Source organism: Stenella coeruleoalba (genome assembly GCF_951394435.1).
Source record: "Stenella coeruleoalba genome assembly, chromosome: 12".
Classification (NCBI taxonomy): Eukaryota; Metazoa; Chordata; class Mammalia; order Artiodactyla; family Delphinidae; genus Stenella; species Stenella coeruleoalba.
In genome coordinates, this window is record NC_137158.1 from 33,063,451 (window position 1) to 33,135,539 (window position 72,089).

General features: G+C 40.3%; 1 protein-coding gene across 1 annotated transcript; it reads right to left on the reverse strand.

Moving 5' to 3' along the window:
• Positions 1-9,005: 9,005 nt before the first annotated feature.
• Positions 9,006-32,132, reverse strand: MCHR2 (melanin concentrating hormone receptor 2; the record flags this gene model as incomplete). Its single annotated transcript, XM_079939590.1, is given in 7 exon segments — positions 9,006-9,312; positions 12,094-12,213; positions 14,432-14,465; positions 14,468-14,622; positions 19,076-19,269; positions 19,271-19,286; positions 31,865-32,132. Coding segments are annotated over 7 exon segments (1,008 nt in total). The 5' UTR covers positions 32,047-32,132.
• Positions 32,133-72,089: the final 39,957 nt, after the last annotated feature.

The window sequence follows — 72,089 nt, forward strand, 5'->3', positions numbered from 1 at the left end:
AGTCCATTCTCTACGTCTGTGTCTTTATTCCTGTCTTGCACCTAGGTCCATCAGAACCATTTTTTTTTTTTTTTTTTTTTTTAGATTCCATATATATGTGTTAGCATACAGTATTTGTTTTCCTCTTTCTGACTTACTTCACTCTGTATGACAGACTCAAGGTCCAGGCCACCTCACTACAAATAACTCAATTTCGTTTCTTTTTATGGCTGAGTAATATTGCATTGTATATATGTGCCACATCTTCTTTATCCATTCATCTGTCGATGGACACTTAGGTTGCTTCCATGTCCTGGCTATGGTAAATAGTGCTGCAATGAACATTGTGGTACATGACTCTTTTTGAATTATGGTTTTCTCAGGGTATATGACCAGTAGTGGGATTGCTGGGTCATATGGTAGTTCTACTTTTAGGTTTTTAAGGAACCTCCATACTGTTCTCCATAGTGGCTGTATCAATTCATATTCCCACCAACAGTGCCAGAGGGTTCCCTTTTCTCCACACCTTCTCCAGCATTTATTGTTTGTAGATTTTTTCATGATGGCCATTCTGGCTGGTATGAGGTGATACCTCATTGTAGTTCTGATTTGCATTTCTCTAATAATTAGTGATGTTGAGCCTCTTTTCAAGTGTTTGTTGGCAATCTGTATGTCTTTGAAGAAATGTCTATTTAGGTCTTATGCCCAGTTTTGGATTGGGTTGTTTTTTTTTTTAATGTTGAGCTGCATGAGCTGTTGTATATTTTGGAGATTAATCCTTTGTCGGTTGCTTCATTTGCAAATATTTTCTCCCATTCTGAGGGTTGTCTTTTGGTCTTGTTTATGGTTTCCTTTGCTGTGCAAAAGCTTTTAAGTTTCATTATGTCCCATTTGTTTATTTTTGTTTTTATTTCCATTTCATTAGGAGGTGGGTCAAAAGGATCTTACTGTGATTTAGGTCATAGAGTGTTCTACCTATGTTTTCCTCTAAGCGTTTTATAGTGTCTGGCCTTACATTTAGGTCTTTAATCCATTTTGAGTTTATTTTTTGTATATGGTGTTAGGAAGTGTTCTAATTTCATTCTTTTACATGTAGCTGTCCAGTTTTCCCAGCACCTCTTATTGAAGAGGCTGTATTTTCTCCATTGTATATTCTTGCCTCCTTTATCAAAGATAAGGTGACCATATGTGCGTGAGTTTATCTCTGGGTTTTCTATCTTTTTCCATTGATCTATATTTCTGTTTTTGTGCCAGTATCATACTGTCTTGATTACTGTAGCTTTGTAGTATAGTCTGAAGTCAGGGAGCCTGGTTCCTCCATCTCTGTTTTTCCTTCTCAAAATTGCTTTGACTATTTGGGGTCTTTTGTGTTTCCTACAAATCGTGAACTTTTTTGTTCTAGTTCTGTGAAAGATGCCATTGGTAATTTGATAAGGATTGCATTGAATCTGTAGATTGCTTTGGGTAGTATAGTCATTTTCACAATGTTCATTCTTCCTATCCAAGAACATAGTATATCTCTCCATCTGTTTGTATCATCTTTAATTTCTTTCATCGGTGTCTTATAGTTTTCTGCATACAGGTCTTTTGTCTCCTTAGGTAGGTTTATTCTTAGGTATTTTATTCTTTTTGTTGCAGTGCTAAATGGGAGTGTTTCCTTAAATTCTCTTTCAGATTTTTCATCATTAGTGTATAGTAATGCAAGAGATTTCTATGCATTAATTTTGTTTCCTGCTACTCTACCAGATTCATTGATTAGCTCTAGTAGTTTTCTGGTAGCATCTTTAGGATTCTCTATGTAGAGTATCATGTCATCTGCAAACAGTGACAGTTTTACTTCTTCTTTTCAGATTTTGATTCCTTTTATTTCTTTTTCTTCTCTGATTGCTGTGGCTAAAACTTCCAAAACTATGTTGAATAAGAGTAGTGGGAGTGGACAACCTTGTCTTGTTCCTGATCTTAGAGGAAATGGTTTCAGTTTTTCACCATTGAGAACGATGTTGGCGCTGGGTTTGTCATATATGGCCTTTATTATGTTGAGTTAGGTTCCTTCTATGCCTACTTTCTGGAGAGTGTTTATCATAAATGGGTGTTGAATTTTGTCAAAAGGTTTTTCTGCATCTATTGAGATGATCATATGGTTTTTATCCTTCAATTTGTTAATATGGTGTATCACATTGATTGATTTGAATATGTTGAAGAATCCTTGCATTCCTGGGATAAACCCCACTTCATCATGGTGTATGATCCTTTTAATGTGCTGTTGGATTCTGTTTGCTAGTATTTTGTGGAGGAGTTTTGCATCTGTGTTCATGAGAGATATTGCCCTGTAGTTTTCTTTTTTTGAGACATCTTTGTCTGGATTTGGTATCAGGGTGATGGTGGCCTCATAGAATGAGTTTGGGAATGTTCCTCCCTCTGCCATATTTTGGAAGAGTTTGAGAAGGAAAGGTGTTAGCTCTTCTGTAAATGTTTGATAGAATTTGGCTATGAAGCCATCTGGTCCTGGGCTTTTGTTTGTTGAATGATTTTTAATCACAGTTTCAATTTCAGTGCTTGTGATTGGTTTGTTTATATTTTCTATTTTTTCCTGGTTCAGTCTTGGAAGATTGTGCTTTTCTAAGAATTTGTTAATTTCTTCCAGGTTGTCCATTTTATTGGCATATAGTTGCTTGTAGTAATCTCTCATGATCCTTTGTATTTCTGCAGTGTCAGTTGTTACTTCTCCTTTTTCATTTCTAATTCTGTTGATTTGAGAGTTCTCCCTTTTTTTCTTGTTGAGTCTGGCTAATGGTTTATCAATTTTGTTTATCTTCTCAAAGAACCACCAGCTTTTATTTTTATTGATCTTTGCTATCTTTTCCTTCATGTCTTTTTCATTTTTTTCTGATCTGATCTTTATGATTTCTTTCCTTCTGCTAACTTGGGTTTTTTTTTTTCTTCTTCTTCCTCTAATTGCTTTAGGTGTAAGGTTAGGTTGTTTATTTGAGGTTTTTCTTGTTTCTTGAGGTAGGATTGTATTGCCATAAAATTCCCTCTTAGAACTGCTTTTGCTGAATCCCATAGGTTTTGGGTCATCTTGTTTTCATTGTCATTTGTTTCTAGGTATTTTTTTATTTCCTCTTTGATTTCTTCAGTGATCTCTTGGTTATTTAGTAGTGTATTGTTTAGCCTCCATGTATTTGTATTTTTTACAGTTTTTTTTCCTGTAATTGATATGTAGTCTCATAGCGTTGTAGTCGGAAAAGATACTTGATATGATTTCAATTTTCTTAAATTTACCAAGGCTTGATTTGGTCTATCCTGGAGAATGTTCCATGTGCACTTGAGAAGAAAGTGTATTCTGTTGTTTTTGGATGGTATGTCCTATAAATATCAATTAAGTTCATCCTGTTTAATGTGTCATTTAAAGCTTGTGTTTCCTTATTCATTTTCATTTTGGATGATCTGTCCCTTGGTGAAAGTGGGGTGTTAAAGTCCCCTACTATGATTGTATTACTGTCGATTTCCCCTTTTATGGTTGTTAGCATTTGCCTTATGTATTGAAGTGCTCCTATGTTGCGTGCATAAATATTTACAATTATTATATCTTCTTCTTGGGTTGTTCCCTTGATCATTATGTAGTGACCATCTTTGTCTCTTGTAATAGTCTTTATTTTAAAGTCTATTTTTTTTGATATGAGAATTGCTACTCCAGCTTTCTTTTGATTTCCATTTGCATGGAAGATCTTCTTCCATCCCCTCACTTTCAGTCTGTATGTGTCCCTAGGTCTGAAGTGGATCTCTTGTAGACAGCATATATATGGGTCTTGTTTTTGTATCCATTCAGCCAGTCTATATCTTTTGGTTGGAGCATTTAATCCATTGACATTTAAGGTAGTTATCAATATATATGTTCCTATTACCATCTTCTTAATTGTTTTGGGTTTGTTATTCGTCTTTTCCTTCTCTTGTGTTTCCTGCCTAGAGAAGTTCCTTTAGCATTTGTTGTAAAGCTGGTTTGGTGGTGCTGAATTCTCTTAACCGTTGCTTGTCTTAGAGGTTTTAATTTCTCCATCAAATCTGAATGAGATTCTTGCTGGGTAGAGTAATCTTGGTTGTAGGTTTTTCCCTTTCATCACTTTAAATATGTCCTGCCACTCCCTTCTGGCTTGCAGAGTTTCTGCTGAAAAATCAGCTGTTAACCTCATGGGGATTCCCTTATATGTTATTTGTTGCTTTTCCCTTGCTGTTTTGAATATTTTTTCTTTGTATTTAATTTTTGATTGCTTGATTAATATGTGTCTCGGCGTGTTTCTCTTTGGGTTTATCCTGTATGGGACTCTCTGTGCTTCCTGGACTTGATGACTATTTCTTTTCCCATGTTAGAGAAGTTTTTGACTATAATCTCTTCAAATATTTTCTCAGACCCTTTCTTTTTCTCTTCCTCTTCTGGGACTCCTATAATTCGAATGTTGGTGCGTTTGATGTTGTCCTAGAGGTCTCTGAAACTCTCCTCAATTCTTTTCATTCTTTTTTCTTTATTTTGCTCCCTGGCAGTTATTTCCACCATTTTATCTTCCAGCTCACTTATCCCTTCTTCTGCCTCAGTTATTCTGTTATTTATTCCTTCTAGAGTGTTTTTAAGTTCAGTAATTGTGTTGTTCATCACTTTTTGTTTGCTCTTTAGTTCTTCTAGATCCTTGTTATATGTTTCTTGTATTTGTTCCATTCTGTTTCTGAGATTTTGGATCATCTTTACTATCATTAGTCTGAATTCTTTTTTAGGTAGGTTGCCTATTTGATATTCATTTATTTGGTCTTGTAGGTTTTTACCTTGCTCCTTCATCTGCAACATATTTTTTTGTCATTTCATTTTTTTTTTTTTTTTTTGATGGTTGGTGCTGTATTCCTGTCTTACTGGTTGTTTGGCCTGAGATGTGCAGCACTGGAGTGTGCAGGCACTTAGATAGAGCTGGGTCTTGGTGCTGAGATGAGGACCTCTGGGAGGCCTCATTCCAATTGATATTCTCTGGGGTCTGAGGTTCTCTGTTAGTCCAGCGGTTTGGATTCAGAGCTCCCACCACAGGAGCTTGGGCCTGACCTCAAGCCTGGGAAACAAGATCCTGCAAGCTTCGTGGTGTGGTCAAAATAAAAAAAAAAAGAAGAAAGAAAGAAAGAAAGGAACAGTACAATATCAAAGAATAAAAAATAAAATAAAATTAGAAACATTAAAAAATATATTAGGAAAACTAAAACTATAATTGAAACAACTGCAACAAGGTAAAATAAAACCACAACAGAAAAAAGAAAAAAAAAAAAAACAGGTGGGGGGAACCCAAAGGAGAGATCACTAACAAAGTATAAAGAATAAAATAAAATTAGAAAAATAAAAGATTTATTAGGAAAAAAAATATAAAAGAATCAACAACAATGAATCAACAAGGTAAAACAGAACCCCAATCTAAAAGAGGAAAAAAGAAAAGAAAAAAAAAAGTCTTGCCTATGGGGGCGGAGTGTAGGCGGGGGTGGAACTTAGGCAGGGTCAGGGTTTAGGGTGAGGTGGGACCTTCACGGGTTGGGGGGTGACGTTTGAGCATGGGGTGGGGGCCTAGGTTCAGGACCCACACAGCGGAAAAGGCCCTGGGGGCGGGGCCTAGGTGGGGCGACGTTCAAGCGTGGGGTGGGGCCTCTGCTTAGGATCTGCACAGAAAGGGAGAGGCAGTGTGTGGAAAGGAGAGCCTCTGGAGTGTGGGGTTCTAGAGTTTGGAGGTGAGGCCCTGAGTGAGGGTGTGTGGGCGGGGTTTAGGCCCAGTGTGTTGGAGGGGGTCTCCATGTGTAAAGGTGGGGCCCTGAGTGGGGTTGTAGGCATGGGACTTGGGTTCTGCACGGCAGAAGGGAGGCTCTGAGGGCAGAGATTAAGCCCCGGAGCCCAGCAGGCTCCCTGGTGCCTATGTGGACAGGGAAAACACTGGCCCCGTTCCCTTACTTCACACCCCTCCCCCACTGTCTCCCCCAGGGTCTCCCCCGCCCCATTGGACACCTAACCGTGGGTGGGTCCCACTGGGTGTAGGAGCGCCTCCCCTCCCCCAGCAGCCCCTCAGGGGTGCTAGTCACAGAGGTCCGGCCTTTACTTTTGCTCCCCGTTCCCTCCCTCCCGCTCATTCAGGACCCGCGTGGCTGGAGGGGACCTCGGTGGGCAGAGGGTCAGGCCCGGGATCTCAGCAGGTTCCTGGGGGTCCAAGTGGGCAGGGGAATCCTGGCCAAGCTCCCTTTTGATCCTCTGCCCTCCCAGTGGTTCCCCAATTTCTCTCTCCAGGCATGAGATCCCTTCCCCTCCCCCAGTCGCCCCTCAGGGACGCCAGTCGCATCCCACCTCCACTTCTCCTCCACCTTTACTCCCCGCATGCCCCACGTCCTACCCGGTCACTGGGTATTCCTCCCATCCCTAGGTGTTCGTGGTCCCCCACAGGTGCCTGGTAGGTGCCCTAGTTGTGAGGAGATGCGAATTCTGCATCCTCCTGGTACGCCATCTTGATTCTGCTCCCCCTTTACTAATTCTTAAATCTTTAGTCTTTGTTCAGGAGAAAATATATTAAGGAAATATGAAATGGTATTATATAAGAAAACCTTAAGAATAGAAGCTACAGGGGCTTCCCTGGTGGCGCAGTGGTTGAGAGTCCGCCTGCCGATGCAGGGGACACGGGTTCGTGACCCGGTCCGGGAAGATCCCACATGCCGCAGAGCGGCTGGGCCCGTGAGCCATGGCTGCTGAGCCTGCGCGTCCGGAGCCTGTGCTCCGCAATGGGAGAGGCCACAACAGTGAGAGGCCCGCGTACCTCAAAAAAAAAAAAAAAAAAAGAATAGACGCTACAAGCTAGAAATAAATTAATACACAGCAATTTTTATTCATTGATTTATATTAATCAATCAAAATTTAAATGAGTCACCTAAAATTGAATAAGCATAGAGGAGGGATACAGTTATGAGTTTACGTAATGAAAAATACCCAAGTATTAATTAGATATATGAAACTGATCATTAACTTCTCTTGAAAGTAAACATGTATACATATCATGAGCAAAAATACAAAACACATAGAGAATCTCTGACAAACCACCTCTGCAAATCTGCATATATATGCTTATGCATAGAAAAGCTATATAAAGGCACTAAAATAAACTTACTAGTCACCCTTTTTCTTTTATACTTTGATTAAAAGCTAACTTTTTTTACAACTCTTAATAAATATTAATTAAAATAATTCACTGACCAATTTATATACTGGAATTGTTTGAGGCCTATTGGAAATGTTATTTTTAAAATGTCTGTTGCTTTAAAACCATTTAAAATTTTAAAATTATAATATTTTCTGTATTAAAAAAGACAAAGGAGGTAAACTCTTCAATTTCTCTTCAATTATCAAATAATAACTTCTGTTTATGACCCATCGTGTTGGGTCTTCAGATGTCAGGGTTATTCACTGAACCCTGACTGTTGTACCTTAGAGTAGCGAGAATGAAGGCCCCTGGAATTATAGCCATGGCACAGCTTTTGATGGAAACTATAAAGGAGCATGCAGCCTCTGTGTGTAGCTCTGCAGACCTCAGTTACAGAACTGAAATATCTCAGATGTGCCCTGTCTCAGTTTGTAGTTCTAATGCTGTTTACACAACCTTTCATCCAGATATGAATTTTGATATTACCGTGTTCCAAAATGGTCTCTAAAAGATCTAGAACCAAATGCATCGGGTTAAAAGTCATTTGTCTTGACAACTGAGATATAAAAATGGAGATCAGGTTATTAGAAACCTGGTCTCTGTGACTCTTTTATATAAAGGGCTGATGAAAAATCAGTTTTATATGCCCATGAAGCAAGCGGTTTTATATATTTAGATGAGGGAGGTGGGTTTACAGATTCATCCCCAAACAAAATAAAATATTTACCTTGTTGAGAATATAGACTCTAAAAGCATTTTTTCCTTACTGTATCAAAGTGAATGTTTTATACAAGCCACAAAAGGAAAAGACATAATGAACATCTGTGAAATTAAAAGCGAATTACTTTCTGCAGCCTTGACTAAACATCCACTGTTACCTAAAGAGAATGTGTCTGAGTGTACTTGACGTCCTGAAGAATACTATTATACTATTAAAATGCAGATGCTGGTTTCTATCATTTGTAGGTATGAGAACAAAGCTAAATGCAAAAGAATATGCATAAACTTATTTCTTTAAGAATATGAACTCATTTCTTTCAGACTTTAGTTCTTTTCCTGTAGGGGTGTAGGAGAAAGCAAAAAAACCAACAACAACAAAACCCAATTATTGGCCCTTTTCAGTATGATAGGTACAGGTTGCCAAGGGGCTGTAGTAAAAAGACAGAAACAGGCAGACCTGGATTTCAGCCCAGCTTTTATGTAGCTGTGCAGTGTTAAGCTTATCACTTAACCTTTCTGAGCCTTAGTAAACTGGGGTAATGCTTACCTCGAAGGTTTGTTACATGTAATCTTACATGTGGTATGTGTTCAGTACATGCTAATGGTCATGCTAACAGATGGAGTTGATTGTTGAAGGCATTAAATTAGACCCTATGAAACTGACATTTTTGTAGATTAAAAAATGGCCATACTTCAGATCTCATCGTAAGGTGATCCCCTCTTAGGAGCCTCAAGGGCACTGTTACAGTGGGGCCACAGTGTAGACGGCAAGGTCAAATTCCTTGGTGAGTTTCAGTCGATGGTCAGGGATGGCCATATTCATCAGTGACTAGTTTATAAGATGCTGAAATAACATCCACAACCATGGAGCTCGGGTCTCTTCAGCTATCCCACTGCCTACTGCCTACACAGACAAATATTTTATGTTTCACCTAAGTTAGCATGTTAAACTCACTGCATTTGAATGGTTACAGCACTATTCTAGAGTCACAAGGGCACAACAAGAATGGACACCAGCACACCGTTTTGCCCGCCCTTTTTAATAACATCAATAACATAGGCAAGCCTGTCTAGACTTTTGATGATCCATGTACTCTCCTTAAAGCTCTATTTCAAGGTGCTTTCCATGTTGTTGATTTCCTTCTCAGTCACTCTCCTTTGCCCTTGAGGCAGGCGTTTCCGGAAATTTCCACTCAGCAGGATGTGGAGGAAAGGGTTGATGCTGCTGCCGGCATAGCTGAGACAGATGGAGAGGTAATAGCCCATATAGAAAGCCAGCGTGGGCTGCTCTGTCTGTAAGTTCACCAGTTGTATCATGTGATAGGGGGCAGCACTCAGGATAAAGACCGCCACCAGCACCAGCACCGTCTTCGTCAGCTTCATCACTCTCTGCCTTGGAACACTGGGATTGCAGCTGTAGCGGAAACATTTGGAGAGACAGGACACAAACAACCATAGAAATTATGGGACAACAATGTCCCAGAACTTTTTGGACAGTTCAGAATGGCTATGTAGTGAAATGTGAAGCTCATTTTTCTTCTTACTTATTTGGAGCACTGTGAAAATACTCTTTTTCAGCCCTGTGAAAAATTGCCTGAATTTTCCAAAGCTGGAACATTTCGAGAAACAAAATAAATTACATAGCAGTGAATTATAATCCAAAGTATCAAATAAAGATATATGAATCTGTACTGATATAAATGATTGAATAACGTGGGAGAGAAGCGACAAACCTTCTTTACAGAAAAATTCCAAATAATATATGTAGATACTCCCCTTTCCAGGAGACACAGCTTAATTCTCACCCTCCTTTCCCTCTTGAGGGTGGGCTATACTTAATGACTCATTTCCAAATAATGGAATAGAGAAAGGGATAAGTAGTCATTTTGAAGTGAAGAAACCTCGTAAACACTACCTTAACCTTAGAGTCTCATCGTGATACGTTATCAGACAAACCGAGACTGGGGGACATTCTACAGGATACCTGACCAGTACTCCTTAAGTACAGTACTTAAGACTACAAAGTTATGAAAAACAAGGAAAGAGTGAGAAACTGTCACAGACCAGAGGAGACTGTGGCGATGTGTCAACTAAATGCAGTGTGGTCCCCTGGATTGAATCCTGGAGCAGAAAGAGGACTTTAATGGAAAAACCAGTGAAGTCCAATATAGGGTAGAGTTTAGTTAATAGTGGTGTACTAATGCCATTATCTTTGTTTTGACAAATGCAACATGGTAAGATGTTAATGGGGAAACTGGAGTGAGGAGTACATGGAAACTCTCTGTACTACTTATGCAAGTTTGATGTAAATTTAAAATTTTTCTAAAATAAAAAATTCTTAAATTTCCCAAATTTCATCATGTTATGTCATATTTAGACATTAACTAGAAATTTCTCTGGGACATGACAAGCAGATGAATAAGCCTGGGAAATGGCAGCTGAAAATCACTCTAAGATAATGATTCTTCTGCAGTTCATCAGAGTAGGCACCATCATTCCTCTAACTTATTGCATTTTTAGGGATAACTGGACCATATGAACTTTGTTTTATAAGATGCTCAGCATTTCTGAGAAAGGTGTTGGGAGCAAAGTGATCTGATTTGGAGAACTGTTTTAAAAGGGTTCAAGCGTCCTCTCCAGCTGTCGATGTCGTAATATTCCATATGATGCCATTTCAACCTTCTCACCCGTGATACATTTAGAAGCTAATTTTTGTCTATAACTGTGGTTGCTTCTCTTTCCCATTCTAAATAGACCACTCTTTTTTTTTTAATATAATAGTGTTTATTTATTTTTACTTGTTGACAGTTTGCTTTATTTATTTATTTATGGCTGTGTTGGGTCTTCGTTTCCGTGCGAGGGCTTTCTCTAGTTGTGGCAAGTGGGGGCCACTCTTCATCGCGGTGCGCGGGCCTCTCACTATCGCGGCCTCTCTTGTTGCGGAGCACAGGCTCCAGACACGCAGGCTCAGTAATTGTGGCTCACGGGCTCAGTTGCTCCGCGGCATATGGGATCTTCCCAGACCAGGGCTCGAACCCATGTCCCCTGCTTTGGCAGGCAGATTCTCAACCACTGTGCCACCAGGGAAGCCCTAGACCACTCTTTAATAATGTAATAATTCCAAAGAATTTAAAGAAATCAGAAAAAATGTCATGGGCCAATAGAACACCTAAACCTTTGGTACCAGGGTTTGCCACAAATTTTGACTAATGGTGGTTACATTTTTCACATATTCTTTTTTTTTAAATCTTCACAGTGTTACATATGGTGTGTGGGGAAACCCCACAATCTTGTCTTCTCAAAAAAATACAGTAATTTATTCTAAAGACAAATTTTAATAACGATTTTTTTTTTTTTTTTTTTTTTTTTTTTTTTTTGCGGTACGCGGGCCTCTCACTGTTGTGGCCTCTCCCGTTGCGGAGCACAGGCTCTGGACGCGCAGGCTCAGTGGCCATGGCTCATGGGCCCAGCCGCTCCGCGGCACGTGGGATCTTTCCGGACTGGGGCAGGAACCCGTGTCCCCTGCATCGGCAGGCGGACTCTCAACCACTGCGCCACCAGGGAAGCCCTAATAACGATTTTTTAACCTAACATGTTGTATAATCACTGACTCATTTGAACAAACTGATATGTACAATTTCAAGTGGAAAATAATTTAGATTTATTCATATAGTTTTAGAGACAAGTATCATTAAAGGTCCTTCCTAAGTTTATTGTCTTTAGGTAAGTCTTTGGTTTTAATTAGTCCTAATTAACCGTGTTCTAAGTATTCAAATATTAATGAGATCCTCCTCCCCACACTAAAAAAAACCCCACAAAAATTAAAAGGTTATAAAATATACACAACATCTAGGATATTTACATATGTACACAACTCTGCAAAATGTACAAATAAAACATTTAAATAACAATGCTGATGACAAATACAAAATTATTCTTTAAACAGAGTCTTGAGTTCTGTTTACATTTTTATGAAACCATTACATCAGTGATTACAATATTTATCACTGAGAGATCTTCAAATAGCTGCTTCAGAACATGACTTATTTTCAGAAAATGCCTTATATAGACATTAATGCCCATATGTCTGAGCTTGGCATGTTTTAAGTGACTAATGCTTAAGCTTCTATTGTAGACATCTTAGATCTCTGAATTGTTCTTTTAACAAATAAAACAAAATAAGGCATACACTTACCATCTGGCAACCTTATTCTGTTGATACATCTCCCAGGTATAGCATAAAATTAAAATATAGCACACCAAAATCAAGGGCAAAGGGAAAAAGAAAGTTGTTATCGTCAAATACAGAGTATACCTGTAAAATGAGAGAGGAGACATGACTGTTACATTCACAACGCTAGGGACTTCTACAGTTTATGATTCTGTGATTTTTCAGGGCCCAGAATAAAAGTGCTTGGGGGAAAAGTTAAGGCTCTCTGGGTACTTTCACATACAGAAGGTCTGCTTTTCATTATTCATAGACAACGACTCTTCTCTAGCCAGCTCTTCTCAGTAGCCAATGCTACTGGGTACTGCAGAGTGGGTGAAGGTGCTTATTATCATTATATTTAGTGTTATTAACAACAACGGGCAACAGGTGGCATTTGTTATGTAGTAGGCACTATTGAGGGTGCTTTACATATTTTAACCCATTGAATCTGTGCATCCCCAGGAGTACAATGCCATTAGCATCTTCATGTTACGGAGGAGGAAACTAAGGCACAGAGGGGTTGAGCGGCTTGCCCAAGGTTACTCAGCTAGTAGGTGGCAGAGGTGAGATTTGAACCCAGATACTCAGGCCAGCTCCAGAGCTCACGCTTGTAACTGAGACTCCAGATGGTCTCTCAAAGGGCACAGAAGAGGACCTGTTGTCAAATCAGCCGGTCATTTTCTCAGTGCTCCACCGGGGGGAACCCTTGGGTGGGCCAACTCTGTTTCTGCCCAGACACCGGGTATCCTCCTTCCGGGGCAAAACCCTTGTGTGGAAGAAGGCAGCTGGCATTGGGTGGGTGTGGACTGGGTGGCAGAGAGAGCGCTCCGGAGCCGGAGGGCCTCTGAACGTAGCACACTAGTCCCAGTCTCCGTTCACCGTAAGGACTTAATTCTGGCAGGAACAACAGAGGCCAGAACCTCAGAATATCCCTTACCATAGCCAACCGAAAAGAGCAGGAATAGCTGTTGCTGCAAAATAGTCTCTGCTTATGTGACACAGGCCAAAGTCATGTAGTCATATAGTGAGCTTCAGGTCCTGCTCTCCTTTCAGACCGGGTGCGGCCAGGTTAATTTATCAGCCCTCGGTGATTAACTATCATTTCACCTTTAGATGAGCTGACGCTTTCTGTCTGTGAGTGGAGCCACTGCTGTTGTGAGAAATAACGAATAAACAATCATGGTATCGACGTTGCACTCCTCTGGAGATTTTTTTGTTGCTGGATTCGTAGCCTTGCTGGGCCTCTACCTCCATCCCTCTCAGACTGTGTCTGTGTGATGCAGAAATGACTCATCTATTTGACAAGTGGTAGACTGGGAAAAAGGGATCTGCCAGACTGACTTGCCATAATGTATGTAAAAAGCACCTAGCACAGTACCTGACCCTTAGCAGGCGATCGAAAAATCTTAGTCAGAGATTCTAATGCTGTGTTCAAACTTTCAATCAGAAAAATTTTGACTTAATTTTTCTTTTCAAATTAAAATGTAATAAATGACTGTGTTGGTTGCTGTATTAGTTTCCTAAAGCTGCTGTAACAAATTACCACACACTGGATGGCTTAAAACAACAGAAATTTACTGTCTCACAGTTGTGGAAGCTGGAAGTCTGAAATCAAGGTGTTGGCAGGGTTGGTTCCTTTTTGGGGTTTTGGGGAGGGAGTATGGGCTCCAGGACTTTTCTCCTAGCCTCTGGTGGCTTCTGGCAATCCTTGGTGTTCCTTGCCTTATAGACACGTCACTCCAGTCTTTGCCTCTGTCTTCACATGCATCCTCTCTGTGTCTCTTCAAATCTCCCTCTCCTTATCAGGAACCAATCATCGGATTTAGGGCCCACCCTAATCCAGTAAGACCTCATCTCAACTTGATTATATCTGCAAAGACTATTTCTAAGTGAGATCGTATTCACAAGCATTGAGAGTTAGGACTTGGATATATCTTTTCGAGGGACGCGACTCAACCAAACTCCAGCTGCACATCGATACGGTTTGAATCTCATGACTCCTAGACCCTTTTGGAAAGTCTGCCCCTCCCTTGGTTGCTGTGCTCCTATTGAATCTGGCTGCCATGGATCTTTAAAATCCACATTTAAATATATTTGCACCCACTGAGGTTACATGATTAAACTCAGAATCTTCTTCGAAAGGTTACCCTCTCCTTAAAATCAAACTATCAACTTGATGGTGGGAAGCAGAGAACTAAGTGGGGAGACCGGCCCGAAGAGGATCCCCAAGGACACTCTTCGCGGTTGCTCACGTGTTGACAAGGAGGATGAAGCACTTCAAGATTTAATTCAAGTCTATTCTTCTTAAGTTTTAACAACCTACCAGAGTACATCGTCAGGGGATGTTAAATCAAAGCACAACTCTCAACGCCGTCATTAAATCTGATGACCTTCGAGTAGACCCAGTCAGGCAATGCAAGAATAAAGGAAGCTGCCCAAAGGCCCAGATTGATGCGGCTTGTCTTGTACCTTGTTCTCCAACTCGTCAGTCTCGGTTGGACGAGAGCCAAGTACCTGCAAAGCCGGTTAAGAAGGGTTTGGGAACAATCAATAAAAGCACTGAGCTCCAAGGATGAAAGGTTCATGACAAGAGTAAATTATTAGTATTATTCTCCTCCCTGAAGCACACCTCTATCAGGGTGAAAGAAAGTTATATTTTTTAAGAGCTGGCTGGTACCTGTAGAGAAAACAATTCTTGACCCCGTAAGTCTGAATAAACCACTCACTGATACACAGCTGTCACTTACATGAAGACCCTGAAAATGGTAAGATTCTGCTGTGCAAACTTTTTCTTTACAGAGGTGCTGCCCTTGCACAAGAGGCTCTGGAAAACTTTGTCTCTGAATGGGGATTTCCTCCAGGAGGGCAGGACGGGAGGGAGGGTGTACCAATGTGGGACAGGAGGGACGGTGGCTGATGTAGGACAGGAAGGAGGAAAGTGCGTTGGCTGGTGGGAGAATCCCCAGCAGCGTGAGATTCAGGCACCTGGGGCAGACGTCTTGCTCACATGGCTTTAGAGTTAGTTCCCCAGGCTCTTGGGGGCTTAGTTCACAGAAATCACAGTGAGAATTAACAAACGTGACTAGCAGACAATACAAATTCCTCAGGAAACGTAGGCTGGAGGGGGGATGTGGACTAATTTCATGGGGAAGGGGTTCTCTCTTTTCTTTTTTTCAACTTTGATCCAGAAAAAAGGATAATCATTAATCAACCTTGAAATCCTGATATATCAAACATATTTGGTCCTCCAGCAAATCCAAGAATAATTTTTCAGACACAGCTGAAAGCTAAAGCATGAAAAAGAGAGCTCAGATCCAGAGGAGGTATTTGAGAAAGCACAGTTTTGCTGGCAGTCGGGGGTGTAGGAAAGCAGCATTAGTAGACATTAAACAAATGTCAAATGTGGTCAATGGTCCTTTAATTTTCTCCAAGATTTTGTAGAGCTACTTAAGGAAGATTTATGAAAATGGAAAATTCTCCGTCTCCTTGCTCTTTCAATTTTGCACAAGAGGTAGGACGTTTTGCACTCACTTAGGGGACCCCTTGCCATGCAGGGACAGGCTTGTGACCCCGGGTGCCTCAGCCACCCCTCCTTCCCCACACTGCACCTGCGTTATCTGTCGCCAAGGAGAGAAAGCTCCCTTCCCTTCCTGCTGAGGAAGGGAATGAAGTAGTGATTGTACAGCAACCCTGCCATCATTCTGTCTGCGATTAAAGATGATGGAGTCATGGCATCAATCGGTTAGGGAATCTTCTCTCATCATCTCCCCAACTGAAAACGCTTCAATGGCCTTTCTTTGTCTTTTAGATAAAATTCAGAATTCTCACCATGACCCTTGATGTCTTTCTCCCTCCGGCCCTCCCTGTCACTCAGGCTGAAGTTTGTGCCAGTCTCTCCCTGGCCTTCCTTCAAACTCTGTCTCTTTCAGCGTCAGGTACATGCTGTTCTACCCGCCTGGCAGGACGTGCTCTCCTTCCTCCTGCTTCTACTCTGAGTCCCCATTTAGGTCTCCCTCTCGGAGAAGCTTCCCCTGACCACTCGCTCTATACAAGGGCCCATGACTATAAATGCGGATTGTGGGGCAACTCTACTTTTCCTTCTAGTAGGTATCATTGTGTGGAAATACACATTTACCCGTGTGTAATGTCTGTCTACACCTCTGGAATGGAAGCCCCATGAAGGCAGGAGCCTTGGCTATTAGTTTAATGCTGCTGTACCTCCTGTGTCTGGCATCGTTCCTGTCATACGGTCTGTGCTCAGTAAATATTTGGTAAATGAATGAATGGGGAATTTTGGCTCCTACTTACTGACTTTGTTGTTGTTCTAGAAAATTTACTAAAGAAAGTAACCACTAATGAAAGTCTAGGTAGCTTTCACCTAGAGGCAAATATTTTTCATATTTTGGATGTTTATAGAATTTTTTTGTATTGCTTTAAAGGTAGGAGCCCTCTCTTAAAATATTCCACACACTTGCAGTTATTAATTAATCAGAGAAAGAAAAATGAAAGAGTTATGGGAAACACTTGAGTTTTATGATCCATTAAATTGACAATTCAAATAAATGTATAAACAATAAGGCATACTGGTGGCACTGACATTAAGTGCTGGCATTACAGAGAAAACTTCATTTCTGTTTTACAGAGTTATAGATTTTGTTGAATTTTTGTGAATTTAGTAGAGTTAGAACTGCAAGAAATGCCAGGGGCTGGGGGAAAGGTTCAGTTTTACAAAATCTTTATTTGTCTCTGGCCACGTGATCCTCTAAAGTGAGGGCAGGGAGAAGGATAAAGGCCTGAATGTCTTAATTTGAAAGTAAAATTTTAGCATTCTGTGTCCATAAGGTTAAAAGAAAAATACACACTATTCAGTTGTGTAAGATACACACACACACACACACACACACACATACACTCAGAAAAAACCTGTGAACATTAGGAAATGTTCTGTGGTCTGTTCTAAGGCAGACAATGTGCTTTCACTTTATTTGCAGTAAGAGGTTTACCGAAGGGGTACAGTTTCCCCTCTTTAAAGAAAAAGCCGATACTCTCCTGCCTTCATGGTATGTACATGGTATGAAGAAGCTTTTCTTCTTCTGAGAATGGGATCACGATGGGGAGGACTATACTTTAGGTTGCTTTTCTGCAGCGGTTCCTGCCCCGCGCAGGGCTCTGGTGTTGGAACCCTGGCAAGCTCACCAGGCTTTACTCCACACACCATCAGCATTGGTGCATCAGCTGAACTAACCAGATCGACCTGCCCGGCACGCAGATTAAAAAATGTGAAGCTAAGTATAAGTTGAGAAGTATACTCTACGTATTTTGATAATTCTTTTGTAGAAAAGCAGCAGGATATAAAAACTGCATTAAACGTTACCATCATTATTCACGTCTGAATAATAATGATCCAGGGAAGGATGTGTATGAACCCCGCTATCCCTTTGTTTATCCATCTGAAGAACTGCTCATCCCTTCCCGACCCCAAAGGCCCACTTGGAAGGGTAAGAGAGGCAGAGCTCAGGAAAGAGTCCTTGATGGACTCAGGGAAATTTAACACAGCCCTCAAGACTGACATTCACTCATTCATTCATCAGTAGTTTTTGAGCACCCGTGTGCCAGGCACTGTTACACAGACACTAGTGTAGTGTCCAAAGACCCTGCCTTTGTGGAGTTTACATTTGATGATCAGGGAAGGCTAGACAAAAACAACACACATGCATATCTTTGTACACGAAATATATTAACATATGTAATATATTCGAAGCAAGGGAGAAAGAAAAAGTAGATCAGAGCAAGGGGGACCAAGTGTGCTGGGTTGGGCTTGGGGTGGGAAGAAGGTGGATAGAGATTTCAAGTGGGTTGCTCTGTTGTGCTTTCTACTGTTGTCTTCAGGGCTTGTTTCTGTTTGGGGAATGCTGCTAAGAGCTGGTGTGGAGGTCCTGCCATCTGGGTGATGCAGGGCACATCCTAGCTTGCATGCTTCCTAAAGAAACCAGGTGGTGAGGTAGTTGCCAGCTACCTGCCCTCTCCAGAGCTGGACAGCCTGCCTCTGAACTGGGCTCCATCACTCACTGGCTCCACAGGCTCTGGCCATCACCATTATCTCCTTGAATAACGTTAGCTTACATGGGTGGAGAATCTGGCTTTGGCATGTTCTGGGATACAGTCCAACAAATTTCTAATGATGTCAATGGCAGTATTTGCATTAACCAATCATAATGATGAGTATAAAGGATGGTCCTCCTGGTACTCTAACTTCTCTTCATAGCTGTTTAAGAGCCCACTATTCCACTGATTCCTTTAAGCTGCTAGGTGATAACAAGGGTGTGTGAGACATTGAACTTACCAGAAAGAGCCCTAGACAAGGAGTGAGGAGACCTGCTTCAGTTCTCAGCTCTGCCACTGACTCTCTATGTGCCTTTAGCAAACCCCCTCGCTTCTCAGGACCTCTGCTTCCTTCTTGCAAGAATGATGGGTGGTGGTGGGGCATTCATTCTGGTCTCCAATATTTCATGATTTTATGGTCTTTTTTTTTTTACATCTTTATTGGAGTATAATTGCTTTACAATGGTGTGTTACTTTCTGCTTTATAACAAAGTGAATCAGTTATACATATACATATGTTCCCATATCTCTTCCCTCTTGCGTCTCCCTCCCTCCCACCCTCCCTATCCCACCCCTCCAGGCGGTCTATGGTCTTTTTTTTTCTTGCAGTCAACTGTAAATAAAACTGAGATAGAAAAAATGATTGGGAAAAAGGAGATGTTTAGTGTTTTAAGTTTTCCATGAAAAAATTGACCTCTGTGAAAGTTGGAAAAATATTACCTGATCTGTCCTACAATGAAACAAACAAAGGAAGAGGAACTTTGCTATTACAAACCAGCACTGATGTTGCTTAAGTTGGGATGACCTTGGGGAAGCACAGGCATCTCTGAATTATGTTAATATATTTCATAGTCTCTTCACTTACCTGTCCACACTCATTACAGTCATGATGGCACTATAGGCAAACTGGTTGCAGGTATCCAGGGATGTGATGTTGGTGCAGAGAGGCCCCCCAAACACCCACTGTCCTCCCCGGGCCCACTGGTGAATAAGAAAAGGCATTCCCATGATGTGGACCAGATCAGCCACAGCCAGGTTGCAGATATAAATGTCAGGAATTGGTTTTTTTCCTGGACCTGAAAGAAATGGAGGGAAACCCGAGGATTGACATTGAAAGTACACGCCTTTAATTTATGCCATCTCTTACAGATTTTCAATTGCTAACATTATTTTAAAAGTTAAAAGGAAACCGTCACAAATGCACATATGAATGCTTGTGTATATTCAGACGTTTTGAACTATTTGATAACTAACTGCAGTGGTTTAAAAATATGTCCATAACTTCTTTGATATTGCTTTCAAGAGCGGGGGCCTAGGGCTTCCCTGGTGGCACAGTGGTTGAGAGTCTGCCTGCCGATGCAGGGGACACGGGTTTGTGCTCCGGTCCGGGAAGATCCCACATGCCGCGGAGCGGCTGGGCCCGTGAGCCATGGCCGCTGAGCCTGCGCGTCCAGAGCCTGTGCTCCGCGGCGGGAGAGGCCACAACAGTGAGAGGCCCGTGTACTGCAAAAAAAAAAAAAAAAAAAAAAAAAAGAGCGGGGGCCTAATTCCCTCCCTTTGAGTGTGGGTTGAACTTGGTAACTCACTTCTAACGAATAGGATGTGGTGGAATTGACAGTGTGACATTCAAAATTTGGACATAAAGGAATGGTGGGGTTTTCTCCTTGCTCTCTCTTGTATCACTTTCTCCGGGGGAAGCCAGGTGCCGTCTTGTGAGGTTACTCAACAGCACCGTGAAGAGGTCCATGTGGAAAGGAACTGAGGCCTCCTGCCAACAACCAGTACCAACCTGCCAGACCTGTGAGTGAGCTCCCTTGCAGTAGATGCTCCAGACCTAGCCAAGCCTTTAGATAGTCCTCTAAAGATGGACAGACAGCTTGACTGCAACCTTTTGAGAGACCCTGAGCCAGAACAACCCAGCTAAGCTGCTCTTGGATTCCTGACCCTCAAAACTGTGTGAGAGGGACTTCCCTGGTGGCACAGTGGTTGGGAGTCCACCTACCGATGCAGGGGACACGGGTTCGAGCCCTGGTCCAGGAAGATCCTACATGCCGCAGAGCAGCTGAGCCCGTGCACCACAACTACTGAGCCTGCACACTTGGAGCCTGTGCACCGCAACAAAGGGGGGCCGCCACGATGAGAGGCCCGTGCACCGCAGCGAAGAGTGGCCTCGCTCGCTGCAACTGGGGAGGGCCCGCGTGCCGCAGCGAAGACCCAATGCAGCCAAAAATAAATAAATAAAAATTAAAAAAACAAACAAACAAAAAACTGTGTGAGATAACAAATGTTGATTGTTTTAAGTCACTAAGTTCAGAAGTAATTTCTACATAGCAACAAATTATACCAACTCTAAACTCACTCAGGCAAAAGACTTTGTCTTTACCTAGCCCTAGCACCAAATATAGCTGAATAGGGAAAATAAATGTTTCCATCTTGCAATGTTTTTTTTCCCCCACTGAAGCTGTAAGTTCAAATCCTAACTGAGGCCATTGTTAAAACAATTTTTGACCATTACTTAGAAATATTCCAATAAAATTTAACTCAACAAAAAAGACTATTAATTAAGACCCTGAAATCCAGAGTGTGGAGTAGAAATCTGAAACGAGTGAATTGGTGGAGGGCACTGAGAAACATCTTCTGTCAAATGTTGGGGGAAGTGAAGGCAAAATAATTTTCTGAGAGCAGAAATTGAATTTAAAATTCAGTTGCTCCCTATCTTCAAAGATTTGGGGCATTCAGTAATAAACAGGTATCATCTTTATCTAGGAGATGCTATTTATTAATTCAACAGACGTTTTATTGAGCACCAATTATATGTCAGGCATAATATTGTGCTTTGGGCTGCAAAGCTAAATCACCTAGAAAGTCTAACATCAAGGAGCTTATAGTCTAGATGTGTAATAAATGATCACATTATAACGTGATGAAAGAAAGCTAGAGAAAGCACAAGTAGCGCATACAAATGGGCCTCTACCCCCTCCTCTGGGGGCAGTCGAGGCAGATTTCTTGGCAGAAGTGACATCTGTATTGAGGACAGATAAGAATTTAAGTAGCACATAAGAATTAGCCCTAAGATTGTGCCACAATTATTAGTTCACCCTGGATCCAGGTCTATTGCTCTGTTGTTTGGAAGCTAGTGTGTGTCTTCATTATTCAGGGACTGCAAATTCTACAGCCTGTGAACTTAATATTTAAGCCATCAAAGGCTCATGTGAGGCGTCAGTCAGGGCCAGGATATTTTACCCAGGCCATGGCAGCACACACTAGATGGGGGAGTTACTGTTGTGAGTCCTTATTCAGCAACCACACTTTGGGCATTGTTGATGCCACTAATACAGCAGGTTGGTTCCTTGTCCCCAGGACGTTGGTGGCTCATATCAGAAAGACCAAGAAGGAGAAGAGACTTGAGAAAAAAAACATGTCAACCAAAAGAGATGCTAAATGACTGTCCTTGGTCTCTAATCCTCGTCCTCACCAGACCATTGGGAGTAGGAGATGGAGAGGGCTCAGGGGAGAGGAACTGATATTAGAGGTCAGCTGGAAGGAGTTCCACGCTAAAAAACAAAAACAGAAGCAAAGGGACTTCCCTGGTGGTGCAGTGGTTAAGAATCCGCCTGCCAATGCAGGGGACACAGGTTCGAGCCCTGGTCCGGGAAGATCCCACATGCCGTGAAACAACTAAGTCCGTGCGCCACAACTACTGAGCCCGTGAGCCACAACTACCAAAGCCTGTGTGCCTAGAGCCCATGCTCCACAACAAGAGAAGCCACTGCAATGAGAAACCCGCTCACTGCAATGAAGAGTAACCCCTGTTCACCAGAGCTAGAGAAAGCCAGTGCATGACAACAAAGACCCAGCACAACCAAAAATAAATAAATAAAAATAAATTAAAAAACACAAAGCAAAAACACAATAATAAAAAACCCTATAAATCTTTGCCTATTAAGTAGATGTTATTTCCATTTGAATTGGGGTATAAACCACAAGTGGTTGCTTAGGTCCTAACTGCAGCAATTAGATCCATGGCCCTTGCTCTCCTCCAGGTAGGCACCCATCATTTACTGATAATGAATTATGGAAATTCCTTTGTTGAGGACAGTGCATGCCATTAACTGGAAATACAAAAGAATAAAATAAAAGTGTTTCTACATGATACTCTGTATAGCAAAAGAGAATTCTGAAGCCAATGATATATTTATCTGGGCATAAGGTACTAGGGTAATAAAACTAACACATTATATTTATTATTACTTTTTTAAACTGAAAGTGACTGCATAGAAATTAAAAATAATTAAATAGAAATGGTAAAATTTCTAACTATACCACTTGCATTCTTTTCTTAGGTCTAATTTATCTTCAGATTTCATGTTGCCAGACTTCATTAGATTTCTGTCTCTCATGAACCAAACACTAAAAAAAATATGTAAATCAGTGATCATTTCAGCTAACGTGTTTTTCATATGGTTAATATGGCCATATCTAAATGCTATGATAAATTAAGGTATACCACAATCCCATACAATAAATGATAGAGTTGTTACAAATCATACTTTGGAAGAATATTTAATCAAATGGGAAAGTACTTATTAAGTAAAAAAAAAAAAATCAACTATGTACGTAGTATGACCCCAAATTTATTTAGACATTTGTCTAAAAACATGCTGAAATAGTATGTCACAGTAATCCCAGTGATTATCCACTTGGTAGTAGTAGTATGACTGATTGTGACTTTATTCTTTGTATTTTTTAATGTTTAAAAAGATTCTATTAAAAACATGTTTACCTTTTGCAATCAGAAACAGCGATATATGCAATGGGTTAAATAAAACTAAAAATATATATATAACCCCACACAAGCAGGATGATTCCTTGCTGATCAGCCTACTCTCAAGCCCACTTTTCACCCTTCTGCACTTTGTTCCTAGGTCTTCTTGCCAACTGGCTTTTGTTTTGTTTTGGCCAATAGGAAGCACTATTGGAGGGAAATTGGAGGGTAAGATGAGAGAAGAGGCCAGGGTATTTCCTTCCCCTCTCTGCTGTTGGCATCTCTGGCGGTGGCTGCATCCCACCCATGGCTCCACCTTCCTCCTGCAGTTCCCGCTCCATGGTCCCAGATCCCACTGTGGCTACAGCTCCCACCAGGCAGCCCAAACTTCCAAGATCTGTAAAACCACTTTTTTTCCCTCCATTCAGCTCAGGGCCAGGAGAAGGGTGGTGGTGTTGGTGCAGAGAATGGTGGTAGGACATGGTAGTACCTTCCTAATTTTGTTTATCTCTGGGTTGCCTCATGAGTCCTTGTTTGGCATTTAACTCTAGTTAAATTATATTCCTATTGTGAGTGTAAAAATTAATAAACAGAAACCTCAATTAAAATGGAGTCAGGAGGCCAGAAGCGGGGAGCTCTCATGCCCTACGATAGCAGAGATCAACAGAAGAAAGACTTCTTGCCTGGCAGGAGCTTAGCCAATGAGAGACTGTCACCACTCAGCCAGTGACAAGCCACTATATTTTGAACTCTCAATTTCTCCAATGGACTCTGTTTACTACAGCCCTCCCAACTTCTTTTTCCCCCTCTGTAAAAGAATCCTCCTCTCTCTGTTGGTTGGCACTTGCATGTGGCTTGCCATAGTTGCAGATCCCCAATTGCAATACTTTGCTGATCTTGAGTAAACTAATTTGTGCTTCAGAAATAACTGGTAGTTCATTTGTTTAAGGTCAGCATGAGGCAACACCAATGGATTAGTAGTGATTTCATAAAGCACTGTGCTGAGAAGAATTGTGAGTCATCACACAGGCGCTACTAAAGGACAGATCTGTGTGATTAGACATGACTGCCAAGGGTGGGAGAGTTTAGAGTAGAGTGACGTATTTGCCAACCCTGCTCTAGATACACAGTGTAAGATATATAAAGAGAACCTAATTGGAAATTCTAGTTTCATTTCTGTGCCCTCACTTATTGTGTCCTTGGGGAAGACATTCAACCCCTTTCTACTCCAGAGCTGTCTTGGTGCATTGGACCATAGCAACAAGGGTCTCCAATCAACTTTCCAGTTCATTTGAACAGATGTGACTGGGAGGTTTTGTAGCATCTAAAGCATAGGGTATGTGTACAGCAAGGGTGTGGGTCAACTCCAACTCCAGCTGGCACCCTGAGAATGGTATAGGGCTGGGTCAGAGGGAGCACTAAGCTGACTGGGAAAAAAGAAGAGGCCTTGTTCTAAGCATTTCCCATCTCTGTCTTAGCAACTGGTATTCCATCATTAGACCATTAGTATTCCTTCAGGAACACTCACTCTTCTTCCTGTAATCTCTGTATAAAATGTAGACACCATGGGGAGGGGTTAAAAAATAAGATGTTTCAGTAATTCATGATTTAGTGTAAATTAGTTGCCTTGACAGCCAGTTGAGGGCAGGGAATGAAAGAATGGGAACGTTTTGTTTATAGGGAGACAAGGCATCCTTTAGAGAGCCTCTGCCCACTCAAAGCCGTCTGTCAGTAGACAGGAGAAAGATATGTCCAAAACATGGGGGTGGGGGACTGACGGAGAGAAACATCATCGCCTTTATTGAAGGAGTTTCCCAGGACCCACTGTGGCCATGGACAATAGTTGAGTAATGGGGCTGAGTTCATAAGTCTCTCTCCCAAGAGCAAAAGGGGAAAATTTTACGTTTTAATTGGCCCAGTTTTCCTCCTACATTTTAAAATCTGGCTTCCTTTAGACCTGCTGTGAATTTAAAGTATGACTGAGTAGTAATATCTGGCTTCACTACTTTATAGTCACCCTCCTAATGCACAAATCGATTCTTAAAAAAAAAAAGTCACATAGGACACCTTATTCTGGAAGCTCCACCTTCCGTAAATCTATTCTTTCATACATTTTTGTAGTCTTCCTTTGGCAAAGTCAGAAGTTAGTTCATTTCTTGCTTTCCAGCATCACTAATGATCTTACTATTGTTCTATTCATTCTCTTTTGATACAAGTATTTATCATAAATGGGAAAGTCCTAAATCTTCTTTAAATGCATCTAGTTCTCCTTATTTTTAGTGTAGTCTTCATAGTTTGAGCAATCTATATGTTAAGAAGGTAACAAATAAAAGATCATGGCATAGCCAGACTCATCAAGAAAAAAAGGGATAAAACTCAAATCAATAGTTAGGAATGAAAAAGGAGAAGTAACAACTGACACTGCAGAAATACAAAGGATCATGAGAGATTACTACAAGCAACTCTATGCCAATAAAATGGACAACCTGGAAGAAATGGACAAATTCTTAGAAATGCACAACCTGCTGAGACTGAACCAAGAAGAAATAGAAAATATGAACAGACCAATCACAAGCACTGAAATTGAAACTGTGATTAAAAATCTTCCAACAAACAAAAGCCCAGGACCAGATGGCTTCACAGGTGAATTCTATCAAACATTTAGAGAAGCGCTAACACCTATCCTTCTCAAACTCTTCCAAAATATAGCAGAGGGAGGAATACTCCCAAAGTTATTCTATGAGGCCACCATCACCCTGATACCAAAACCAGACAAAGATGTCACAAAGAAAGAAAACTACAGGGCAATATCACTAATGAACATAGATGCAAAACTCCTCCACAAAATACTGGCAAACAGAATCCAACAGCACATTAAAAGGATCATACACCATGATCAAGTGGGGTTTATTCCAGGAATGCAAGGATTCTTCAATATATGCAAATCAATCAACGTGATACACCATACTAACAAATTGAAGGAGAAAAACCATATGATCATCTCAATAGATGCAGAGAAAGCTTTCGACAAAATTCAACACCCATTTATGATAAAAACCCTGCAGAAAGTAGGCATAGAGGGAACTTTCCTCAACATAATAAAGGTCATATATGACAAACTCACAGCCAACATCATTGTCAATGGTGAAAAACTGAAACCATTTCCACTAAGATCAGGAAAAAGGCAAGGTTGCCCACTCTCACCACTATTATTCAACATAGTTTTGGAAGTTTTAGCCACAGCAATCAGAGAAGAAAAAGAAATAAAAGGAATCCAAATCGGAAAAGAAGAAGTAAAGCTGTCACTGTTTGCAGATGACATGATACTCTACATAGAGAATCCTAAAGATGCTACCAGAAAACTACTAGAGCTAATCAATGAATTTGGTAAAGTAGCAGGATACAAAATTAATGCACAGAAATCTCTGGCATTTGTATACACTAATGATAAAAAATCTGAAAGTGAAATTAAGAAAACGCTCCCATTTACCAATGAAACAAAAAGAATAAAATATCTAGGAATAAACCTACCTAAGGAGACAAAAGACCTGTACGCAGAAAATTATAAGACACTGATGAAAGAAATTAAAGATGATACAAATAGATGGAGAGATATACCATGTTCTTGGATTGGAAGAATCAACATTGTGAAAATGACTATACTACCCAAAGCAATCTACAGATTCAATGCAATCCTTATCAAACTACCACTGGCATTTTTCACAGAACTAGAACAAAAAATTTCACAATTTGTATGGAAACACAAAAGACCCCGAATAACCAAAGCAATCTTGAGAATGAAAAATGGAACTGGAGGAATCAGGCTCCCTGACTTCAGACTATACTACAGAGCTACAGTAATCAAGGCAATATGGTACTGGCACAAAAACAGAAATATAGATCAATGGAACAGGATAGAAAGCCCAGAGATAAACCCACGCACATACGGTCACCTTATGTTTGATAAAGGAGGCAAGAATGTACAATGGAGAAAAGACAGCCTCTTCAATAAGTGTTGCTGGGAAAACTGGACAGGTACATGTAAAAGTTTGAAATTAGAACACTTCCTAACTCCATACACAAAAATAAACTCAAAATGGATTAAAGACCTAAATGTAAGGCCAGACACTATCAAACTCAGAGGAAAACATAGGCAGAACACTCTATGACCTAAATCACAGCAAGATCCTTTTTGACCCACCTCCTAGAGAAATGAAAATAAAAACAAAAATAAACAAATGGGACCTAATGAAACTTAAAGCTTCTGCACAGCAAAGGAAACCATAAACAAGACCAAAAGACAACCCTCAGAATGGGAGAAAATATTTGCAAATGAAGCAACTGACAAAGGATTAATCTCCAAGATTTACAAGCAGCTCATGCGGCTCAATAACAAAAAAACAAACAACCCAATCCAAAAATGGGCTGAAGACCTAAACAGACATTTCTCCAAAGAAGATATACAGATTGCTAACAAACACATGAAAGAATGCTCAACATCATTAATCATTAGAGAAATGCAAATCAAAACTACAATGAGATATCATCTCACACCGGTCAGAATGGCCATCATCAAAAAATCTGGAAACAATAAATGCTGGAGAGGGTGTGGAGAAAAGGGAACCCTCTTGAACTGTTGGTAGGAATGTAAATTGATACAGCCACTATGGAGAACAGTATGGAAGTTCCTTAAAAAACTAAAAATAGAACTACCATATGACCCAGCAATCCCACTACTGGGCATATACCCTGAGAAAACCATAATTCAAAAAGAGTCATGTACCAAAATATTCATTGCAGCTGTATTTACAATAGCCAGGATATGGAAGCAACCTAAGTGTCCATCATCGGATGAATGGATAAAGAAGATGTGGTACATATATACAATGGAATATTACTCAGCCATAAAAAGAAATGAAATTGAGTTATTTGTAGTGAGGTGGATGGACCTTGTGTCTGTCATACAGAGTGAAGTAAGTCAGAAAGAGAAAAACAAATAGTCTATGCTAACACATATATATGGAATCTAAGGGAAAAAAAAAAAAAAGGTCATGGAGAACCTAAGGATAAGATGGGAATAAAGACACAGACCTACTAGAGAATGGACTTGAGGATATGGGGAGGGGGAAGGGTAAGCTGTGACAAAGTGAGAGAGTGGCATGGACGTATATACACTACCAGACGTAAAATGGATAGCTAGTGGGAAGTAGCCGCATAGCACAGGGAGATCAGCTCGGTGCTTTGTGACCGCCTGGAGGGGTGGGATAGGGAGGGTGGGAGGGAGGGAGACACAAGAGGGAAGAGATATGGGAACATACGTATATGTATAACTGATTCACTTTGTTATAAAGCAGAAACGAACACACCATTGTAAAGCAATTATACTCCAATAAAGATGTTAAAAAAATAAAAAGAAAAATAGGGCTTCCCTGGTGGCGCAGTGGTTGAGAGTCCGCCTGCCGAGGCAGGGGACATGGGTTCGTGCCCCGGTCCGGGAAGATCGCACATGCCGCGGAGGGGCTGGGCCCGTGAGCCATGGCTGCTGAGCCTGCGCGTCCGGAGCCTGTGCTCCACAACGGGAGAGGCCACAATAGTGAGAGGCCCACGTACCGCAAAAAAAAAAAAAAAAAAAAAAAAAAAAGAAAAATAAAGGATCATGGCAAGGTATGATAAAAATATTAATATAAATTGTCTTACATTTTTTGGAGAGCAATTAAAAAAACTGTTAGATAAATTCCAAGCTGAAAAAAATTAAAACTAATTTACTTTCAAATACTTTTGAGAGATTAATAAATTTTTGAAGAGTAATTTGCAAAGAAAAATATCAACATCCTAGCAATAAAAATAAAAATTAAGTTGCTTCAGATGTTTTTTGAAAGATTAAAGGATTCATCTTAAAAGTTCCATTAACATATATCTTCTTACTTATTATCTATAAAATTGTAATGGTATGAAGAAGTAGCAGATTTTTTCACAATCATTGCAAATAAATTTGTCAGTATTATGGCTCAGGTTTTCTCTCTTTTTTTTTTTCCAGTTTAATGACTATTTGCTTTATGTTGAGAATCTGTCTCTGGGAATTATAGCTCAGTATTGACTTTTAGAAGAATTCACATTCCACATTTCTTTTTTTTTTTTTCAAGCTTTGTCTCCATATGAGTGGGTGGAATCAGGCCATTGTCTATTGGTGTAACTTGAGGAGGACCAAGAAGTTTCTCTGGCTCCAGATATTTCAACAGCCTGTCACAGGGCCTGAATTTCACACTGACCAGTCTGCATATAAAAGGTGTCTGTAAAAATGCAACCATTTCTGGAGGGCTACACCTTCTAAGGACTTGGTTTCTCAACAGTGGGACCAAGGCTCTCAGGCATGAGGCACACTGCTTGTATCTTTAGGAGGGGACAGCAAAAATACTGAGGGGCAAGAGAGAAAGATGGAAGGAGAAGTGAGCAGGTGCAACAGACAAACAGGGTGAGCTGGAAACATTCCCAGGTTTCTGACTGTTAACTTTCTACTTCACATTATTGCCTCCTGAGGCTTTCTGAGAATATTTGATTACTTTCATCTCTGTTCCTGGAACTTGTTCTTTGAATCACCTTTTTTCACCCACTTGTTTTTAATATCTTGTATTATTTTTCAAATGAGTTAATGTATTTAAATCTTGTCTTCTCCAGTAAACCATGAACTTTTTAGAGTCAGATGCTACCATATTTCTTTGGCATTTGCATAACTCTTAGAATAGTTCTGGGCATGCAATAGGTGTTTAGTAATACATATTGAGTGGAACTGCTTCTAGTACTTACAAAATAATTTTAAATGCTTGATATTCACAAATGGTTTTACAGGACACAGTAAGGAATGTCTGAATTCATTAAGAGTAGAATTCCAGTATACCAAATAAATCTTCAATTATGAATGTCATAAAAAAATGCCATTGATACACTACACTTAACTACAGAGATAATGACAATAAAAAGTTGAGAAGCCAGCTGGGGAAAGTGACCAGTGATGAGCTTTCTCAGGGATAGTGAGTGTCATCCTGTCACTCTCCCGAGGGCTGCTCCTGCTTTTAATTGGTCCTGTGAGAATTCTTCCATCCACATGGTAACTCCAACCATCTTTCTAGTTTTGATGATTTGTTTGATGTTATTATTATGGAGGATATAGCCTGGAGTTTAGAATCATGGGATCTGAGTTCAAGTGCCAAGACTGTTACTTACCAGCTGTGTGATGCTAGACAAATTATTTTCTCTCCTGGGCCTCTTTCCTCAAATGAGTATTGCCATTTTGAGGAGTGAATGAGTTTACAACTGTGCTCTGTAAGTGTAATATGCTACACAAAAGTTTGTTGTAGTTATGTGTTAATATAATGCTGAAAACACCTTTTTGGTAGTAAGTTAGAATGTGTTTTATAATTTATAAATATGGACAAAAATCTTTTAAAATCGTGGCTGTAAGTATGATCGGAGACCAGGACAAATTTTTTTTTAACACCTTATGTGTATTAAAACAAGTAAACCTTAAATGTGAAAATAATCAGGATAGCAAAGGTATCATGTAGTGATGGGGCATGTGTACACTAACTCTAAATTCATTTTTGTCAAGCCAGTAGAGGACGAGTACAATGGTCCCTCAGTATCCATGAAGGATCGGTTCAGGACAGCTGCCCCCCACCCATACCAACATCCACAGATGCTCAAGTTCCTTCTATAAAATGGTGTAGTGTTTGCACATAACCTATACACATTCTCCCTAATATTTTAAATCGTCTCTAGATTACTTATAATACCTAATACTATGTAAATACTCTGTAATTAGTTGTAAATACAATGGAAATGCTATGGAAATAGCTGCCAGGGCATGGTAAATTCAAGCTTTGCTTTTTGGAGCTTTCTGGAATTTTTTGCCACATATTTTTGACGATTGCTTGAAGCCTCATATGTGGAACCCATGGAAACAGAGCCCATGGGTACTGAGGGCTGACTGTAATCTGTTCTTATGCTCCAAGTTAAACCTTAGGCTCTAGGTTTGATGGGAAGCAGGAAATTAGCTGAATGAAGTGGGGGACATGAAGCAAAGGCGAGCAGGTGCCTCTCAGTTTGGCCCGCACTGGGTGGTCCATACTGAGGGGAGCAGCCCACCACGTATGACTGCCTGAATCTTTGGCAGTAGATCAGGTAGAGTATCTCTCTTGTCTAAGTGAGTACAAAAGACTCTCTTTTACCAGTCAGGCCAGGTCAGCCTCTTAGGGTAGCTCTTATTGCCAGAAGATAAAATGGTTGCCTTGCAGTTTCAGTTCTTGCCTGGGCTCCACTGCCAGAGATTCTGAGTTAATTGGTCTGGGGTGAAACTCTGTATTAGGATTTTTAAAAGCTCTGTGGTGATTCTTTTTTTAAATTTTTAAATATTTGTTTATTTTTGGCTGCATCAGGAGCATGTGGGATCTTTTGTTGCGGTGTGTGGGCTTCTCTCTAGTTGCGGTGTGTGGGCTCAGTAGTTGTGGTGTGCGGGCTCAGTAGTTGTGGTGCACGGACTTAATTGCCCTGCAATCCCCCCACCAGGGATTGAACTCGCGTCCCCTGCATTGAAGGCAGATTTTCAGCCACTAGACCACAAGGGAAGTCCCTGTGGTGATTCTAATATGTAGCTAAAAATGAGAATCACTGCTCTAAAAATTCACTGACTCAACAGTAAGCACTGACATTTTGACGTCTGCGACTCAGATGTTACTTAATACATGATGAAAATATCTGTAGAACTTCTTTAATTACCTTAAGCAAATATTTCCAAAACCTGATTTCATTAAGAAAAATCCTACAGGGGGAAAAGGACTCATTGAAGGAGTATAGCATGTCCCTAAATTACAGAAGAGAAAAAGAAGCCCTTACCTTATTATAGTGAATACAATGAGGATGTTGCCAACCAGCCCCATTGAACAGATAATCCCAACCATGGAAGGGAGGATGGCTGTATCCACCATGCTGAGGGTTTGATAAGCAAACTCTGGATTCCAGGATTTGTTCAAAAGTTCAGCAGAGGTGTTACAACAGGGTGAGTGAAGTGAATTCATTGTTTATGAACTTCCAGAGGTTAAAGCTGTGAAGGAATAAGACGTGATTTATTTAATGAAAATTTGAGGCAATTCCTTCCATACAGATTTTCTTTCATTCAAAAAATATTTATTGGGGCTTTCTTTGCACCAAGAATTCATGCAACATAAGATTCCAGGGTGAGTATGATTGCTCCCTGTCCATATGATGTGACAGATTACTCAAATTATTGAACAGTATACTATGATAGTGTGCACATGTTCTCCACCTGATTGTAGTACACGCTTCGAGCATAGCTAATACTTACTCAGTACACACCAGTCCTGGTTGTTTACAGCTGGCATCTGTTCTTACTGGCCTGCGTGTCTAGTCATATTAGCTAGCACCCCGACAATACTTAGGTTGTTAAGTATACCTTTTCTGTCTGCTATAAAGTGTATGGGGGACACCAACTATGATTGTTTAGGAATGCAGTGGGATAAGACTTCCTAAGATGATTCCTGGTCTGTCTTGAAGGATGAGGAAGAGTTAGATCAGGAAAGGACACTGTGTGAGGGAAAAGTGTTGTAGAGAGTCAGGGAACCATGCACAAAGAAGAATTATGGCACAGGAAAAAATGCCCACCAACCAACCTAAAAATAAACAAGTAAACAGATGAAACCGATGGAACTGGAAAATTATTTGCTTGGCCAACCATCTTGATAAAAGACATTTAAAAAATGCCATCTGGGCTTCCCTGGTGGCGCTGTGGTTGAGAGTCCGCCTGCTGATGCAGGGGACACGGGTTCGTGCCCCAGTCCGGAACATCCCACATGCCGTGGAGCGGCTGGGCCTGTGAGCCATGGCCGCTGAGCCTGCGGGTCCGGAGCCTGCGTGTCTGGAGCCTGCGCTCCGCAACGGGAGACGCCACGACAGTGAGAGGTCCGCGTACCGCAAAAAAAAAAAAAAAAAAAAAAAAAAAAAGTCTTAAACTGAAAATAATAAAAATGCCCATTAACAATGGGATGGATAACTAGACTGTGATATATTGATACAATGAAATACGGCACAGCACTAGAAGAGAATAGACTATAAAGACACACAGTAACATGGATGAATCTAATAACTTAAGGTTGGGCAAAAAGCAAAAGTTCATGAAGTATGATTCCATTTAGAAAGAATTTTAAAACACAGGCAAAACTAATCTATGTTATTAGGGATACATATAATAATGATAAAAATATAAAGAAAAACAAAGAATTGATAACTGGAAACGTCAGACTGATGGTCACCTCTAAACAGAGGGTTCTGCGGATGGCTCTGCAGGTTATATTAATAGAAAAATAGCTTTTAAAAAGCAATCTAGGGCTTCCCTGGTGGCGCAGTTGTTGGGAGTCCGCCTGCCGATGCAGGGGACGTGGGTTCGTGCCCCGGTCCAGGAGGATCCCACATGCGGCGCAGCAGCTAGGCCCGTGAGCCATGGCCGCTGAGCCTACGCGTCCGGAACCTGTGCTCCGCAATGGGAGAGGCCACAACAGTGAGAGGACTGCGTACCGCAAAAAAAAAAAAAAAAAAAGCAGTCTAATACAATTTTATGAATGGTGTGTGTGAGACTAATTATGATGAGCTCAGGTGTGTGTACTGTAAAGCAGGACATTGCTACTTGAATAAACAAAATTGCATCTAAATGACAATCCACACAATGAATAGCTAGTGGCCATAAAACATCTTCCCTAATCTTAAAAGTAAATAAATAAATAAACAAATAAATAAATAGTCTAACATCTGACCATGTGGTTTCAAGGCAATAATCTAAATTTCTGCTCTTTCTTTTTTATTAATACTTATCTTCCTCTTAATTTTCTGTTCTCTTTTACTTTTCTATTCAGTTACTTCAAACCTTAAAAATCAGCTAAGATAAATGTTAACTTTGTGTTTTTGTTATGCTGAAATTTGATGCCAAAATGTATGTAAAAAATTAGCAAGAGAGTTATTTTCAGGCAAAACAGCTATACGTGACTGACGGGTTGAACTCACTGAAGAATTTCATACAGAAAAACAATTACAGTCAGTGACCTCATGTTGTTTTTTTTATTTTTGAATTTTATTTTATTTAGTTTTTTATACAGCAGGTTCTTATTAGTTATCCATTTAATACATATTAGTGTATATATGTCAATCCCAGTCTCCCAATTCATCCCACCTCATGTTGTTTTATAAAAAACAAACGCGGCTATTTGAAAAAGTCAAGATGATTAGTTTATTTCAGTCTTCATTCTGTTATTTAGATCATGAAAAACCATGATGTTTAAGACTAATTTGGGGGGATACACAAAATCTAGTGTTCAAGAGGTGAAAATTTAACTTTTATGACAACTGTTTTTTAGCATTTCCACAATTTTCAAAAAGAAAATATGGATTATATATTCACATTAACAGGTTTGGCGAACATATGCACTTTTGGAAATGATGATTTAAGTTTAAGATATAGGCAAACTTTTTCCAGTGAATTACGTATAGCAATCCATTATCTCCCAAATCATTTATGTATTTCAGTATCTCTTCTCCAAATATAATCTACAGGAATATAACTCCCCAAGGTTTAGCCAACATTCCTCTGTGTGTTTCTAAGACTAACAGCCTCACATCTAAGATTTGGGAGTATAATCTATTATATGGCTATATGTTAATTTTTTTTAACATTTAACAAATGTTAAAAATGTTATTGACGACTCCTGGGCTGTTTGAATCTCAACCCAAATCTTTTCAGCCTCACCCTTCCCTCTCTCTGTGTCTCTTGCTTTATTTATCTCCCGGCTCTCAACTTCTCTGAGGAAGATGGGAACTTCAGAGAGTGGGAAAGGAAGTTATCTGTAAAATAATACTATGTGTGGAAAGAGCTCTGAAAGTAAGCTGTAACCTTTAATCTAAAACCTTTACTCATGTCACTAAAAACCTGACAGAGTAAGAGCCCTGTTACCTTGGCTGTGACTGTTTTTCCTGGTATCAATCAAAACCTCATGCTTAGCATCTGCTGTAAATGTTAGAATTAGAAGTAAAGACAAATTGATGCATCTATGAAAATTCTGTCTAAGTAAAATTTTGTGGATCCCTCTGTCATATTTTTAAGAAATTTCTTATTTTATCAGTTCACTTAATTTCAGACTTGAGAAATTAATCAGTTGAATAATAAATCCATGTCAAGGAAAATAATCTCCTCGTTCTTCATCTTGTCTTGTCAGCTGTGGCAGGTAGTGGCCTGCTTGCCCTCCAGGTATATGACTCCTAAACATGAAAAGCTAGTGTCCAACAATATTTGGTGTTTCACCAGGTTTACAAAGTACTATATACCTATATTTCTGTCCTTAATAGACACTACTCATTAGTTAAATATATAGGAACAAAATATTAATTCACTGATGGCTGCTATATATAGCTGTTGAAAAGTTTCAAGCATTATTATTAAATTGTTCATATTTTAAATGTTACTAATATTTACTCAGAAGGTTATTTTTAAGAATCTTTTAGGTAAAGAATGTCTCAATTGTTAAGTATGATTTCATTATATCTAAGGGCCATTTTCATCCAGGTCAACTGCCCTCTAACTTTACAACAAAAGCCAATGCTTAAATAAGACTAACAATAAATACTCTTTTGCAGGAAACCCCCTGTGCTACCTCTGTCTGTCTTCAGCTGGTTCCTCCGGAGTGAACCCATCCACCCAGGTAATAAATATTTTCCCTTGAAAGTTTCTGGGTATAAAACTATTTCTCACTTATTAAATTGCAAGTTTTGGCACTTATTTGGAATATAACCCCAGAAAACTGGTCTTAAATAGTTGAGAATGCCTTTTTGTGGAAGGGGTTTTTTTCTTAAAAAAAGGAAATTTATGCTTGTGAGGTTGGTGTTGAAAGAAGACTGACAGTGTCAGTTTAATGTATTCTGCTTCCCATCGTTTATATACACTGGTGCCTTCATACATACACAATTTATTCATGATGACTAGGACAAGAAAAAGGAGGAATGAATTTCAAGGAAATTAGTTTTTTTTTAAGAAAAAAGAAAGTGTTAAGAAGTCCGAAAAGTGATAAGAAAACGTATATGGCAAAGAGGAGGATGATGTAGAGAATAAATCAAAAGAACTAACAGATGATGAGTGTATTTACATCAGAGTGATAATATCACACAATTTTGATATTTTAAGAAATAAATCCTAAAATAATAATCCTCAACTACTTTTCAGTAACCATAGCCATGATGATGGAATTAAATGAGCCAGATTTAGGGTTACTTGTTACTATTTTCAAGTTAAATATCAAAAAAAAAAAATCATCTGGGGAAAAAAGCCTGCTGCTAATAACTAGTAAAGTCATTAAGGATGTTTCAATAGCCACAAAGCACAAAATATAACAATTATGTATACCTGCCTTCACCCCTGCCCATATATCCACACACACCTATGAGTCCCAGTTGTATAGATTTGCTCTCCAAGTTATGGCCCAACTAACTGGAGGATCTCATTGTTTTTCACCTGATCCACCCATCTCCTTCCATTCTACCAAACCTCTCTGGGGAATCTCTATCTTAATGATCTCTAGGCATGCTCTACTTTAAGTCATTCATTCACTCAACAAACATTATAGTGTCTATAGCAAAGAACAAAACCAACAAGATTTCCACCTCCTGGAGTTACATTCTAATGTTTAAGGGTTTATGGTTATGTAAGTGTACCGCACTCTGCCACTTGCAATCTGTGACTTTGGTTAAGGAATCTAAGTCTCAGTTTCCCCATTGGTAAAACAGTAATAAGAACAGTACATATCTCCAAGTATGGTTGTGATGATTAATGGGATAATATGAACAAGTGCTAAGAATAATGTGTTCTAGTAAGTGTTCAATTAATATCAGACATCATCATCATCATCACCGTGCAGGAGAGTTTGCTTACTGGGGTATAGGACACTGGGATGGGGATAGAGTGGGAAAAGTTGTAGGAATACGAGTTGTGAACCAAGACAGGGCTGAGGCTGCCACTTTCAATCTTTAATCTACAGTGAGTGGGTTTAGAAACTTAACAGATAAACTGAGGCATATTAACTTTTTTTTTTTCAAGAATTTATTTGAGCAAACATCGATTCAAATCAGGCAGCACCAAACTGACAGTGGTTAGGAGTGCTCCACTGACAGGAGCTAGGGGTTTTTTTTAATAGAGAAGATGCAGAAGCAAAGCAAGGAAATGATTTGATTGACTATAGCTGAAGCGATTGCCTTATTTGGGAAAGCCCAGTTGGCTCTTTGTGGCTGGTTGTTTCATTTTCTTGGATTCCAGTGCATTAACTCTGGCTTAGTTTTTGGTCTGCTTATGTAGGCTACCACGGCATTAGAGCCACCTCCTTGTTTGATTACTTTAACAAAAAATACTACCATCTTTTAGCTCAAAACACCTCAGAGAGTCGAGAGGACCGGAAGAAGGAGGATCACTCTCATGACCCCAATCTATCTATTGACTGTCTAGACAGCAGCTACAATAACATGATGTAGGCATGGGAAAACCAGGCTTGGTCACCTCTCACAGGTAGAAAGAAAACTTCCTGGGGATCACTCTACCTCTCACTTCACAGTTTTCAATATACCTCTGAGTGAAAAGGAGAAGTTGGAGAGAAGAGACTAGTGAAGTTTGTCTTGATGAAAACATCATGATTTGATGATGCAAAAATACGATCAAATTGGCTGGGAGAGTGGTTTTTTGTTTTTTAATTAAAGTACAGTTGACTTGTGATATTATATTAGTTTCAAGGGTACAACATAGTGAATTGATTTGCTATTTTTATGGATTGTACTCCATATAAAGTTATAAAATATTGGCTACATTCCCTGTGCTGTACATTACATCCTTGTAACTTTATTTTATACCTAGTATTCTGTACATCTTAATCCCCTTCACCTACCTTGCCCCTCCCTCAACCCCTCTCTGCTAGTTTGCTCTCTGTACCACATGACCCTGCAATTCCACTCTTGAGTATTTATACAGATGAAAACACTAATTCGAAAGGATACATGCATCAATGTTCATAGCAGCACTATTTACAATAGCAAAGATATGGAAGCAACCTAAGTGCCCATCAACAGATGAATGAATAAAGAAGATGTGGTATATATATACAATGGAATATTACTCAGCCATGAAAAAAATTTGCCATTTGTAACAACATGGATGGATCTAGAGTGTATTATGCTTAGTGGAATAAGTCAGACAGAGAAAGACAAATAATGTATGTTTTCACTTATACGTAGAATCTAAAAAAATGAAACAAATGAACAAATATAACAAAACAGAAACAGACTCACAGATACAGAAAACAAACTGGCAGTGTGTTTTAAACATACCCATCAGTTTATTTCTGCTGCTCACCCATTTCCTTAGGATAAGTAGTAGCTGAACACTGTAACCGATGTAGCCTAAACAACTGAACTTTATGCTCACCTTTGATACAAAGCCATTTCACTTTTAATCCCAAACATTCACAGCATCCTTCACTTAAATTCCTTTGCTAACTAAGCAGAGAGAAGTTTTTCTCCACTGAACGAATGCAGGAATTGGATCTTACATTTGGTGGGGTGGGTAGACAGTCCGGAGCTGAGGCAGGAGATCTGTAGGTCCTTAAGTCTATACGATGGCGGAGATGCTCTTTAAGAAAAACACAAAGTTACAAACGACTGCAAATATTTATTTAGAATGAGAAAAGACAGGATAGCACATTATAAATTTTAAATAGCTAAAAATACCCCAAACAGAAAATCCAGGAAAATAATGTGATTTTTTAATTCATTTCCTAACAAACTTCTAAAATACTCTTCTTCTGCGTGTTTTGGTAGCATAAATTTAATTATCTCTTCAAATGACGATGCTTATAATATATCATCTATTCTCCAAGTTGAGAATCTATAGCCTTAGGAAACCATGTGATTTTTCACAAGTCTCAATCTTTTTATGTCTGAGTATTTTCACCCTATATGAAAACAAGTTATAATCTGGTGGACGCCTACTCTGTGTGGTTTTGGGGCATCAACAAATGGCATTAGTGCCCTAGGAGATGAAGCCACTGCTGGTGATTGATGGGGTGAAGGGGCAGGGCTGCTCCAGGCTCTGCTTGTGTAAACAGGGCTGCCCTGCAGCTCAGTCCTTCAAACCACCGCCTACCCAGGCCCTTGTTCAAAAAACGCTACCGCAGAGTGGCTGCTGCTAACGGGCCAAATCTGTCAGCTTTAAGGAAGGCTCACCTGTGGCTTTCTGACAGCGCTCCCCAGCTACGTCATGTTTGCCGACGCACCCACCTGACCTCCAGGTGTTTTCAGGCCCCTGTGTCTTACTTCAGCTCACCTTCTGGCAGTTTCTTTTACACCAGCACCTTCCAGTCTCTGCACATGGACTCCTCAAGCCTTGCTAAGGTAAGAGGTGCTGGCTGGGATCAGGGCATGTGCCTCCTTAAGAGATGTGCCTCCTTCTTGCCTCCGACACTTGCTGGCTCCTTGCCACACACATTTCTTTGTTAGCAGCTCACACATTCCACCACATCCAAAGCGATCTTAGGCTTATAGAATCCATAGTGCTGATGCTTACCTGACGTTGATTTCCTTTTGACTTTTTTGAATCATTCTTTTTTTCTTTTAATTAATTAATTTTATTTTTGGCTGCGTTGGGTGTTCATTGCTGCATGGGCTTTCTCCAGTTGTGGCAAGCGGGGGCTACTCTTCATTGCGGTGCACAGGCTTCTCATTGCAGTGGCTTCTCTTGTTGCGGAGCATGGGCTCTAGGCGCACGGGCTTCAGTAGTTGTGGCTCGCGGGCTCAATAGTTGTGGTGCATGGGCTTAGTTGCTCCACGGCATGTGGGATCTTCCCGGACCAGGGCTCAAACCCGTGTCCCCTGCTTTGGCAGGTGGATTCTTAACCACTGCACCACCAGGAGAGCCCCTCCTTTTGACTTCAATTTCACTTTTATTATGAGATTATATTTTGGTGATTTGGTTTGATGTAGGCAGATGCTTAACTTCTTTTTTTTTTCCAAATTTTATTTATTTTTTATACAGCAGGTTCTTATTAGTCATTCATTTTATTTTATTTTATTTTTGCCTTTTTTTAAAACATCTTTATTGGACAGACTCTGGGTCCATCCACCTCACTACAAATAACTCAATTTCGTTTCTTTTTATGGCTGAGTAATATTCCATTGTATATTTGTGCCACATCTTCTTTATCCATTCATCTGTTGATGGACACTTAGGTTGCTTCCATGTCCTGGCTATTGTAAATAGAGCTGCAATGAATATTTTGGTACATGACTCTTTTTGAATTATGGTTTTCTCAGGGTATATGCCCAGTAGTGGGATTGCTGGGTCGTATGGTTGTTCTATTTTTAGTTTTTTAAGGAATCTCAATACTGTTCTCCATAGTGGCTGTATCAATTTACATTCCTACCAACAGTGCAAGAGTGTTCCCTTTTCTCCACACCCTCTCCAGCATTTATTGTTTCCAGATTTTTTGATGATGGCCATTCTGACCAGTGTGAGATGATATCTCATTGTAGTTTTGAGCAAATGCTTAACTTCTGATAAGCAACTAAGGTCTGGGATACAGTCTGACACGTTATCCCACTTATTCATGAATCACTCTCATAATGTGTGAACAAAAATTAGTTTTCCTCTGCTCAAACAATATCTCTCATTTTAATTAGCACATTTGAAATCTCCTTTGACCTTGAACTATATTAGCTGGAGGGCATTTTCTTTGTGGATTTGAAAGCAGGTTAGACAGCCTAGATCTCACATTCTAGGCATTCCTTATCTATGATTCTTTAGAGTCTTAGGAAAACTCCAGCTTATCATCTTGCTAAAGTTTTTTTTTTTACAATAGTTGGAAAGAAATCCTGAAGGAAATATACTCTTTGCTTAGGAAGAACAATGTATCTGTGAGACAGTTTCTGGGAGTTGTGGTATTGTCCAGAGAAGGGCTGCATCATTAGTTTCATGGGTCTTAGTTAACTTTTACTTTCATGAGCCAATTCCTCCATAAAAAAATATTAAAAATTATGTTTTACAATTGTATTGGTATAAAGTTGAATGTAATCTAGCTTAGATTATATTTATTTTTCCTCCTCAATTTAAAAGAAATTAAAACATTTTCATTGGCCACTAAAACTATTGTGGGCCCTGGGTGCTGTGGCTTCTTTGCCTAATGGATAAGTCAGTTTCACATACCCTGACAATTAAAAAAAATACAGCAAAGTATTGAATCAAAAACCCAAAATTTCATACTATTTCCTAAGCTTTGGAATGAAGAAGGACTCATTTAAAAACAAGGCTATTACCGGTTAATTAAAACACTTGAAGTTTACTGGTTGATAAGTACCATTTATCATGCCAATCTTAAATCAGAGGCCATAGCATTACTTTCCTGGAAATAAATGTAAACAATGTAAATACTTGCAATATGTGGTAAACTCAAGGATTACACCCACAAATTGAATAGGCAGGGAACCTATTCTGTTCTTGATTCTTCAAGAACACTTGAAGAATCAACTTGAGCAGAGATTTCAATGTTATATGGCAGAGGTATGGAGAAATGTGAAAAAAAATCACAGCTGATAGCCCTGTCTGGCAGGGTCATGACCAAGGCAAGGTAGGTTTCCACTTCATTAACAACATTTCAACCATGACAGGACAGGAAGATGCCCCTCCTCTTACTTGCTTGATGATGCTTGAAATTAATTTAACTGAGAATGTAGACTTTTATCGCATGGTATGAATGGTGCTTATAATGTGAAAACCCCTTAGAAAATGAAGTATTGTATTAAATGTGTGATGCAGAATTCAAGACTGCCATCTGAACCTTCTCTGAAAGCAGGTTGTGTTAAGGGGGAATGTCCTGATTCTGCCTAGCTTTTAGAATCTACGGGAGGCTATGGGAGGTCAAGGTAATTCATTAGAAGTATAGGTTATCCATTGGCCTTTCTTGAAGGAGGAAGGTAGCACGTTGGGGGGTTATGTGTGGAATACAGATAAAGGAGACCAGGATACAAAAACATGTACCTTCTTCACAATTTGTGCTAGCATCACGCAATGGAATTTGTGAAGTAGTATTACAAAGTCCTGTTTTTCTGATGTTGGTTGGAGTGCAGGCAGGGATGGAATTGGGAAGAGGAGAAGTGCCATGGCCAGAATTAGGTTAAGGGAACCAGCAGGGCTTCTAGGACAATTGTACAGGTTGTGCACTGATCAAAGGTGCTGCATCTAAGGGAGGGTTGTTCATTTACTTTGTAGGCATCATAGGTTTAGATATTTATTAAAACATTTTTCTGGCAGATGGTAGTAGATTATCTTGTTTTAATAGAATTGGCATATTATGTCCATTTTCTGACAGATGGGAGTCAAGGCACTTGGGGAAGGAGAGAATCTCTAATTTGCAGAAAGGTACAAATAGGCTAGTAGTCCTGGACCCACTAGGAAGGTCCCTAGCTCAAAAGAATTCCTGCATTTTGCCCTCATGTTTTATTCATCATTTTTTCCTATCACCTAATATAGTAGCACAGTATGCATGTGAAATTGACCTTTCCCTAGCACCACACAACCACAAGCCACATGTGACTTACTGAGCACTTGAAATATGGCTTGTCTAAATTGAGATGCACTGTAAGTATAAAATATACACCAGATTTTGAAGACTAAGTATAAAAAATATAAAATAGTGCCTTAATTACAAGTTTATCTTGATTACAAATGGAAATGATAATTTTTATATAATGGGTTAAATAAAATATATTATTAAAGTTAATCTTACCTGTTCCTTTTTACTTCTTAAATGTGGCTACTAGGAAATACATATGTGGCTTGCCTTGGTGGCTCATTTTTCTGTTGGACAGAGCTGCCTTAGAAGGCTGATTAGAGAAAATGTCCTTGATAATTTATACAATAGTTATTTACATTGTTATTCATTTAATGCCTTTTAATTAATATAATTCTTATCTACCTCATATCTGTTTTAAGAATTATATGGGGTATAATCCTAAATAGGATTAAAGAAGAAAATTTCTGAAAAATTTATGTTCCTTCTTGGCAAAGACAGTTAAATTTAAAAAAGAATAATTTTTTTATGACTTGGCATTTCACCCAGTTGATCCATAAGCTTTTATTTAGAGAAGAGAGTTTGTTGCTGAAAATCTGCTAGTGTTATTTAAGTAGTCTCATATGAACATAGTGGCTTATGTTTGATATAGATTTTGATTAATTTGATCATTTCAATTTACATACTGATTATTCTGTTTTGCAGTTTATCTGTAAATTAATGAGAAAGAAAGCATTCTAAAAGCACACTGGCAGGCTACTCAACCAACTGTGGAGCTTTGTGACATACTTGTTTCCAGGTGACTTTTCCTGGCACCACAGACTCTCCCATGCGGATAAGTAAGACGGACCAAAGGCAGGTCAATATACTCCATCATACTCCATTGAATCTGGACCGTTCCCATGATAAGGAGAGATCACTTTACCTGGGAACATCTGGTTGCCAGGGCAGGGCAGAGCACGCTGAAACTGAGGCTGCTTTTGTATGGAAGTGTGTGGGTATGTTTGTGTGTGTGTGTGTGTGTGTGTGTGTGTGTGTGTGTGTGTGTGTGTGAGAGAGAGAGAGAGAGAGAGAGAGAGAGAGAGAGAGAGGGAGAGGGAAAGAGAAAGGGAATTTTCTGATATAAGATTCCCAAAGACTAGACAGTACCACCAATAAAATACCATCTACATTGGGATTTTCAGGGATGAATCAAACCCTGGCTGACCTAAAAATTGGTAGTTAGGTATATAATAGCAATGAGAATGTGGAAAAATTCTTCATTTGTCAATATTCAGTGTTCCACTGACAGGTACTGATTACATAAAACTAATTTCCAAAACATCAAAGAAAAGATATATCAATTCAATATTAATTCAGATGGTACAAACCCAGAAGGGATGCATGAAAAACTAGTATTCATTTTTGCTGCAGGTTTTATGATAAAAAGTCATTACGTATTTGAGTGGATGTCAAAGGAAACCCTTAGATAACTTAACGCTTCTCACAGATAGGTCAAATGCTCATAAAATAAGAGACATTTTAGTTTGACAATCAGCAATCCACTACAGTGAAAACAGTGGTCTTCCTAGCTGCTAATCCTTAACTTAGTCATCAAAGATAATACTTCATTTCCTTATTTACTATCATCAATATTATTTTTAATATTCTAAGTACAGATTGTCCTAAGCTGTGGTCCAAATAAAAAAATTAGCAATGCATGTATCTATTACTTAGTATTCTATATTGAAGCCAAAAACAAAGATGTTTTATTTTTTAAAAAATCACGGGCATCTGAACACTTCCACCCTAGGCACTTGAGCGCCCATCCTGGAAAGAAAAAAAAAGTTGCTTGTTGCTGAAAATCTGCTAGCAGTATTTAAGTAGTCTTATATGAACATAGTGACTCATGTTTGTGTTTTGTCTTTTTTTGTTTGTTTTGAGCCCATACTTGGTTTTCATCCCAGACTTCTTAGTACTTGACCTTTCTCTCTCTAGAGTGAATTGAATGGTGCCCCCTGATCAGGAGTGTTTGTGGGAAAGAATGTTTGATACGAACCCAGCCATAGCCCAGAAAATATTCCTTAAACCACTAACATATTAAAAAAAATCACAAAGGAATTAAGAGGACTTAGAGGTTTATGTCATGATTAAGAGTGTAGGCTCTGGAGTCTGAATGCCTAAGACTAAATCCTGGCTCTGACATTAGCTGTGACCTCGGGCAGGTCACTTCATTTTTCTGTGCCTTGGAATATTCATTTGAAAAATGGGGGATAACAGTACCTACCCTCATAAGGGTTGTTTTGAGGATTGAATGAAATAATGCATGTAAAGCATTGTGCCAGACATATAGTAAGTGCTCATAAATAATAACTACTACTTAATTCTACAGTGCCTCACACTTCTATGCCCATAGTCTTTAGGATTATTTTTTTTATTGTATTTTATCTTTTGGCTGCATTGAGTCTTCCTTGCTGCCTGCGGGCTTTCTCTAGTTGTGGCGAGCAGGGGCTACTCTTCATTGTGGTGCGCGGCTTCGCTTCTCATTGCGGTGGCTTCTCTTGTTGCAGAGCACGGGCTCTAGGTGCTCAGGCTTCAGTAGTTGTGGCGCACAGGCTCAGTAGTTGAGGTACGCGGGCTCAGTAGTTGTGGCATGCAGGCTCAGTAGTTGTGGCGCACGGGCTTAGTTGCTCCACGGCATGTGGGATCTTCCCAGACCAGGGATCAAACCTGAGTCCCCTGCATTGGCAGACGGATTCTTAACCACTGCACCACCAGGGAAGCCCAATGTTCTTATATTTTATATACTGGTTTTGTCAGCTTGAATAATGTACCGTTCGACCCACATAGATGGCACATGAGGCCATAAGTGAATTTACTCTACCTCCTACCTTCTTTCCCTCTTTCTCTTCTAATTTTTGATAGGTGTGTAGTTAAAAATGTTCAGGGCATATAACATGCCATCCTACCCTCTACACTTGTTTTGGGATTGGCTCTACAGTGAAATACATGCCATGCTCACCACTCTTCCTTTTGCTTTAGGTTAAGGAATTTTCCAAAAGCTACACAAAAAGTAGGTGGTAGAGCCAGTATTTAAGCCAAAGTTTTGTACAAAATTTCATGTTTTTACCTCTACATCATGCCTCTTGAAAGTAGAAATACACACACCCATACTTAAAAGATAACCTACACCGAAAGCAAAAGAGATCAAGACAGTACATGGAAAAAGTAAGCACAAATATAAAAAGAGGTAAAAAAAGAAACATAATAAAATAGAAATAAATGGATAAATATGTGAACGAGACTGAAAGTCACTTCACTGGCATAAAATATGCAAAAGTAAAAATCATTTAACATTTTTACGTGGGTACAAAAGATGATATATTTCTTTATATTTGTAAGCCAATAATATATAAAATGAAGTAAGAGTTTAACAAGCCTAGAGAGAGTTAATCTTTTTTTTCAAAAAGGCATTAAAATAGACAACAGATTAGGGTAAAAATCATTAGAGTTCATCTGCATTCCTTGAACAAAGGCAGCTATAAACCCCAGCAGAATATTGAACCCATGTGATCTCTCAAGGGTAGGTTTCTTACAAGAGATTTCTGGTTTGGTTTCGTTTGGCTGATGTGGAAAATCATTTGAGATGCTTTTAACTTCCAGTTTGAGAAGAACCAACCCTAAATAGCTTAACCCTAACAGAGAAGTCCAGAGATAGGGTGGTGGTTCCAAGACTGTTCATTTCAGTGGCCTAGTGGTGACATCGGGCTCCAGGTCCTTTCCATCTGTCTCCACTGCAGCCACCCTTGTCAGGTAAGCATTTTCCAAGGCTGGTCCCCTCAGGGATACAAGATGGGGACAGCAGCTTTAAACACCATGTCCTTACATAACCACAAGACAGCAGCCTTAAACACCACATCCTTACATACCCACAACAAAGGTCAGAAAAGAAACCATTCTTTTTTTGTAGACATTTTAAAGAATGTGCAATCCTTTCTGAGCAGCCTTTCCTGCAGACTCCCCTCAAGTACTGATGGCTGGAAGTGCTACATGCTCATTGTTAAACCAATCAATGCTAAAAGGAGTACTAATTGCAATTCAGCGATTGGTCTAAAATAATCTAGATTCGCCCCTGCCCACCCTGGGGCTGGGGTTGGATACATTGTCCCCTGAGGCACACAGCCACCCAAGCCCGATGCCAGGAGAAGGGAATAATCAACCAACAGCTCTTGTCATAGATGGAGACAGAACAGAAATACTTCACCCTTTACTCTGGACCAGCCCTGCCTCTCACTTTTGACTTTTAAATGCCAGTGAGGATCAGGATGAAGACACAAGTCCATTTTTTTGCACATATCTTGTAACAGCTGATTGGGGCACGAGTTGGTACCATTAGCTATATAGTCTTTCCCATCTAACGAATAACACACTGGGTACCTCTTCAAGAACAGCCATAATAAATATTTGCCCTTGGCTAATGTTAAATTTTCAAGGTATTTATGAGTCAATGAAGAAATCAGGCTTAATGTCTCCATAAGCTAGATGGTATTCACACATACACACATAAGCAGTCACACAAACACACCTGTGACTCCCAGTGAGAAAAACAAACATAAAACATGTGTTAAAAACGAGCATTTCCAATGGTCGAAGAGGGTCCAGGATTATATGTACAGAAGTACGCCCTACATTTGAAATGACTGCCTAGATTTTCATGAAAAAAGGGAAGCCAAAACCCAACACAGACAAGTAGAGTGTCAATTATCATAATAAACAAAATTCGTAGAATACTCTTAACGTGCCAGACACTGAACTCAGCTCCTTATGTATGTTATCTCATTTAATTCACACATAACATTCATAAGCAGATATTACTATTATCTTCATTTTGCAGATGGGGACACTGAAGCTAAGAGTATGAGGCCATGGCTCAGGTCACCCTGTTAGTGAGTGGTAGGACAAAAATTAAACCTAGTTCTGTCTATCTCCAAGGCTGTATGGTTGACCTTTGACCTCTACCCTGAAAAGATGGTGGAAACAATCACACACGGTCTCCCTGAAATGTTTCCTCTCTCTTTAGGGGCCCAAACTGCTCCTAAGAGCTGCTTGGACTTTGTGTTAATAGACTATCATTGTTGCTTGAAGAGAATCTAGACATATTTTGGCAAAATCACATGTAGAAGCTCTCTATAAAGAACAAACTGTATAAATTCCCCTTCTAGATCTTGAAAATATAAAACATTTTAGGTGGAATTTATGCAATGAAGTGCTCTAATAGTATATAATTTTATACTATTTCTATTTGAAAAAATGTTTTTATATGTGTTCTGTGAAATAATCACCACCAAAGAGAGCAGCTTCTCTTAAATTTCTGAAGAATTTTGTTGGAGGAAAGAGTCACCTAGACTTTATAAAAGAATGGCAATACATATTTTCTTTACAGTTTCAAGATTATAGGACATTTTTCATGCAAGTATATTTGGAAGTTCATAGGCTTAAAAAAACTCCAAAACTAAGTTCCATCTTAGTGAAACTGAATGATCAGAGTATTGTAAAATGAGTAGCCCAATTATTTAGACGGTGTGGGATGTCAGGTTTACTTAGGACAGTGTGGGACCCAGGTGATGAGACTTTAGTGTTTTCAGTGCTTTGCAACCCAGTGGTAATTAACTTACTTTGAAACTGGGGTAATGAGCTGCTACATGTATGAGACTAGAGTTCAGTGTGGCAAAAACTCTGCCAATGTTTTACATGCTTAATATACATCCTCAAGGATAAAATTCCTTCTTATGAAGTATGGTTTCCATCCAGGTCTCTCAGAATGTCGCAGGACAAACACACCATTTACTCTGTGTGTGTGTGTGTGTGTCTGTGTGCGTGTGTTTATTGCAATGAGTAATCATGCCAGATACTGGGATCCATGAGCCACTCTATTAGACTTGAGTATACAGAGTTAAGAGTTTTATTATTTTAATTAAATAAAACATACCAAAGTTATTCTGAAATTTAATGAAGTAACACAATTGTTACTGTGCTGTATGGTAATTAGCTGTAAGTCACAGGAAATTTTAAGAAGACTGTCATTTTTGTCAGCATTAATTTTTACACAGTCAAATCTAATTTTTCAAAACTTCTCTATAATCATAAAGTTTTCCCTGTGTAAGAACCATTCTCTCTCTCCCTCTCTGTCTCTGTCTCCTTCCTTTCCATTTGTTCCTTCCCTTTCCAAAGACAGTGGGACCCCTGAGTCTGGCTAAGCATTCCCAGTCATCCCCCCTCTCGCCATTCCCACCCTCAGCAGGGGATCCAGCTCCTTGGAAGCACCAGGTCCTGGGTTCTGTAGAGCTTGAAGCCACACTTAGTCTGGGCCCTTAGATGTGCATCTCCTGCTTTATTCTGAGGGATCTTTATAACATTCCCAATTGTGTTAGTGTGGGATAGAAAGAAGAAACCCAGGTATGGGGCAAAAGGGTGGTACACCAGGGAGAGAAAGGATATACGCCAATGGTTCTGGAACCCTAGCATTTGGTAGTTTGGGGTGAGAGAATGCAGGAATGGAGATAGAGGATGCGGAAAGGGGGGCAGCAGAGCCGTCTCTGGGGTCCAGCACCTCTATAAGAGACCCCAGGTGTCTGTACTACCCTGGGGCACAGCTTCTGGCAGTTTTATTCCAAGCCCCCCCTCCTCAGGAAAGCTGGGAGCTAGACAGACAGAGAGAACAGAGGCACATGGGCTTTCCTCACCCGTCCTCACAGGTCAAACACACCACCTTCCTGGAGGAATCAGACAGCTTAGGGCCTAATCTGAGCCCTGTCACTTTCTAGCTGTGTGACTTCAACTAGTCACTGACCTCTCTGAGCCTCATTTTTCCCACCCATGTTTTCCCCATGGGTGAAGTGGGAATAATACTCTCTACTTTACATAGTGCTTGTGAGGGTTTGATGAAATGAAGCACTCAAACCTTGTGGAAAGCAGAGTAGGCTCTTGACAAAATTTTTTCTTTTCTTTCCTTCAGCTGAGGCATGAAGAAGGCTTCCCCCTTTTCCTTCCCCATCTCCAGCTTTCTTCAATTTCCCCCACCTGTATTTGTTTCATTTCACTTCTGAGGATCAGAATGTTAAAAATAATTGCACAGGGGGTTGGGGGTGAGTAAGTCTGAGACATAAGGTAAGTGATAGCCTTGGTTCCCTCCAGGTGGGTTGCAGCAGGGGGTGTCCTGGTGACAGGCAGAAGCATCCCGGTGTCTTCAAGGTAAGGGAGCATTTCCCATCCTTGGTCTTTTGCGGAGTGGGGGCTGTGACTCTCCTTGCCAGGGCAGCTAGGACCTCTGACCAACCACTGCCTTGACCGTTGGGTCTAGTGGGCTTTCAGAGGTTCTGTAGAGGGAAGCCCCATATCCTAGCCTGGGACCAACCTAGTTAACCGGGGAGTTTGGGGTGCCTGGTAGGACAACTGCTGCACCTTGCACATTTAGCCTATCACTTGTGTTAAGAGGTACAGGTTCAACTCTCAAAATAGATACTGGACTTATCACTATATTGCAGTCATCCTACCCCCAAATCCATTTCTGGTGTTTGAGGAAAGCAGACTGACGCTAAACATGAAGTTGGTTCCCTCATAGCATGTTGGACCCATAGGACTATTCCTGGCTCCTCTTTAAACTGCCTGGTGGTTTCCCTTCCCTACTCAATCTCTGCTTAACAATCAACATTAATATTTCAGAAACATTAGGTGGCCTGTGCATTGATGTACTTTATTCCCCAGGCTAGAAAGACTATTTTCTTGGAATTGGATTGCTTTGTGCAGTTTAACAGCCTGTGCTAGGCTAGGAGTCAAACAATATTGTCCTCGTAATTATCTTATCACAACCACGAGACAATAGGTGAGGGCATGTCTGCTTGGCAAGAGGCCAATTCAATTGTGACATGAAACAGATGTCATGATCCGAGTGAAAAACAAATGATGGGCTACCAATCCAGTCATATCCAGCCAGTCAGCACCCCCTCTCCACATCTCTACCCACTAAGTTATAGTAACAAACAGGTTAAGTAGAAAATGCAATATTAAAAAGTTAGAAAACATTCACTGAAAACACCTGGCCCCCAAATTTGCACTGAGCTAAGTTCAGTGAAACTTCTGTGCATACAGGAAATGAAAACAGTTGCATGTTTATGCCTGTTTCTTTAGTAGTAGATTCAGGGGCATTTTAATAAGAAGATTCCACTACAAATAAAGATATCAGACTTTGGAACAAAACCTTATTAAGAAGTATAAGAGAACTGATTTCTCTCTCATTGCTAAAGAAAGAACTTTTAGAAAGAGTTTCCCAAAGGCTCTGAGAAGCCCCGGGCTGATGTGCAAAAGCCCACGCTTTCTTCTCCCCGCTCTCCCCAGTTGCCTGACAGCTGCTAACTTCCTAAGGGCATCGGCAGAGTTCAGACGACGTTGCACGCACCATGTGACAGATGAGTAATATAAGGTTAACCAAGTGCCCAAAGGCGCGAACACGGGATGTGGGCTGAGGGGGAGAGGGGCATCAACTTGTGTGAAGAACCGTATTTGGCTTTTCTAGTTCAGAAAAGGCACCCGGAACCCCTGATTAGGAAAACATAACCCAGTGATCCATGCCTCGCCTTCGCCACTCTATTTAAGCATTTTTCCTCCTGGAAAGACGCGGGATGCGTGAGCTCTGCGCGCTCCAGCTTTCTGAGACGAGGCTGCTGCTTCGCTGAAAGCCATCCTGCCTTGCTTTTCCCACCTATGTTTCCATTTTCTTTACTGAGTATGAAACCCGCCGGCCACCCGCCCCGCTCCGTCCCTCCGGCGCCTCCGCAGAAGCCCGCTGTGTACCTTCCGGGGCTGGAGAGAAGATGCTCACAGCGATGGGACACCTGTCGGTGGACCCACCCTCTGGGAGGAGCGGCGGGTGGAGCTGGCACCCGACGGTCCCCCGCGCGGTCCCCGGACCCCAGGAGGGCCCAGTGTCGGCGCCCCGGCCCTCGTGTTCCGGCCCCCGGAAACGTCACCTGTGTCTTCCCCCCGTGGAGTGAGGGACACGGCGGCCAGCGGTCCGAGCGCCCTTCTCCGCACGACTGGAGTCCTAGTAGACAAGCCCTGGTGGCAAAACCGCGCGCAGCTGCTTCCAGCTGCGGGGAGGTGGGGAGGAGTGGGAGGGTCTGGATCCCGGTCCGCGGTCTAAGACAGGTGGGAAGCCCACCCTATCTCCATTTCCAAAGGAGTGTGGGGACCAAGAAGCGGCCAGAGGCCCAGAGGGCCGGCTAGCCCTTGCCACTTAAAGCAGGCTTCATCCAATCAGCACATCCTTATTGAGCGCCGGCTGTGTGCCAGGAGCCCTTCTAGGAGCTTGGAAGGCTGTAGCGAATAAAATGTTAAAACATCTCTGCTCTCGCGGAGCTTGTTTTTTTTAAAGTCACTGATAGTCACATAAGTTCCTATGAACATTTGTAGGTGTTTTCAGCTAAGGCGTGAAGGAATAGATATTCGAGCTTCTTTTTATTTCAACAAATGTTTATTCATGTTCCAAGGATTTAAAGGAAAGAAGGGAGGGAGGGAAGAAGAAACTTATAATACCACCAAGGAACTAGTTTCTTTTTAGAAACTTTGGCTTAGCCTGTTTAAATCTCTTTGGTATTCCAAAAAAACAAAAACAAAAAACAAAACAAAACTATTAATTCAGCCCAGAAAAACTGCTCGATAATGACGTTGAGCTTCATGTTTTCTCCTTGATCAAATCGGTTGGCCTCAGTTGCTAGTTAGCAAATAAGGTGACATTTATGGAGCTGGAGCTGGATCACTTCTTCTTGCCCAAGGGAGCCTCGTGGGGTTTCGAAGATAGGCAGCCCTGATGCCATCCCAGCGTTGTCATTTACTCTTAGGCAGTTTCCTTGAGCAGGTTCCTTAATGTCTCTAATCCTCAGTTGCCCCTTCTGTAAACTGAGGATCGTAATAATTCCCTCCCATGGATGCTGGAAAGCTTCCTTGGGATGACATATGCAAAAGCATTTGAACCAGACCTGGCTTGTAGTAAGTGCTCAGTAAGTGTTATGATAATGGCAATTACAGCACCTTTTAGAATCTTTCCTCCTTCTCTAATCTGGGTGGCCAGAGCGGCGTGGTGAAATGTCATGTGTTTGTACCTTAAGTTAGAAAAATCAGAAAAACTTGAAAGATTGGAGAAATTGGCTCAGAAATTCCGCAGATCAGCCTTTTTAAAAACAAGTGTACTATCACTGATTATACATTTAGAACTGAAGTTGCCGTAGAGTTATCGGTGTATGCAAAATATATTGCCTTTAAATGAGTACGTGCTCTAAAATCTCTCATAGAAAAACCAAGGGAATGAATACGGGAAAAAGAACTTAAAGAGAGTGTAAAGTGGGAGACTTAGTGGCCAAGATCCTAGAAGCGTGTGAGGATTGTTAGTAAGTGTGACAAGTGAGATTTCATCGTGACACCTTTGAGGAAAGAGAAAAGAAACCAACCAGCTGATTCATGCCTTAGGTTGATTCTCGTCTGTTATCGAAACTTCTGCCACAAACCCTTGCTGAAAAGCATTTTCTGTTTCTCTGATAATATAGAAATGTAGTCCGCTATGAGCTCATAAACCTTACCTTTTCTCCAAGTTAAATTCTTGAAGTTTATTTCTCTGTTCAAGTTTTCTGTCCCTGACAAGATTTTGAGTCTTTCCCACGTAAGGGTAGCTTGTCTTGTAGTTCTTACGTGGAGGCATCTATCTTAAAAAAGAAGAGGTCTCTGCAATAATAACATTTGCCGCTCCAATTATTTGTTCCAGGGACTGATAATGATGATGACAATCAAATTCTAATTGCATACTCTAAATGAGGGATGAAGAAATCCTTTTTGTTGTTGCCATATTGTAAAAGCGAAGGAACCATTTTTTGTTAATAGCTCAGTATGTTGCATTGTGTTTTACTAGGTGTTGGTAGCTAGAACGCTTGCGCGTGAGACCGCTTAATTGCACCCTTGCTTATGTTTGACAGTATCTGTAGATGTTGATGATGGATGTGTGGCCTCATCTTACATTATGGTGGCATTTATATATATATATATATTTTGAAGCGTCATTACATATTTATTTTTGTAACAACTCTGGAAGGTACACAGAATGGGTGTTATCTCATTTTTACTAATAAAGAAAGTGAGGTAAAAGTTAAAGTAGACAATAGGCAGTGAAGTAGAATAGAATCCCATTCATTTCTCACCCTAAGCTGTGAGTTCTTTTGATGACGTCACCTGCTTTAGAGAGCACCAGGGGAGCTGGAATTCAGAGTTAAAACCTCGCCCCAAAACATTAGTGCCTTTTCTTCTAAGCTGGAAACTGGGCTGGTGGTGTCTGTGGGAGCTGCTGCTGACCTGGCTTATCCCACTCTGGACACAGACTTCTGACTATGCTTATCAGATAAACTTTCATCTGGTTCAAGAATTTTTGAAGGGATTCATTGATTCTGGTCTTGTAAAAATAACAAAAAGAATGAATGAGATGATGGACCACACATGCTGATTCGAATGAGGTTCAATTTGTTCTACACATGTGCATACATGGATTGCAAGGGCACACAAGGGGTCCTGGTGTCTATTCCTCTATATTAAAGGACTATTCGGGAACATCTCCATGCTGACCTTGTGTGGCTTTCTTCTCAGGACCCTAGCCTGGGCTGGGATGTCACTCCTCTCCCAGATCCACCTGCTGTCAACTTGGTCTTTGGCTCTATACTTGCTCAAGCACAGCTTCTGAGAACTGAGTCGTAATCACCCACTCCTATAGAAGGATCTGCCTCCCTCCGAAAGGCTTTATAATGTTCTGGCTGGGGCTGTCGAGAAGTGCTTTCTTTCCAAACTGAATGCATTTTTTTTTTTACATCTTTATTGGAGTATAATTACTTTACAATGGTGTGTTAGTTTCTGCTTTATAACAAAGTGAATCAGTTATACATATACATATGTTCCCATATCTCTTCCCTCTTGCGTCTCCCTCCCACCCTCCCTATCCCACCCCTCTAGGTGGTCACAAAGTACCGAGCTGATCTCCCTGTGCTATGCGGCTGCTTCCCACTAGCTATCTATTTTACGTTTGGTAGTGCATTGTGTTCATATTCACTCTAGGGGTTGAGTTCCTAGTGAGCTGTGACAATAGGAGGGATTTAAAGTCCCGTTAGGTGGAAGATTTTTTTCTGTTAGGAATCTAGCGGATGCCCATTTAGATTGTGAGTTTTAAAAACATCTCTCAGACTGCTGCATCTCAGGATGTTGCTGTTTAATGTTATTTTGTTCCCACTAATATGAGCATTGCACAAACACCAGTGAGGTATAGCAATGTTTCTGAAAGTGTGTTCCATAGAACCCTAGTGCCATGAGATGATCTATAAACAAAGGGTTCTATGGTTATGAGAGGTTGGATTATTGGTTTCAGTTCTTTTACTCCTCCTTGGATCTACTTCCTTGAAATGACATCATTATGGACAGAGCATATTTTATCACTCCTTTACTTTGGTCATGTGACTTGCTTTGTCCAGTTGAATGTGGGTTAGAGAGACAGTGTGACAATTCTAAGACTTGGATTTAAGAGGTAGCGTGTATTTTCACTGCCCCTTTTGTACTTCTGCCATTGTCTGAGAAGAACATGTTTTTGGCTAGCCTGCCAGGCTGAGAAGAGCAAGAGGAGTGTGGAAGACCCTGATCCACAGACCTGCAGCTTGAAGCAGAGCTTCAGTCAAACTGCTGATCTGTGAGAACAAGTGATGGTTATTTTAAGCCACTGAGTTTGGAATGGCTTATCGTCCAGAATTATTGTGGACATAGATAACTGGTATAATGGTCAAAAGAGTTTGGGACACACTGTATACTATCTAACTCCCTCACTCCTTCTTTGAGAGTCATAATCCACTGTGATACATTAAAGGCTCTGAGAAGGACTGCATTAACTCATGTCTTTCCAAACTCATTTCATTTTGGTACCTTTATATCATAATAATATCCTATAGAACATATACCTTGGAATTTAAAAAATTTCTTAAGGGCAATTTGTGTAAATCCTAGACTTGCTATTAAGAAACCTGAGATGAACTCTTAGAACAATTGACAGTGATTTTCAGGCCTTACCAATCAATTAAACTCTCTCAAACTTTGCTTATTAGTAAGTCCTTATTTACCTTCTCATGGCTGCGGACTTTCACATCAATGACTTGTATTGTGTGGCTCCAAATTTCTAAGTGATTAAAAGTTATTGTCCACTGCTGATGCCAGCCCTATTTTAGAATGATTTTATAATCAGTATAAGAACATTTATTTTTTAAATAAATGACCAATGAATTAAACTGATCAATTTAAATTACTTTCATTGGTTTTTTTTTCAAACATCACATATCTAATATTTACCATTAAAGTTACTATTAAAGTTACTCAGAAGCCATGTTGGTGCCCAAACCAAGAATGAATAACCTGAACTACTCCTCAGTTTTGAGAAATGTGGAGCACACACAGTAGAGCTCTTTTTCAAGCTTAGTCACAATGCCAAGCACCAAAGAAAACACAGGGCTTTCGGGAAATATGTAGGAAATGACTCCCTTTTAATTTATTTTGGGGACTCTGAGTCACTGTTGACATTTGTTTATATTCTTTAAGTGGCCTTGGCATTTTCATTCATTTCAAACACTCACAGGTGCTTATGTTTAAAACTCACGATTGGCAATGAGGTCCATGGAACAATTTACACTTTATTTTTTTCCAGCTTTTTGAAGAATAAACATAGATTATCATGTATGCTGTCTTAGCAACTATAAATCATTATGACCAAGAATGTCTTAAAACAAAGTGAAAAATCGGTTGACCTATTCTGGCTTTTCCTTTTCTTAGGTGAAGTTCTTTCTTTACACTATATTTGCTCATAACTGGTTGGTCTATGGTAAGGTGTTATCTGTTAGAGTGTTAGTAAAGCTTCATTATCCTTTTTAAGTGGCATTTACGTGGTATTTTTAAGAGCATGCTTAAAGACATCCGTTTCCAATGACAAAGTAGTCAGAGACTTGAAGAAAGTAGTCTATAAGGGTAGAAAGACAAGTGATGAACTTGACAGTGTTGACAATATTCTGCTCAATAATCTCTCAATCATTTTTTTTTTTTTTTTTTTTTTTTTTTTTTAGTACGCGGGCCTCTCACTGTTGTGGCCTCTTCCGTTGCGGAGCACAGGCTCAGCGGCCTTGGCTCACGGGCCCAGCCGCTCCGCAGCATGTGGGATCTTCCCGGACCAGGGCACGAACCCGTGTCCCCTGCATCGGCAGGCAGACTCCCAACCACTGCGCTACTAGGAAAGCCCTCAATCATATTTTTGTGTGCAGTTGGCAAGCCTTGGCAAATACTCATGGGGATAGTCTATGCCCAAATTGGGATTTTATACCTTACAGGAGTTATAATTTTCTGCTTAAGGGGGTTATAATGAGCTACTTTATTTCCTTTTCTTGGGATTTTGTGGTATAATGAAATTGTACTAATATAAAGTTTTGGAAATTTTTAGAATGGACAATTGCAGAAGTTAGTTTTAACTATTTAGGAATTTCATATTTTATTAAAGGAGATGTTCATTTTAACTTGAAATTCTATCTGTAACATAAAAATCATTCCCCAGAATAATTCAGAGGCTAATGGGTTGAGTATTTTCAATTTACCTTGAAGACTGTTTTACTGTCCAAACTAATTCACTCATTTATTTGATTCAACAACCAGTCAGCCTCCTAGATATCAACCAACCTCCCATTTAACCACTTAGCCAACCAACCCATCCACAAATCAGCCAGATAATTAACCAATCAATCAATCAACTAATTAGCCTGTCAGCCAACCGGTCAAGCAATAAATTGGAAACAAACCAACCAACCAGCTAACCAACTAACTAGAAAACCAACCAACCAGCTAACCAACTAACTAGAAAACCAACCAACCAGCTAATCAACCAGCCAACCGACAAACCAAACCGTCTGCTACACAGCAATAATTATTCCAGGCATTGGGGGTACAAAGATGGACGACAAGATGTCATCCTTGCCAATGAGGAGAGATGTTTGCAATATTGTGGGGAAAACGAACAAATACAGTATAGTGTGAAATGGATGTATGATATGCATTTCCAGATAGAAGTAAAACATGTTAATTCAGTATTTTTGAAGTAGATCTACTTTAATGAGTTTGCTCGTTTGGGGGACCAGGATTTTGAATGATCAGTGAGGTAGAGAACATTCAGCCTAGCTTTCATTCTTTGCTCTAATTTCGGTTTTAGAAAAGACAACCACAAAGACTCACTGTGGACCATTGCCTTTAATCTTTGGAATGAGAACTATATACTGTGTACTAACCAGTTACCCTAAGCATAATTTTACATAATAAACCATATATAATATAGAAAGAGAAGGTGGATGTTAATATCCAACTCCATCCTCAAGAACTTGTGAAAAACTTTGACAAAGCAAATTTAAGTGAATTGACTGGTTTAATCCAGTTGATAGTTCTCCTGTTGCATCATGTTCAATAACCCTCTGCTATGTCTCCAGTGCTTCTTGGGTTGAGGTAAAAATGCCAGAACCTTGTTTTCAGTTTCAGCTAATTCACTTGCACAAGTTTTACTTTGATTTCAGTGTTTGTAGGGATAATAACCTTCTAAAATGATTGAGAAGTGCATGATGCTTACTACTCAGGTTAACATATATCTTAGCTTGCTTGGGACAATTTCATTAATGCCTTTGTCCCAGTGTGATTATCAATAGTGTCTAATGCCACTATTGTTAGCCCCTGGGGCATCCACCTATGTGCCCTACTTATCCTATGGGGAAGGAATGGGAGTGTTATGGTCTACTCCCTTTGCCTTCAAAATTAGTTATAAACTAGAAACAAAGCAGACATGTGGGTCCCATGATACTTCCTGTGGGACATGATTACTATCTCCCTTGGAGGCAGTAGCTCAGAATTCTAAGGTTTTACCATTTATCATTTCATTTCCCCATCAGATGAGATTCATGAACACACACACACACACACACACACACACACACACACACACACACACACACACACACATACACACACATTCTTTGAGAGCATAGAAAAAAGCATGACTAACCATGTGGGAGGGCTCTGATAAGACTTGGCCGTGATGGTTAGAGCTGGGTTTTGGAAGGTAAGCAGAGAAGAGGGCAGAAAAAAACCCATTTTATCTCATGGAACAAATGTATGCAAGACAACCATTTGGTTGTGTTTCCTTAACACAAGTTGGAACATGTATGTCACTGCTTATAAATCATAAATGTGCAAACTTACAACTGGTCAAATAAAAATATACTTGCAGACATGCACTCATTGGTAAAGTTAGCAGTCTGGATACCCAGAAGGGTTCTCTGCAGGTCCAGCCCAGTAAGTCCATCATCAGTGAGAACAACCTCACTCCTCCAGGCTTTGGGCAGACAATTGGAGCAGTCATTTTGCATGTGCTCCATTGAGTAATGCCTCTCCAATCTTGGGTTTTTTCATGATTCTGTTTTTAGAAAGAACATAATTCTCAATTTTGTTGCAGTAAGCTATACTGAGTTCATTTTTAAGAGAAATTATGAAATGTTTAAGGATCACATTTTTATATTTCCAGCATTTATGTTTTTAAATTATTATTTTAGTAGTTTATAAACACCCTTCATTTTTGATACAGATACTCAGAAAGTGATTTAATTTATTCCAGTTTTAGTAAAGAGTCACTCTAAAGCCAAGGGGGAGACTGGCTCACTGGTTTACAATTTGTTTCTCAATCCTGGCAAATTTCATCTCTTCTTATTTCAAAGGTACACTGTGTCCTCGTGTACTGAGCAAAAATAACTCCATGGTACAGTAAAAATGTCATAAGACACTTGACAAGTTCCAGATTACAAAACATGTTTATAGCAGAATTGATATTAAAAGTTAGAGGAGCATGTAAAACCAGTCTTAATAAACATAATCTTAAAAAAATTTATGGGAGCTGCACAATAAGGAAGGCAGATCTAAGTATGAGTCTAGCTGTGAACTGGAATCAAGTCTAAGGACCCCTTTTACAAGTTGTGTGCTTTGTGGAAAGTCATTTAATATTTCTGAGTCTCAACTTCATCGTGGATAAAATGGGAACAATATAACTTGCCCTACCCACTTTACAAGGTAAACAAATATGATTAAATATAGGAAAGTACTTTATCAAGTGGAAGTACTTCACTTCCTGCAGTCTATTTGGAGGTATTGTACTCCTGGGAGAAATAAAATATATCCACCTGCAAGGCTGAGCTTCTTAGTCTGTCTCTCTTTCCTTTGACAACTTCACTCCCTCTTTGCAGACCAAAGTCAAATAAGTTCAGGTCAACCAGAAATTCTCAAGACTGTCAGGATATAGCAATGAAGGTGAGGTGGCCAGGGGTGCTAGTCAATGGACACTTCAAAGATGCTAGTCTTTGTCAATTCTACACCACTGCTTCCTCCTCTTGCCAGTGTCTGTTTTTTTGTTGGGCACAGAGATAAGTAAGACATAGTTCCTGCCCTAAGGAGCTCACAATCCAGTGAGGGGGACAGACACACAGCTAGACTAGTTAGAATATAATGCAGTGAACAGTATAATAAAGAGACAGCCCCAGAGGAACATGGAGGCACTTAGCTGAGTCTGACTCTCATCAGGTAAGTTGAAAGACGTATTTTAGGTGCAAAGGATATCGTGTGTGTCAGAAAGCCTCTGTAAAAATCATTACGGCAGACTTTGCAGGACTTACAGTTGGGACAGAGTTTACAACTCCTTGCTTGTAGTGTAAAAATAACAAGCACGGGTTTTGTGGTAGGACGGACCTGTGCCTAAAACTGTATTTGTCAATTACTTGTTGTATTTCTGAGCTTCAGCTTCTTTATCTGTGACCCAGGGGTAATAATATCTACCTCAGTCCACTGGAATGTAAGCTCTATGAAGGCAGGGATTTGGGGTTCTTTTGTTCATTACTGTATCTTCATCACTCAGAAAATGGTAAGCACTTACCTGGCCCATAGTAAATGCTCAATAAATAATTGCTGAAGTTGTTGAATAAATGAAGGAAGCTATTCAGCTTCCAGTTTTTACTTTTCAGCTAGTTTTATTGAAAAGCCACAATAAAGTCAAGGAGAGGTTGGCGAGGACCTAGCATCAAATGCAGTTCTCCCTACTGGCCACTTGGTGGCAGTGGCAACTAAGCACCAACTGAAAGAGGTCAGGGTACACCCAAATGTGTTATTCCTAACTTCTCTTTATCCATTCAAATTTTAGGACCTACAAGAGGCGTTCGGTCAGTCCCATGGGTTAGAATAAACTTTGCTAATTGAAAAAGAGACTATAGTAAAATTTTTAATAAATTTCTTACTCTAGTTTATGACAATAAGACAGGCCCATAGTTAGATGACACCCGGAAAGGCGAATAATGAAAATTTCCACAGTGTCCTTTAATAAGCTTTCCCTTCACTCCACATCGGTCACACGCTTGGGCCATATCCCAGAACTAGTCATCACCCTGAACTTCTCCACTTCTGAAATCTGAAACTCTGCTTTCTGATCACACACGCCTATTTTCTGCTTTTCGCTGTTACAGCAAAGGCTGTATATTCTCTCCGAGACCACAGTCTCTCAAGTCCTTCTCTTTACTCCTTGATTCAGTCCAGGCTCCAGGGTCCATCCTGCAACCCCTTCCTACATTAACCTCTTTGTCCTTCTTTGATCCCCTTGTAACATTGTAGACCCCCCTCCAATCCCTCTCCTCTCCTATATTTTCTAGTGTCCCTCAGCAGGGGGTGGCCATAGGACTAAGTTCTCACCAATGACTGTGAGTGAAAGGGATGTCTGCAGATCCTGTTTGCAGTATATGGAATGTAACACCTGGGTAAGCCCTGTCCAAGTGCTTCTGGAGGAGATGCAGGCAGAGTGGAGCCCCTCCTCTCTCACGCTTTCTCCCTTCTTGGGTTCCTATCTCCTCAAATTTTTATTTTGAAGTATTTAAACCTACAAAAAAGTTGAAAGAATGATATCATAAATACTCATGTTTCTTTCACTAAAGAAAATGAATAATAATTCCTTATTTTGGAAAATGTACTCACAGTTTCCCAATTGTCTCCCAAATGCTTTATTGTAGAGCCTTTTAAAAAATCCTGTATCTAATGAAGCTTCATGCACTGCATTTGTCTGTGTTGCTTTTAGGTCTTTTAATCTAGAACAGTCCACTGCCTTCTTTTGTTCATTTTTTACATTATTGACTTTTTTGAAGAGTCTTCCAGAATGTTCTACATTCTGGAATTGTCTACTCTTCAAATTTTTAAAATGTTATAAAGTGAATTAAGAACATGTGGCCAAGGTTCCTTTTATTTGACCAGGATGTTTTAGAGAACTGGGCTTTTAAGCATAAATGCCAGTCACAATGTAGAGAGATTTCATCCAACGTGAGGACAGAGCATCTCCTCTCCATACAGTCAAGGAAAACCCCAGTTATTTTCATGAAGAAGTAATCATTTAGAATCTGTTGATAATTTCTTCTTTTCAAAAAATATTAGGTAAAATTCCCATTAATTTCTGAAGCACAAGAAGTAGATTTGAAAAGAAACATTTTATACATTTAAAGCACGTTGCTTTTAGTTAACGTTTTCAGCAAACATTACACCTGTGCACATTTGGAATAAAATGACCTGTTGCCACATGCTAGTTACGATTTATGCTAATAAATAGCCAAATAGGGTGATAAAGAGGTACTTTTAATTTTAGTCAATATTCCTACACAATATAATTTTGGGGGGATTACTCTTGGTAGATAATTAACTGCATTGTTTTTTTTGGCAGAGAATAAAGCAGGCATAGGCATCAATCCCAGTTAATTCTCCTTTCATTTAAACTGACTGGCTTGTATTGAGTCAGTGAATAGCATCTGTTTGCTTTTACTGCACTAGGTGCTGAGAAAAGATAAAGAGAACATAACAGGTATGGTTCTTGCTTTGGAAGATATTATTTTCTAATGGTATAAATAAGAGAAACACACTGATATATGTTTTTCCACTTTCCATTTTTTGCTATATATATATTTTATATGTGGTGTATGTATATATATGTGTGTATATATACACATAAACATTAACTTTTGGGAATATTAAATTTTATTTTAAATGCTTCATTTCCATGGCCTTAAATCAACCATCTTTTTTTTTTTTTTTAATTTTATTTATTTATTTATTTTTGGCTGTGTTGGGTCTTCGTTTCTGTGCGAGGGCTTTCTCTAGTTGTGGCAAGCGGAGACCACTCTTCATCGCGGTGCACGGGCCTCTCACTATCGTGGCCTCTCTTGTTGCAGAGCACAGGCTCCAGACGCGCAAGCTCAGTAGTTGTGGCTCACGGGCCTAGTTGCTCCATGGCATGTGGGATCTTCCCAGACCAGGGCTCGAACCCGTGTCCCCTGCATTGGCAGGCGGACTCTCAACCACTGCGCCACCAGGGAAGCCCAAATCAACCATCTTTCAGCATCTTGTGCAGAAGATGGTAGGTGCTGAATTAGTGCCTTTTGCACAAATGAACTCAAATTTCTTCCATGCATATTGCTATTTTCAAATTGCTGTCACACATGGTCTGGGTGAATTTCATCTGCAGTGAAATTTGGAGGAAGCTCTTGACAGATGACAGGGTGGGTCCCTGCAGGGTGAGAAGAGAAGCCGTGCCAGCCTGGAGGAGAATAACGTGACCTTAGAGCTGATCTTGAAAGACAGGGGAGTGTGTGGCTCGCGCAGCCTCCCCGGCACCTTGGCACAGGGCAGCGTGTCCCTGGATGTACATGGGAGAAAACAACAACTCCATTAAGCACCCAGAGCCGTCCACAGCCAAGTGCTGCCTACTCCAGTGTTGTCTGCAGACAGGAAGCCTGGGGATCTTTGGAGAGATTTTATGATAATTACGATGCCAGTTAGATGCTCATCCTTCTCTACAACATTGCTCATGAAGTAACCACCTAACCCATTATGCTGTGGTTAGAGGGTGACAAAAGAATTAAAATTACCCAATTTCTTTATTTACATGGAAGTCTCACCCAATAGCATACACTTACATTCGTTTAGATAAAATGTGTCCCTCTGGCACTGAATGGTGTTGGATCAGTCCCTTCACCCCTCTGAGATTTAGTTTCTTTATAAGCAGAGGGGCAATAAAAATATCCACTCTGTTCATCTCTCAGAGTTACAGAATCAATGTGTATGAAAGTGCTACAATATCTATTAGGACCCCTCTTACTGCCCCACCCCATGTGTATTTGACCCACATAAATGTATGGAGTGTGGCCATCAAGGGTGTCTACATTCAAGCAGAAACTGCGGTAGCGAGTCGGGGTGAGCAGAACAGAATGCTGGGGGTGCTGAAGGATGAACGTTTATTTCTTGGGCTCAGAAAGTTTCCCAAGAAAGGCCTGGGACTCTTTAAAGCCAGGAAAGAAGACTGTGCTGATGGCTTCCTTAGAGGAGCTTTCTTACTCTCTCCATCCATCAAAACCCAGCTCAGCATTTCTGCATCGGAGTCTGCGGTGAGCATCCCTGCCATAAAGACATCATGGTGTGGTGGAAAGACTGTGAACCCAGAAAATGAAAAACAGGGCTGGAATCCCAACTCTCCCCCTAATTTGGTGTGTGACCTCGTACACGATACTGAATCTCTCAGAGTCTTGTTTTCCTCGTTTGTGTGACAGTCTTACTATTGTCATGACAGTTGTGTAACATAGGAGGTGTGAAGCAGCACATAGTGGGCTTTCAGAAATTGTAGTTTCCTTCACTTCAAATCTTCAACCCATCTAACCTGAATGAATGTCTCTATTTTCAGAATGGGGATAATACTTATCTTATAGAGGTGCTTTCAAACTCATGAGGCAGTATTTGTAAAACCCAGCACAGAGTCTGGCGCATAGACTGTAATGAATTTATTCAGGCTCCAACCTATGATGGTAATATAGTGAGAAGGGTCTGGGGAGGAAAACTGGAGGGACTTGTACCTTAAATAGAGGCCCAGATCACGAGGGAAATTATCTGAGTTATGTGTAAGAGTCTGCATGATCAACAACTTCTGGGTGTGACACATACATTTGGTTTCTCACTTCTTTTAAAAATGCCAACAAATGCCAATTATTAAATATTTTGACATATGACTTGTCTGTTGATATTGCTGCCTAGAAGGGATTTGTACTGAAAAGCAGAGAGGCCTGTTTTCTGGTGCAAGTTGGCTGGGAGATGAGCGTGCCACTCACAGTGTTCTCCTGATGTTAACTTTGTCTGGAGAAGAACTGGAAGTGGGAGAGACTCAGTGTGTTCTAATCTGTTTTTCGTACTTAAAAATTTAACACATAACCCCCTATTCCTATCCCAATATAGCATAAGTCCTCTTGACTCTACCTTCAAAATATATTGCTTGTATCCACCTGTTTCCACTTCCATTGCCACCATCCCAGGCCAACCCACTCTCCTAATTGGACAATGGTGTCAGAAAGTATTCTATCTGGTTCTGCTCTTTTCTCTTTTCTTCCTTGTAGTGGATAAAGTGATTGTCTTGACAAATTCTAGTCACCCCTCTCTACTGTGACAGCTGTGTGGTTTGTGTGCAACTGGCCCTACCCCAAGCTCCAGGGCAAGCCCTGATGATTCAAAGCCTATCAGAAGAACCCAAGACCTATTATAACAGTACTTGGTTTGGCCAACCCAGGACTAAGCCAATCAGCCGCCACACCTATCTGGCCAAGGGACTGGTTCAAGATGGTCCAATAAGCGCAAAGCTTAGGGCATTTGTCCTACGGTTGGTGGAAGCCATCCTGTTCTCTCCTTCTGCACATGAGGGAGGTAACATGAGGGGGTATGTGGATTGGTGGTCGTCTTGCACAGCCAGCCTAGGATGACGCCACCACACTAGAAGGCAGAGCTGTCGGAATCTCAGAGATATGGAGTAACATCCCCTATCAAACCCTGCCTGAAGCCCACTGAACTTTTCAGTAACATGAACTAATCAGTTCCCTCCAAGCCATTTTTGGGTCTCTTACAAAGATTCCTACTGGCTACATTCCATATAGACAGAGGGATCTCTTCAAATGTAAATCAGACTATGTCATGGCCTACTATGCTTGTCCAGTTCCTTGGTCTTTTCTTTTTCATTAGGTTCTACCTCGGTTTGGCTGGTTGCACAGAGTAGAATTTGAATGGCGCCCCTGGAGGCTTTCAAGGCCCAGGCCCAGGTCTGATTCTGCCTCCTACTTGGTTGGTTCTCACCCCTTGGCTGGAAATGTCCTCTTTAGTCCAGCCGCTGGCTGGAATATGGACCCAAGGTGCCAAGTCACTGGACCATCACGAGCCATGAGGCTGCTTCCAGCTTGTCCTGAGCACAGCTCCTGCCTTGGGGAATCTAAGTACAGCTGCTGCCTTGTAGCTTTGCTCAGCTCACTAGATGGTCTCCCCTTGGACTCTGTCGTCTGCCTAGAAAAATCAGAATGTGCCACCCGTTCAGCCCACCACAGCCAGTGTACACGAGCGCTTCTTAAACTCCCCCTCCTTCCATCCTGTTGTGGAGGAGCTGATCCCACTTCAATTCGGGGGAGTTCTTGGCCATTCTCCTCCGGGATGTGTTGTCGTCAAAGGGGACAGAAGGGTAAAGAACCAGGCAGTAGAAGAAAGTGGATTTTGGAATGAAGGAACCTTCAGTTGTGAAAAGAGGCAAATCCTAAAGGTAGGACAGTTACATTTTCTGTTAACCACGGACATAAAAGAAAGACAAGTAACCCAACTTTTCAGCTGTACTCCCCTTCCAGCCCCAGGGCTGCCTTTCTTTTTGTCGTCACTCACACACGGCATTGAGGCAGACCCGAGATTAATGGGAGCAGATGTTGTGGAGAAGCCCTGAGTTCAGAATGTCCTGTCTCTTAAACCACCGAGGATTTATACTGTAACATGTAATCGGGAAACCAGTGAGAGGGGGGCTTACAACCGTCAGATGAAATGTCATTTAGAGGAAGGAGTAACATTACGCAAAAGAAAGTGGGTTGACTTGGAATCTAGAATTTCAAACACTCAGGTCTTTCCTTGGGTAATGAAGCAGAGAAGTGTCTTTAAGTCTGGATCTTCCTTTTAAATATCCCTACCATTTGTTTTGATTTCTGAAATAACTGAAGTGAAGTCCTTTAAAAGCAAGACTTTAGCACTATGATTTAGATTCATCAAAGGTTTGGTAACAAGTGAACAAAAAGCACTATCACCTTAAATCTCCTGACTCTCCCCATGACTCTTACATGACTGGGAAAGGACATTACCGCTTGCAGGAGGCCTGGGCTGGGACTCCCACGCTCCACTTCCTGGCGACCTGGCACCAGAGCCGTGTTTCTCTGAGCCTCAGTTTACACGAAACAAAAGATGGCTGAAAACACTTTCAACTGTCTCTATGATTCTGACTTTATTTGGGGCTCTGTTTGGGAGTAAGTTCAGAACCAGGGTGGTGGTATCAATGCTTTTCCTCTACCAAAAAGGACAAATGTGGATGGACATTTCTTCTGAAACTTGATCTTTATTGGAGTACAGGCGAAGTCACTATTGGTGTTTTAAAAGTCAGATTAGTCCATAGAGCACTGCTGATTGCATTTCTGTGATCACAGGGTCTGATGATGGCAGTAGGCTATATAAAATGCCTTCTCTGTAATAAGGAATCTCCTAGACCTATAAAATTCTAATTTATGAACTTCCATAGCTATGAGGAAAGTTGCTACCGAGCAGAAGTGTGCCAGTTCCGCCCAATAGGTGGGGTGAGTGGATGCTTATAGACTTGTGAACAAAAAAGGCTTAGGAATGATCTTTGAGACTTTAATCTATTTATAAATATCTGTTTCCAGTTCAATCTCGTCTAAAATCATATTATACAAATATATCTAAATTGGACCTAGGTACCATAAAATGATATGGGGGTGTCTAAGGGCTTCTCAAGGGAATTTTTCTTTCTATGATAATATCATTTTAACATTTTAATTAGTTTCTAGGAAGAGTAGACTCTCACCTTACTTTGCTGTGGGAGGAAAAAAGTTAATATATTATTAAAAAGATGATTACACATAGCCTGGAACTTATTTTTACAACAGAAGAATATTCAACCAGGAGAACTTGTGAAATATTCATCCTTCTAATGAAGATTCTGAAATTTAGAAGAATTTTTAAAAATCTATGTTATTTTCCAGTTATTTTCCAGTCAAGCAAAGAGCTCCTATGGCTTTCCTACCGAGGGCTGGGAGTATCCTAATGCACTCTCAAAGGTCTTCCTCATTGGCTTACCTATTATTCTCTTAGGAGGCATCCTTGAGCAAAGAGTAGAAACCTGTCCTGCATAAAGACGCAGACATAGAGAATGGACTTGAGGACACGGGGAGGGGGAAGGGTGAGCTGGGACGAAGTGAGAGAGTGGCATGGACATATATACACTACCAAATGTAAAATAGATAGCTAGTGGGAAGCAGCCGCATAGCACAGGGAGATCAGCTCGGTGCTCTGTGACTCCCTAGAGGGGTGGGATAGGGAGGGTGGGAGGGAGATGCAAGAGGGAGGGGATATGGGGATATATATGTATACATATAGTTGATTCACTTTGTTATAAAGAAGAAACTAACACAATAATGTAAAGCAATTATACTCCAATAAAGATGTTAAAAAAATAAGTAAAAGTTTAAAAAACCAAACCAAACCAAGACCAAAACCAAAACCAAGCCAAACAAACAAAATAGAGTAGAAACCCTAGAAGGTATTCAGCCCTGTGTAAAAAGATCAAGAAATGGTCACACTGTTTTATATGATGGCAAAGAAATGTTTTGGTTGGAAATTTCCCATTGATGATGTCCTAACTCACATCTGGGGTACAATGAATAGTGCTTTCTCTGGGAAAACATACAACAAGTGAGGAAGGAGGAAGAAAAGGAGAGACCTGGGTTGAGGGAGTTGGGGAGAGGAATGAAGAAGGAAGAACTCCCTAGGCTCCACTGGGCTGTGGAGTGGGGCTCTCCTTTGCTGAACTGAAACAAGATGAACTGGGAAGAGAGTGGCCCCAGAGGAGCATCACTGCTCTAGCTAATCTGAATTAATTCTGTTAATAAGTGTTTCTTAATATCTATTTGTGTCTGAAATGCGCACATGGACCCCAATATGCCATACACTTAGGAAAGGCATCCTGGTAGTACCAGGGTCTGGTGACAGAGAAAGAGCCACCATGGGAATAGAGGAGCTAAGAGGTTGGACAGGAGTCAGAGGACAACTCCAGCAGAAGGATAGGGGCCCACAGGAGGAGAAAGAAATCTCAAATGTCAACTGTGCAGATCACAGGGGTGTCCCCATGGCCCCCAGCCACTCTGCTGGTCACTGCCAGCCTGTGGTCTGGTGGGGCTGTGCTGAAGTTACAGGCCCCCTGGTCCCTTGTAGGTAATATGGGCAGTTTCACCAGTATAACCCATAATAGTTAGATCTGTGGTTTTAACTCTAATAATATAAATTAATTATTTATGGCAGAGACTGTTAACATCCATCACAATGTCAACAAGTTATTTTTACTAATGACTTTTTGAGATCTGAAACATAACATAGAAATCATTTAGGCAGAGCTAGATACGTATGGAAAATAGCATATAAACAATTTGAGTAGAGTTGGGTACCTTTGAAAACCCTTCATATATGCTAAGAGCATAAAATTTTATATTCACAGAATAATGCTTTATAGATGAGTCAGTCACAGTTTCAGAGAAGAACCTGGTAAAAAGGTCAATATTAATAAACTTACCTTTTCATATTTTTTCCAGAAAGTATCTTGAATTTAAGCATTATACTAATAGAAATTATATTCTCAAGATTACCCACTCCCCTTCCTTAAGTTTTAAGGCTGTATTTCTAGTATTCTAAAAAACAAGCACATTACACATTTTTAGATATTGTTGTTTCTCATAAATTTCTGCATATTGTCTAATTCTGCATATTGCTTTATGATAAAACTCTTGTATGTCCTTTTAGTTCATTCAGCAGACATTGACGGGACATACAGAAAATGCAAGGCGGTACATCTGCCATAGAGGTAGCATGTGGGCATGCCGTCCAGGCAACCGGGGGGAGAGGGCAGACTCCTGTCCAGAGGCTGACTCCTCCTCCACCCCACTGACAGTCAGTGGGCAAGAGCTTTTAAAGGGGCGTTTCAAGGGTGTGTAAGTGGAAGGAGGGGCTACAGGCAGAAGCAGCATAGTCAGCTCTTACAGTTATCTTGAAATTGGTCATGCAGTGGTCTGACCAGCGTCATCTTGATTGTTGTAAGTACAGTTAATCTTCAGTTCCACGGTCGGTTTGTTCCCATTTCTTTGAGGCCAGTTCTCAGAATTGTGGCAGCTTATGTCATGGCTACAGTCTGGTCATCGTGTAGTTAACTTCTTCCACCTGGCGGGGGTTTCAGTCTCTATAAGACAGCTCACAGGATATGTATGGCTCAGGATATTATCTATAGACCTTGAGGAGGAAGTAAATGTCCTTGACTTTACTTAATGACTAAATTATTATTGTTTTGTCCTGTTTGACTGCTTTCCTTTGCTTCTGCATTTTCTCACTTCTCTGATTAAACTTATTCTTTGGCTAAAGCTTTCCTACAGACAAAAGGCAGATGGAGGACATAGGGGGAAGGACCATAGGGTCCTGCTGCATTTCAGAATGATAGTTGGTACCTGTTCTAACCAATATTCTTAGTATTGGTTTCACATTGGTTTACTGGTGGGAGGAAAAATGGATTTTCAATGAATAAAAGTTACATATACCTTTATGTTGAAAATTCAAGATTTATTATAGTCACTGAATATAAAATATATACATTTAATTATATAGTTTAAAATGTATATTTAGAGTAGTCTTTCTTCTCAGTATTTCTATTACTTCTAACTAGATAGTGTGAATCCCACACAGACACTAACGACAGAGGCTTCTCTGCTGGATGGTTCTGCTCCTCCATATCCACTCACCACTCTTCACCTTGCTCTTTGCTACTGGAGGCTGCAGGCTGCATCATGGGCTCCCTTGTCCTCTGACTTCCAATTGGATGCAGACAATCAGGTGATGGGAGGCCAGGATTGGGGTGTATATTCCTCTAGGTCCTCCCTGCAGATTGACTTCTTGTTTCTGCTGGGTTCTGGAAGCTACTCTCTTCCATTGTCCGTGCAGGTCTAGGAGTGGTGAGGGGCTCACTGAATGGCACAATCTCTTTTTAGCTTTCTTAAACCCTGCTCACAACTTTCTAGACATTCCCTCTATTAAATTCTACCAGTTTAAGTGTGCTGTCTCTTTTCCAATGGACTCTAATTGACATAATGCATTTCATCACCTTATTTAGGAAGTCGTTTTCAAATCCCATTGATGTTTAAAACTGATTTTCTTTGGCTTCCACTATGTAAACATTTTTCTATATTCTTTAGCTCTTGATTTATTCAGTTTTTTTTAAGAATACAAAACTTCTAAGGAAGGGTGGTAAAGACTTTAAAAAATTTAGTTTATGCAATAAATTACCAGTAAATAACTTAATGTAATACATATGATTTGGTTTCAAAATTTCAATTAACTGCAGCTATTGACTTCAGTCAATGTCACGCTGAGTACAGAAAGTCTCAACATTAATGTCATAGCCTGTGACTGTAGCCAATGACTTGCCCAATTTCAGTAGAGGTAGTTTAGTGCCACCACCTTCCCTCCCAAACTCAAGATGCCGTTGCCACCATACTTCCAGTAGGAAAGACTTGTTTCTTATAAGTATATGCATGAAGAAACTAAGTTATATGATACTATCTTTTAAATTTATTCCAGTGATGTTTTAGTTTCCCTTAAAGGCTCATCCCTTAATCCAGTTCTGACACAGCATCCTTCCTCTAGTTCAAAACAATTTGGGTTCAGGTTGGAAAGAAAGCAAAATGTGGCAAAATTTGAGACTTTGGAAAGAGCTTGGGAAAGGAATAAAAAATGAATGATGATAGCAAGTGGAGGAATGTCTTAATCACAAACATAGTCATAAGTTTTGCATTGGGAGTTCTCTCATGTCACAAGAGGGAGACATTAGAATTTTATTGGCTTCATTTTACCTTGAATATATTTGACTATTGGAACAAATTAACAAGATGAGAATTCTGGCACTGATTCCACAGTGACCTTGGTACCTGACAAACATAAGCATGTTTTTCTGCTGGCTCAGGCTCGGCAAACTCATTGGTAGATTTGGAATAGCAACTGTGGTGAGGTAAATGTGGTGAAGTTACCACATTGTTGAGGTAACTTCAATTAAAGTTAATTATAAAATTCCAGGAATTAGATTGGTTCAAGATGGCAGAGTAGAAGGACGTGCGCTCACTCCCTCTTGCGAGAACACCAGAATCACAACTAACTGCTGAACAGTCATTGAC